Raw genomic sequence first — 72,089 nt, forward strand, 5'->3', positions numbered from 1 at the left:
ATATATGTGTTATGACTCACTCTGTTTGTTCATCACCTTGAGAAAGGTCCCGTGTGGAGGACCGAAACGTTGGTTTATATGTCACACTAAATACAATTTTTTTTGACTACCTTCTGGAGTGCTGCCTCTGATATTCGCTCACAAGGTATCGTATAGCCTATATATATATATATATATATATATACATATATACATGTAGAGGTATCAGTACCGTGTTTGCCGAGCTTCAATAATCAAAAAATAAATAGATGATACCGTTCTGTGGCTAACGAAATGCTTTTATTTGTGCGAGCTTTCGAGATACACTGATCAGTGCATCTCGAAAGCTCGTACAAATAAAAGCATTTCGTTAGCCACAGAACGGTATCATCTATTTATTTTTTGATTTTATATATATATATATATACATATATACATGTATATACATATACATATACATATACATATACATATATACATGTATATATATATATACACACACACATACATACAGTATACCTTTGCCAGCACCCTGTTGCACTGGTCTTGGGACATATTAGTCCAGTTCTTTGTAGTTTTTCAATTAATGCTGCCAGACTCTTTATCCTATTAGAATCTTGTTTCTGAGAAGATATTGAGAAGTATTTCATGAAAACTCTATTGATCAAATTTTATTATACTGTATGATATTATACTTTATTATTTGTTTTCTGATTTACCTATATAAGCATATACTGTATAAACATATCTATAAGAAAAAATTGGTGTTGTAATTTTGGTTCTAGTTTTCACAGAACTTGATTTATTTGCGTTTGGTTTGGGATTTTGACCAAATTATTCAAACAAATTCAAAATAAGGCGGAAAATACCTTTTTCGAAAAATGTTATGGCAAGCATTTAAATGACAACTTTTCCCGTAGATGGTTTTTCCATATTTTGTATGCCTGATTAGTTCTATGCTTTTAAAATGTAACATTTACAGGAAAACAGTTTATGTTTGAAATCATACAAACAGACATTTTTTATTTGGGATGATAGTGTAAAAAATATTATATACTATTCTTGTATAGGACTCTACCAGACAAAACAAAAACAAATGGTAAAATGAAACATTTCTTACATGGAATTTATTATTAGTGGAGACAATTGAGCATTTCTTAACACTGATGCATATTTTCATTCAGAGATTTTTGGTTAGATATCATGTCCTCATTCAGGAAAAAAACAAAGAACTAGTGTATGCCCCAAGGATGTTTATTTCTTGCTTATATATGATGTATGATAGCAAGCAAAATAAACTTGCGTATATTTTGCAAGATCATACTTATTTTATAATATTATTTCACACTACTAGTATGTTGTATCCTTTCCCGATATTTTAACAATACAGTTGTAAATCACATATTGTGTGTGTGTGTCTATATATATATATATATATATGTATTTTACATTAGAAAACAAAGTAACCAGATAGTTCTCACTGGTGATGAATGATGGCTATTGTTTTCAGATTTACTAAATGCAATCATTGTGTTGAAGAGATACATTGAACACTCACATACCAGTCAATGGATTATTGTGTTAGCTGTTTTTTTTTTTACTACTATAAATAAATATACGGACCTGTTTTCTGATGGCAGAGAATGATTCAGAGTTCATGAAGAATGTTAAATATTCTGGGCTAAAAGTGCACTTATATAAAAAATTAGGAAAAGCTACTTTTCAACACAGATGAGAAAGAAAAATGTGCATGTATTTTGTTTTTTCTTTAATGCTGTTTGTCGTGGGAGATGAAACAATTAAACTGGGATCCCAAGCAGATGACAGAATAAGAGAGTTAAATAAACAAGATTTATTTTGACCTAAACAGATAGGGAGCAATACAATACAGAAACATGCTTAGAACTCACCAAAAAGGGGTTTACTGAGGACTCCTACTGTAGCTCGCTAGGTGCTGGGGGCACTGGCAGAGCAAGCTTATGTAGTATGCTTCCATGATCCATCCATTGGGAGGAGTTGTTCACTGACACTAGGACTGAGTTTGAAGCAGGGGTGCCTGGTTCAATACCCAGTGCCGGCTCCTTGTGACCCTGGACACACTTTATCTCTCTGTGCCTCAGGCACCAAAAACATAGAATGTAAGCTCTATGGGGCAGGGACTGTGTCTGCAAAATGTCTCTCTAATGCGCTACATAAAACTAGCAGTGCTATACAAGAACAAACAACTATTATTATTATTATTATTATTATTATTATCTATTTTAAAATATCCCAGTAATTCAGGATCACCACCTCTTGGGTCACAGATTATATTTCCAGTTAGTCACTGAGGCTAACCATAAAAACTATGAGACTCAGCATCTGCTTACATAGAACCCAGGTCTCTATCTGAAAACATGGAACACTGGGAGCCGACCAATCAGTAAAGAGGTTGTCTTCGCTGAGCCAATCAGAGACGATGGCTAGCACGCGGTGCACCAATCTGGGGGTGGTGCAAGGCTGAAGGACAACCCAAATGTGTCTCCAGGAGAGGGAAAGATAAACTGAACAATAGGGAGTGAGCCAACGGGGCTAGGACTAGGCATAACTCCTTTATTGTAGCTTGGTGAATCGCTGGATCCCCAGTGCTAGTCTTGTCTTTTTCCTGAGTCCTGCTGCACTCACCCCAAGCAGAGGTCCGCTTCCTGGTTCCTGTGCTGAAGCGCTGGATCCCCAGTGCCAGCCTTGCCATGTTCCTGAGACCTGCATTCTCCCCTTGCAGAGACCTACTGTAATCATGGGCTGCTCCTGCTCCTCACACAGAGGCCCTTCCCGCGCTTCAGCTGCTATGCTGAAGCGGTGTGCACCTGACTTCCTATTGCCAAACTCCAGCCTGGATATCAACTACCCTACCATCTCCAACCCTGACCCTGGCATGTCTATGGATTACTCTGGCTTCTACAACCCCGACCCTGCTACAAATGACTATGGACTGCGCAATCCTGAACCGTCTTCGTGGTCTAAGGTCGGTGTATTCACATCCCCACCTCAGCCCCGCGGTTCGGTCCCGGTTTGTGGCGAGCACGCCCTTTACATTCCCATACTAAAGGCGTACAGATGAGATACTGACACCTTAAGAAGATATACGCTAATATTAAAGGCTAAAAATAATAAAATAAATGCAATCTATAAATGTAACATTTATTGAAATTAAAATACAATTAAATTATTTAAAATAAATGAGGACTGTGATATATACAGTTTATATAAATATATATATATATATTTTTATATATATATATATATATATACACACACACACACACACACACACACACACACACACACACACACACACACACACACACACACACACACACACACACACACACACACACACACACACACACACACACACGGAACCATGTTTATGTTTTGAAGCAAAAGGTGGCACTGTGTGCTTCCCAGACTCCCTTGCTGTAGCATAAGTGCTGTGTGCTGGGTGATAATGGTGAAAGGTGGGGTTGCAGACCTGTCCAAGACATGCAAATGAGCATACAGTAATATTTCCATTTGCTATACACACACACACACACATATACATATACATATACATATACATATATATATATATATAAAGGTCCTGTTTTTAGGACCGAAACGTTGGTGTTTTGTGCCTGCTTTACTAATACAATTCTTTTTGCTAATAAGTGTGCGGTCTCTTCCTTGCTGTGCCTACTTTGGATTCCCTGGATTCTCTGGTCTGCCTGGTAAGGAGCCTTTGATTATATATATATATATATATATATATATATATATATATATATACATCAAGGACAAACGAAAAAACAATAAAGCAGCGCCTTAAAAAGGTATTAAATATAAGTGAATACAGTGAATATATAAAGTTAATGTATATAGTTAATACTAAAAATATAATAATATAGAATAAATGTGTAAGTGCCTGTGCATAGATGTTAATGTGAATAAACAACCTATTAATAACAACAAACAGTGATATAACAAAAAGAGATATATAAAGTGAAAACCAGTCCTTTGGGAAAATGTCCAACAATGATATTAATGATGCTGGTAGAAGGGGTCTCCGGCTGCTCTCAAGAGGATTAACCACATCCGTAAGGAATCTGCAGAAAGGAGAGAGGAGAGAGCGGACGCCCCATAGTATAAAACCGTATATTTATTGATGGGAAAGGGGAGGGAGGGGGAAAAAAATGCACTCACAAGGGTACAAGAATTAAAAGCATTTCGTGATTATATCACCACCATCAAGCACAGATACCGGATGGTGGTGATATAATCACGAAATGCTTTTAATTCTTGTACCCTTGTGAGTGCCTTTTTTCCCCCTCCCTCCCCTTTCCCATCAATAAATATACGATTTATACTATGGGGCGTGCGCTCTCTCCTCTCTCCTTTCTATATATATATATATATATATATCTACATTATTTATTTTTGCTCTTTTCTCTGCTCATATTTGGGTTTTGTGTAGATGCTGGTAATCTTTCAGTCATTTGTTCTATTCTATTTTGTTGATCTTGACTGCATTTCCAGGGGAATTTCCTTTCCTTTGGATTTGCATTATTATACCCACGTATATTGTATGCTACATATTTTGGGTCTCTACATGTATATTGTGTATCTCTTGGATCAGAAGTGTTTATTTTGTATGTGTTTAGGTAGATTTTAATATTTTTTGTGTTTTGTGTTGCTAATAAAATCAATTTTGTATTTTCACATATTGTTTGTGTGCTTTTAACAGACCCTCTTTTTTTCTTTCTGTGTTTCTATATCATGTTGGGTTGTTAGCACCGCCAGAGGGTAATTTTCACCCCTACATCTGGCCCAGTGATTTATTTTGATTTATGGGGAGTGGTTCTGATTGCGGCACCAACTCTGTGTGTTGGATATATATATATATATATATATATATATATATATATATATATATATATATATATATATATATAGGTAGGGGTAGGTACGAGATAACAGCCCCTGACAAAGCCATATTGGAGAAACGCGTAGGGCGGGCGTTCTATGAGCAGATAGAGACAAGCTGACAAGCTGATCCCTTACCACGGAGCCGGAGCAGTGAATTTCAAACATCGGAGACGAGATCACGCGAGAGCCGAGGTCACGTGACGCGGAAGTGACCGCGCGAATTAGCTGGACATGGAGTCGGCGTTCATCCACTACCGAGTGTGAGAGACTCGTGTAATACTCTCAAATGCTCTTTTATGACTCACAGAGTGTGAGTTAGATACCTATTTAGTTGCTTTACTAAATTTATAATTAAAAGGTTTTACACTATATTGTTTTTCCTTTTTTATTCCCTACCTAATCTCTTTATGAGATCCGTCTGCAAGACGTAATTCCTGTATATAGGTGCACCGTGACTGCTGTGGATTACTGTGTTGACAGTTACCTTGAAAAACGAAGAGTTCCAGGTAGAGATACAAAAGACCCCCAAGCTGAGCTCCTGATCCCAGAGTGGCTAAAAGGCAAATACTTACCTAAATCACTGTAAGTGCATATCTCACCAATGTATTATCCGAATTGTTTGACATACTACCCTATGATGTTTCTTTTTCCCTTTTTTTCTTTCTCTCCCTTTTTTACTTGCGCCTAGGTCACTCTTTCTTGTTCATTTTTATCGGCAATTGTGGAGCCGTGGACTTAAGTGGCAGCAGATTTTATAGGGTTAGTCAGTATCTAAAGGGTTAATACCTCTCGTTTACTAATTGAATTGGCTAGTTGCAGTTTTTCACTCAAACTGTATTAACAAATTGTTGGGAGTTGCGCTGTTTGTTTCTTGTATATTATGTAGCCATGTGTAAAAATGGTGTACATCTCTTTCTCATGCTGGCAGTAAGCCTAGTAAGTATGCAGGGTTGCCAGCAACAATCAAGAAGGTTTGCCCACACACCCTGGTGAGGTGTCATATGTAACAAAGGAAGTGACAACATGCTTTGTGTCCACTGTTAGTGACACAGAGGTGGGTCTGCTTCTAGAGTCTATATAAGACACAGCACTGCCAAAAGTTAGTGGTTATGTTCCAGTTCTGAAGTAGTCTACCAGAGTGTCTGCAACAGTTCAAGGCTGTCAGAGTCAAGTGCAAGCTAACTACACACTGTGACCAGGGACCTGGCACAGATGGTGATCTCCCTTAGGGGAGAGGTGGACCAACTCTATTAAGAGAGGAGGAACCTTCTGAAAGGGGGTACCTGAACAAGATGAGCGGCTAAGCACGACCGCGATGAGGGGCAGTCTGCCTATGGAGATGCCAATAAAGATGCCCTGGTTCCAAAGATCCCTTCTGTGTGAGAGTAAAGTTATTCCACAGAAGGATGCACCTAAGAGGAGTTCCCCATCAGATACTTCCCCTGCTGCTGCAGAGATCCTGATGGGGTGGAGGCGCTGTAACCGAATGTGAGTAGGACTCTAAGCACACTACCTCAGATGCCTGTCATGGTGATATTCCCCATACCAACCAAGCGGGAGACTCAGGAGTCCTGTTGCCAGCAGGTGCACCACACATCACACAGACATGTAATGGGGCCAGTAGACCACAGGGGCCAATGTGAGATTGGGTGGGGGCTCGTAAAACCGTTACAATATCGGAGGCTCTGCTAAGAGCTGTATCAACAGGACACGCTTTTGCTGGGCACACTAGGAAACAGGGAGAGAGTATACTGCCAGTCAGTGCTGTGGATGTGGGACGGAGCCTAGGGGTAGCCAGAGTATGGTAATATACTTGTCTAGGGTGACCTAGGATCCTGAGCGGAGTACAGTGGATCTGGAGACAGGGCTATAGCTGTTCTAGTCACCTAGAGGCAGCTAGTTGTGGGATGCCATGCTCATGAGAATAGCCTGGTTAACGTGGGTCAGGAATTCTAGAGAGGACCTGCACTAGATGTAGCCAACAGTAGGTAGACGCCCTAGTACTGCATGGGAGAAGCCAGAGTACTCTAGCCAGGAGCCAGGACACTTACCGCAGAGCACATTCTGGAGGAAGGTGGACATAGCATACACTGAGAGAGTGAGCCTAGCCTGAGGTAGTGCAAACGGAATCAAACATACATTAGATACATGTAGGTGGTGCACCATGGCAATCTTTATTGCATCAAAATGACAGCTGCCCCACAGAGAGGAGCACCATGTGTGATAATAGAAATTACAAAGTAAAGATGGCGACCGCAAGAGGTGAAGTTCCACGCGGTGCAGAGAATCAAAGATGGCGGCCAGCGCCAGATGGAGAGCGCACACGTGGTGTGTACACCACAGAGGAGCGAGTTGCAGAAGGGACTTTTGCAAGCATGCTGTGGAGCGGCGCCAAGGCTGTGGCCGTGCCGTTTTTGTCCTGCCTTGGATCCCGGGGTGCTACCCTGGAGGACAGTGTTGAGGACATTGTGCTTATGTGTGGTGTGGATGGTGAACCTGATTGCCAGACGGTGATCCCTATACAAAAATCTACCTCAGTTGCTATTGTGAATGGCCATGCAAACCAAGATGGCGGTTCCCGCTTCCCTGGGAGACCACGTGGGCCGAGTGCAGAGAATTCTGCAAATGCAAAGATTGCAAGAAGTTGGCTGGGATTGGCGCCAAATAAAGAACCGCACCCTACTGGGGGTAGTGGCGCGAAAGCTGTGGCCGCGCCCTCCTGGACTGTGACAGGCTCGGAGCCAGTACTGGGTCACCCAGTGAATTTGTGGGACCCTCCCCTAATATCTACCAGGGGGAGGAGTCCTTATCTTTGTCAAATGAGAATGGAGCTAGCGGAAGGAGGAGCTAAAGGGGCGACCCCTGCCCTTCAGTTGCGAGGAGCTGGTGAACAGGCAAGACCACTGTGCAAAGTGTCCCCTGTAACCAGTACTACATAGAAGGAGAAAGACATGGACATTTCAGCCCACCCCTACTCATTGCCAGGAGGCTTCCTGGTGATAAAGGCGGGTGATGCCGGGACCATACGATGTCTGTGCATGCAGTGTCGATTGCCGGGTGGAGAAGCCAGTACCACGGCAAGGTGTCCCCAGTGTGGCATCTATTATCTGTGGGCCGTGCAGCCCTTTGTGCCGGGGTATACCGCGGAGGCAGACGGAGAAACAGCCAAGCTGATGGCTGAAGCCTAACCCCAAGTGAAGATAGAGGCAGCTGATCCCGGAGGATGGGGATCGCTCTTCATGATCGCGACTGAGCCTAAAGGAACAGGGGCCTGCAACCGCAGTGAGAACCTGGAATTTCACTGTCGGTCCCCTGCGGGAGTGCCACTACCTGAGTCGGAGTCTGCATCTTCGGAGGAAGAACAAGCCAGCCCGACATCGGTGTTGATGCGCATTCCGGCGAACCACTACAGCGGGCTGTAAAAGAACCAGGCCTTACCTGCGAAGCAGCGGAGCTGAGTCTTGAGGTGCCGAGATCACCTGTGCGGAGACAACCGGAGCGGAGAGTCCCACGGCCGTGGTGACTTCCAACACGGAAGGCGGAGACGACACCATCCCGAGCCGAAGGAGCAGTGAGACACACCGTTAACCTCCACAGGCACCGATGGCGACGGCGAAGGAAGGCCCAGCCAAGGCCCAAGCGGAGCAGCAAGAAGAACCTTCACTTCCGGCGGCGGATGTCATTGTGGAGGAAGACGTTCCGGTGGGGAGCCCAACCCAAGATGGCGACGGTGAGTCCCGCGAGATCGATGACGTCACATCCGGCGGACACTGCGGAACCGGATGGAAGATGGCCGTGCCCTCACGACTGCTGTGCTGTACTCGATCGGCTGGAGCAGCAAAGGGCAAGAGCTGGCAGGCTTTGCGGAAGCCTGGAAATCAAGAGACTGGTGATCCCGAACCACAACCTGCTACCGGCCGAGGTATAGTGAAGCTGCGGGTCGCTGTACCGCAACGACTGATATCCCTCCCCAATGCCCTGTCCCTGTCACCTCGTCATCCAGGTCCCAGTCGAGCCAAGGGTTGTCTGGGGAGTCACGGGACACATCTGATGAACGGACTTGTTCTTTATATTCTTTATAGGAATGGTGGTATCTAGGAAATATACTTCGTCCGGGGAATGGGTGAGTTTGAAGTTGATGGTCGGGTGGAACGTATTGAAGTTCTCATGGAACTATAGGAGGTCCTGCTCACCAGAGGTCCAAATCAGGAGGATGTCATTGATGTAGCAAAGGTATGTAAAGGGCTTGAAGTGACAGGTGGAAAGAAAGTAAGTTTCCAGTTTTGCGCAGAACAGATTGACATACTGTGGCGCCATCCGAGTGCCCATAGCCGTCCCTGTTGTCTGGAGGTATGTGTCATTTCCAAATGTGAAGTAGTTATAGGTCAGGATAAATTCAATGCATTTAGTCACTGTCTCTGTGAGTGGCTCATGCGGTCTCAAAGTTCCTGCAGGCTGAAATCCCATCTTTTGTGGGGGATGTTTGTGTAGAGTGATTCTACCCTATTTTGGCTTCATTCATTGGCTAAATGTATACAACAAAAAACAGACAAAGATGCCCAAAGCTACTTCCAATGTGACAAAAAAACACAGTACAATACCTATATTTTCTCTTGAAAAAGGGTAACTTAGTTCAACCTTTTGGGCCAAAGCGTCTTAAGCCTACTAGCCACTTATTTGTATATAAGTGTCAAAAGGAGTGCTAGTGGGCTTGGCTAAATGTATACAACAAAAAACAGACAAAGATGCCCAAACATATATATCATAAAGCAGAAAGAAAATTTAAGGCAGCGCCTGATGCTTGTAAGGAATCCACATCTCAGTTTACTGTTACCTTGCCTTACAGACCTGTGCAGCCCTGGAACACTGCTCCTGATATTTACTGCAGCTCCACCCTGGGTTCACTCATTAATGCAATGCTGTCACACGCCCCTTCTGCTATTGGTTCACTGACCTTTAAAGACACCTTTCCCACAATGCTCCCCTGCCGAGCATAGTCCTTCCTGGATGTCACCAAGTGTTCTGCCACAAGCCCTTGGCTTGTTATCTCGTTTCTAACTCTGTTATTGTCCTAGTTCATGTTCCTGTGCTGAAGCATTGAATCCCCAGCGTACTTCAGCTTCCTGTTTCCTGAGGCCAGCTACTACTCTCTCGTAGAGGCCAGCTTTCCTGAGGCCTGCTGCTAGTATCACGCAGACGCCTGTTCCTGTCTCCTGTGCTGAAGCGGAGGATTCTCCATCCCGCTCAGGACTCTTGCGCTGAAGCACTGGTTTACCAGTGCTGCCAGGCCGTGTGCCCACTCTGGTCTGCCTATCACTTCCTGAGACCAGTACCATGGGCCATGGTCGCCGCACGCGCAGAGGCTGCTCACGCTCCTAATCTGAAGTGGGGAACTCCTGATTGCTGAACTCCTGCTTGAACAATGTTTACCCTGATGTCTCCAATCCTGACCCTGGCTTGTCCACTGACGGTGCTGCCTTTTCCATTCCCGACCCTGCTACGTACGACTACGAACTGCGCAATCCGGATCAGCCTGCGCGGTCTAAGGTAGGCTTATACAACACCACCTCAGCCACGCGGTCCGACCCAGGTTTGTGGCGAGCACAACCGTGACAATGCTAAACCGAATAGTGATATAGTGGGTAATTAACTATAGGCAAGTTATTTAGCTCTTAATATAATGTTGTTATTATGCAGATACGTGTATATACAAGCTGGTAATATGTGAAATACTATTAGCCTGAAGTTGGCTAAAATTTACCAATTGTACTGTAGCACATGTATTAAACTCTAATAGGCTGCTAATTGTAACAATGTAAAAAAGTCCAGATTCTGGCTTTAATGCTCAATTTATAACAATAAAAAAGGATCCAATCTATAGGATCCTTTGGAGTCTTTGGCAGCTCTCTTCAGGGAAACAACCACCTCCTCAATCGATAGCTATACATAAGAATAAAGAAAATGTGCCAGCCCCATTTGTAATATCAGCTTAAAATGTTAATCTTCGGACAGGGTAAAAGTAACAAACTCACAATCATCTGTTGAACAAAGGCATTTTATGAGCCATTGGTACTCTGGAAAGGTAATCTGCAGCTCCAGACCTCAATCATCAACCAGGAACCTCGGTAGGCTGTGCTCAATTGGAATCAATCCTGTTTGTATTCTAAGTGCCCATACAATTCAACTATTGTAATGGTCATCCTCAATTTATCCTAGAACAATATACAGCAAAGATACATGCTCAAGTGACTTCTAAATGTGATATTGAAATATTTATCTAATTTACAATATGTTATCCATATTACTGTGTGTGTGCAAATCTAATCACCTATTAGTGTTTGATAAAATTAAACTGTATTTATATATATATATATATATATATATATATATATATATATATATATATATATATATATATATATATATATATATTGCTGCAGTGGAAGTGCTGGGTGATAATGGTGAAAGACAGGGTTGCAGACCTGTCTAAGACATGTAAATGAATATACAGGAATATTTACAGTTGCTATAAATTTTTATATATATATTTATAGCAACTGTAAATATTCCTGTATATTCATTTACATGTATTAGACAGGTCTGCAACCCTGTCTTTCACCATTATCACCCAGCACTTCCACTGCAGCAAGGGATCCTGGGAAATGACATGCAAATGAGCACACAGTGCCACCTTTTATCTCATGCTCACATTACATGAGAAACCCTTAGCCAATGCATGCTGCTTTAAACAAAGCTTTTAAGCAAAGGCTTGGGAGATGCAAAGCCAGCAAACCCACTCACAGACATGTTTCAACCTTGATGGGTATCATCAGTGTGAGGTTGGCTTACTGGCATTTGTTCAAATGAGATAAGAGTCGGTAATCACCACACTTATTAAGGTTATGGTGGGTAAAAAAGTGACTAAAACCCTCCACAGTAAAGCATAAAGCAACTGTAAATATTCCTGCAACCCTGTCTTTCACCATTAGCGCCCAGCACACAGCACTTCCACTGCATATTGTATTGTATTGTATTGTATGTCTTTATTTATATAGCGCCATAAATGTACATAGCGCTGCACAGTAGTAATACATATCATATAAATAACAAATAATATAAATAACAGATCATGGGAATAAGTGCTTCAGACATACTGTAAAAGTAACATTAAGGAAGGAGTCCCTGCTCCGAGGAGCTTACAGTCTAATTGGTAGGTAGGGAGAACGTACAGAGACAGTAGGAGGACAGTAAGTGCGTCTGCAGGGGGCCAAGCTCTATGTGTCATGTGTCCATGATTATCCAGTGCTACTCATATGCTTCTTTAAGCAGATGTGTCTTAAGGTGAGTCTTAAAGGTGGATAGCGAGGGGGCTAGTCGGGTATTGAGGGGAAGGGCATTCCAGAGGTGTGGGGCAGAAAGTGAGAAAGGTTTAAGGCGGGAGAGAGCTTTAGATACAAAGGGGGTAGAAAGAAGACATCCTTGAGAAGAACGCAAGAGTCGGGATGGTGCATAGCGAGAAATTAGGGCTGAGATGTAAGGAGGGGCAGAAGAATGTAAAGCTTTAAAAGTAAGCAGGAGAATTGAGTTTGAGATACGTGATTTAATCGGAAGCCAGGAGAGGGATTTCAGGAGGGGAGATGCAGAGACAGATTTAGGACAGAGTAGAGTGATTCTGGCAGCAGCGTTTAGGATAGATTGTAGGGGAGACAAGTGAGAGGTAGGAAGGCCGGACAGCAGGAGGTTGCAGTAATCGAGACGTGAGAGAATGAGGGCCTGAGTCAGAGTTTTAGCAGTTGAGTAACAGAGGAAAGGGCGTATCTTTGTGATATTGCGGAGGAAAAAGCGACAAGTTTTAGAAACGTTTTGAATATGAGAGGAGAATGAGAGAGAGGAATCAAGTGTAACCCTTGGCAGCGTGCATGGGCTACTGGGTGAATGATCGTATTTCCAATAGCAATGTGGAAGGAGGTAGTAGGGCCAGGTTTGGGAGGAAGTATAAGGAGCTCTTTTTTTGCCATGTTAAGTTTCAGTCGGCAGATGGCCATCCAGGATGATATTCCAGAGAGGCATTCAGAAACTTTGGTCTGTATAGCAGGTGTAAGGTCAGGGGTTGAAAGGTAAATTTGTGTGTCGTCAGCATAGAGGTGATATTTAAACCCAAAAGATGTAATTAGGTCACCTAGAGAGAGTGTGTAGAGAGAAAAGAGAAGGGGTCCCAGGACAGAGCCCTGGGGTACCCCCACAGAGAGATCAATAGAGGAGGAGGAGGTGTTAGCAAAAGAGACACTGAAGGTACGATGGGAGAGGTAAGAGGAGATCCAGGATAAAGCTTTGTTCCGAATACCAAGAGTATGGAGAATGTGAAGGAGAAGAGGGTGGTCCATGGTGTCGAATGCTGCAGAGAGATCGAGTAATATGAGCAGAGTGTAATGACCTCTGTCTTTGGCAGCGTGGAGGTCGTCAGTTATTTTAGTGAGGGCTCTTTCAGTAGAGTGAGCAGTGCAGAAGCCAGATTGTAGAGGGTCGAGGACAGAATAGGTGTTGAGAAAGTGTAGCAATCGAGAGAATACAAGACGTTCAAGGAGTTTGGAGGCAAAAGGCAGGATGGAGACAGGTCGATAGTTAGAAGGGCAGGTAGGGTCAAGCTTGCTGTTTTTGAGTAATGGTATAATGGTTGCATGCTTGAAGGATGATGGAAAGGTACCAGAGTAGAGGGAAGAGTTAAAGATCTGTGTGAGAATAGGGATTATAGAAGGAGCAAGAGGTTTTATTAGATGGGAGGGAATGGGATCAAGAGGGCAAGTGGTAGAGGGAGAAGAGGAGATCAGCAGTGACACATCCTCCTCCGAGATAGCGGAAAAAGAGTCAAGAAAGGCATTAGGAGAGTTGGGAAGCATTGTGGGATGGGAGGAGGCAACAGATGGGATGTTCTGCCGTATGGACTCCACCTTTTCCTTAAAAAAGTCAGCAAAGTCCTGAGGTGAGACGGAGGAAAAAGAGGAGGCAGCTGAGGGTGGTCTGAGTAGAGAGTCAAAGACAGAAAAGAGACGGTGTGGGTTAGACTTGTGTGTGTTGATTAGTGATGAAGAATAGGTTTGTTCAGCCTGAGAGAGGGCAGAGTTGAAACAGGATAGCATAAATTTGTAGTGAATGAAGTCTGCGAGCGTATGAGATTTCCTCCAGAGGCGTTCATAGGAACGAGTGGAGGAACGCAGCATGCGTGTGTGGGAGTTTAGCCAGGGTCTGGGGTTAGAAGGGCGAGGACGGCAGAGAGAAAACGGGGCATGAAGATCAAGAGAGGAAGATAAGGCAGAGTTGTAGTTCCTGACCAGGTTGTCAGGGTCTGAAGCAGAACTGAGAGAGGAGAGGGAGGAGCGTAAAGTGGAATCAAGAGCTGGTAGGTTAATAGAGCGCAGGTTTCTGCAAAAACGAGGGCGAGATGGAGATGGAGATGGAGAGAAGCGAGAGAGAGAAAATGAGATGAGGTGATGGTCAGAGAGAGGAAAAGGGGAAATGGAGAAATCAGAGAGAGAGAAGTTTTTAGTGAAAACCAGGTCTAAGTAGTGGTTGTGGGTGCTGGCTTCAGTCCACTGTTTAAGGCCAAAAGAAGAGGTTAGAGAAAGAAAGCGGGAAGCCCAAAGGAGAGAGGGGTCATCAACGTGGCAATTGAAGTCCCCAATGAGAAGAACAGGGGAGTCTGAGGAGAGAAAGAAAGAGAGCCAGGATTCAAAGTGAGAGAGAAAGGCAGAAGGGGGAGGAGTAGAGGAAGGTGGGCGATAGATGACCGCCACATGGACCGGGAGAGGAGAGAAGATCTGGACTGTGTGAACCTCAAAGGAGGGAAAAGCAAGAGAGGGGGAATAGAAACTGTTCAGTAGCGGCAGAGAGAGGAGAGCAGGAGCCCCACGCCTCCACCCCTGCCACCAGGGCGCGGAGTGTGGGAGAAGGAAAGGCCACCATAGGAGAGGGCAGCGTCCAGAGCAGAGTCAGTCTGAGTGAGCCAAGTCTCAGTTATGGCAAATAGGAGCAGGGAGTGAGAGAGAAAGAAGTCATGCACAGAGAGGAACTTGTTAGAAAGGGAGCGAGCATTCCAATGGGCACAGGAGAAAGGGAGAGAGGAGGGAGGGTGGCAGGGGATGGGTATGAGGTTGGAGGGGTTAACACCAGAAGGAGTAGAAGTTGCATGTGGAAGGCGAGGATGAGAGCAAGTAGAAATAAGGCAGGGACCAGGATTGGGAGAGATATCCCCAGAAGCAAGGAGGAGAAGCATGGACAGAAAGAGAATGTGTGTGGATGATTTGTAGGGGTGTGTTTTAGTGCAGGAGGTATAGCTGTGTGGTGACAGAGGGTGCAGGTAAGAGAGGAGTTCATGTGAACTGAGAAGTGGTGAAGTAAGGAGAGATGGTGAAATATGAATAGAGTTAGAGACATGATGAGGCTGGTGGAAGGAAGTGCATAATTTGAAAATAAGTGAGGTTACAGCAAATATAAAAAGTAAAGGCGGCATCACAGCAATACAGTAGTAATGTGTTGAGATGTGCAGTCTTGGATGATATCCTCCTTTCCAGCGTAGATCAAATGCAGGAATCAGAAGCATTAGATTGTGTCCACTATTTCCACTTCTTTTTGAACTTCCTTTTTAAACTTCCATACTACTTTAAAGATTTCTACTTAAAAGCATTTCTGCTTAAGAGCAAGGGCTGCAGGCAGCAATGGCTGTTGTGAGTTTACTTATATACATTTAGAAAGTCACCTGGTTGGTACAACAAACTTAATTAGCACATATGTGGGTAGTTAAAGCAAATGGTTTTTCAAAGGTGGGTGTTGTCTTGCACAAGTGTGAAAGATGAATTAAAGTAAGACAATAGGGGGATGATTTACAGACAGACAATTTGAGATGTTTTTACCTAAATTGAACTAAATAGACAGCAGGGTATGATGATTGCAGCACAGACAGACAATTTGAGATGTTTTTACCTAAAATGAACTAAATAGACAGCAGGGTATGATGATTGCAGGACAGACAGACAATTTGAGATATTTTTACCTGAGAAAAGACAAGACAAGAGATGAGATGAGAAGCAGATGAATGGTCTCAACTTCCTTTTTTAAATATATATAATGAATTAATAATTATTGTGTCTATTGTGATGTGTTTTTGAAGTAGATTACTAAACATCTAAGTGAGACATTAAAGTGTATTAATGTGTTCATAACAAGGGTCCTATTATAAATTAGTCACAGAGGGAACGTAATAAAATATTCACCCCAGACATCTGATACTGTTCACAACTATAAAAGGAGGAATGCAAATTATACAACTGTAGTGAAGTAAATGCATTTGTTTAAACCTTTTGGATGTAGTGTTCCCATAATATAAATCCAATAAGTTTCCCTGAGTCTCAGTTGTTTGAACCTATCACTTAATAAAGATGTTGAAATGGCTTGAATGCCTATCAGGGTTAAGGAACTCGGATCCCTATTATGTGTTTGGGAATAGTGTCTTATAGACTGTGTGCCTGGAAACCATGCAGTATATTGTGGCGATGTTCTAAAAAGCGTGGACTCAAAGTACATGCTGTTCAACCAATGTACGGGCGACCGCATGGGCAAGTGATCAAATATATTACATGTGAAAACACACAGTCTATATGTCCCACTACTGTATATATCACTCATTTGGAGTGGAAGGTGAACCTATCTATTTAATTATGATGCTTACATGTATTAATAGGCCCCCATCAAGTGGTAATTTCTCATGTGGGAGAACTCAGTGCCTTACTTTTAAGCATCAAAAAAATAGATAGGTTCACTACTATGGAGTGTTATATCCAGTTGTGGGACACATAGAATGTGTGTCTGCACATTTGTATATTTGATCACTTGTCCATGCTGTCTCCAGTACATTGGGCGGACAGCACTTTGAGTACGCTCTTTTAAGAACATCGTCACAATATAAATTGCCCCCCAAGCCCACCCTCTTTTAAAATACTAATTGGCAAAACCTGCCTCCGCTTTTCTAAGCTCGTCTTGGTTGTTGGCATCTACCACTCCCCTAAAGCCCCTCACCAGTCCCTGACTGATATCAACCAGTTTATTGGCTCCATTTCCTCTCTGAATGAGAAGAGTTACATAGTTACATACGAGATGAGGTTGAAAAAAGACATATGTCCATCATGTTCAACCTATACTAAATTTAGACAACAGATACTTTATCCTATATCTATACATACTTATTGATCCAGAGGAAGGCAAACGAAAAACCCCAGTGAAATATCATCCAATGATATCTCATAAGGGGAAAAATAAATTACCTGGATCAATATTTTTCACATGTTTACTTATTTGGTATATCCTGTATACATTGCCTTTCAAAAAAGATGTCCAACCTTTTTTTTTTTAACAAATCTATTGTGTCTGCCATCACAGTCTCCATGGGTAATGAATTCCACACTTTAGCTGCCCTTACTGTAAAGAACCCTTTCCTTTGTTGCTGGTGAAATCTCCTTTCTTCTAACCTTAAGGGTACTCAACTCACAACCTTAGCCCGACCTGAATAAGTTCCAACCCTCTGTTGTCTATCCTTCAACCAGTTTTCAATCCAGTTGCATATATTTGTACTGATTCCAGTTTGCTTTATTGTGTACACCAACCTCTTGTTTGGAACCGTATCAAAAGCCTTTTGCAAAATCTAAGTAGACCACATCCACTGCATTATGCTGTAAACATGTATAGCAATTTGAAATGGCATCTCACAACCAGTGAAGATCGATCCACATCAATGTTTGAGACTTCTTTTAAGCTGATACAGAGACTGTAGAATGATAGAGACAAAACAAATATTCATCTATAATTTGAATGCCATGATGGAATGACAACGACATTTAATTGGTATCCAATCAAATGTAGAATTAGGTGAACTTATATTTGATATACCCCTGTGTTCATATTTCATACTACATGAAATTATAATGCCAAATAGATAATAATTCAATATAATATAGACTTCTGTACAACTTGAGACACAGGTTAGCTTCATGGTTTTAAATATGTTTTTAAACATTTTTGTTTTGAATTTACAGTGTTTTGTGAATGCATATTTTAATAATAATGTAGAATATATGTGTAAGCAATAAAAATGTATATACTTTAGTTCTAGAACAACCATAATTAGATTCACTTTTTCTTTATAGTATTTGTAATTCTTGTTTTTCTTTTTTTCCAGCCAGCTTCCAATATATTTTTGCTACCTTTCTCTTAATGGGCATTCCCAATGATACTGTACCTCATATCAGCCACATGCCTTGTGCTAGATTAAACATGTACAGTACAGTGCAGTATGGATCTAATGGGCAGGAAGCTCTTAATTAAAGTTTTTGCAAGTCAGATACAAACAGAAAGGTCATAGTATCTTGCTGGGTGTGAAGTTTTAATCATTTGCTACACTGATTTTTCTGTGTGTGGCTATGAAGAGGTCTGTAACAGATGTGTAGACAGAAAAAAACATTGTCTTAAATCACACTTTATAACAGTGTGTGAGGGGATCTGAACTTTATGGCACAGGAAAAAATTTAAATGCCATGTTGAAAAAGAAGTAATGCTAAAAATGCTAGTGAGACTACATTATATGTCATTGTTAACATCTGCTGATACTAACGAGCATTGTTAAATTATTATGACAATAATTCTTATTTAAGGACTTAATAAGTTACAAGATAAAAAAATAGTATTACAATTTTGTTTAAGAAACTCCTAAAACTGAAACCATTATCTATTTTTTCCTCATTATTGATCTATAAAACTATGAAGTTATAAAAGCATGATCATTACATATGTAAAATATTAAGCTATTAATCATTTATAGTATTTGCTCGATGTTTTAAGTACCTTTTGGTATGCCAAATATTATAATGGGAGAACATTTACATATTTATTTTGACAATAAATTAAGTCTTTTTGGCAACAGACAATCACATATTGAATCTGGTGAATGATAAAGCCAAAGTCAAATGTTCCACTAATACTTTAGACTAAAACATTTGTTTAGCAAAAAAATGTTTACTTTGTTTTGCCTCTTAATGAACCAACATGAACATTTGTATTCACTTCTTTGAATGTTCATTGATTTATCTACAAATCTAATGAATTGGCTGAAAGTTTTAAAATATTTCAAATATTTTAAGTATTAATTGTCTGTATCTATAACTTGTATTCAGGTCAGTCAAACTTGTACAGAGCAGTGGTAGGCATACATGAGGTTACTACCTTTTTGCGCAATAATACTAGTTCAAAGTTGTGAAGACTTTTTAGAAATGTACACCTGTCTAACAGCAAAGTAAAATAATGGTAGTGATATGTTTTATATATGGAATTTAGAATATGAATGCTTCTTATAAGTGAATAGGAGAGTTTTGAGGTCTTGAATGTCGGTAAATTAGAGGTAACACAGCAATAAGCCTACACTTTTCCAAGACTGATACAGATTATGTGTCATTTACTGAGACATTTATTTTGTGGGTGGTGTATGCGCCCCCAAACATTTTCCTGCTGCTCGTGGATGACTCGCGAATGCGGCACGGATGGGAAAATTGAGTTTTAGCGTTGTTTGCAATACTGCGCCGAAATGATAGTGGGTGCTAGTGTGCTATTTTATCTTCAAAATCCTCTTTTTTTCCTTGTGACTCTTCCCTTATTCCCGTTCATTTCGTTCGATACGATATTATATATGTAATAGTCTAAAAAACAAATGTTCCCAGCACACAAAGAAAGGAAAAAAGAGGGGAGCGGTGAACCAAAAGGTTTAATGAACAAAACACAAGAAGGAGGGATGGGATGGGGTACCCCATCCTTCCCTCCCTCATTGTTGTGTTTTGTTTTTCACTCACTATGTGTTTTGCTCATTAAACCTTTTGGTTCACCGCTCCCCGGGTACGCATCAGGGAGCATATGGGACTCATCAAAAAAGGAAACCTTACTCATCCGGTGTCATACCATTTTACCAAATGTAAAATGGGTAGTATTGATACTTTCAATTATATGGGGATAGAACATGTGCCAAGCCCAGTCAGAGGTGGTAACAGAGTGGAACGTCTGGATAAACGAGAATTATATTGGATTTTCACCTTAAAAACAAGAATTCCCTCTGGTTTATACTCTGATTGGGACGTGGCACCATTCCTACATTCCTACATTCCTACATTGATTTATCATATAACATGCTTATGAAGGGTTAAGTGCATATATTTCCCTTTTTCCCTCTGCTTTTTCTTCATTTTTATTATGTTGAAGGAGTATACAAATTCCTGCCTTCTTTCCCACTTCATTTATATTTCTGCATATATAACTTTGCATATATTGCCTATACGTTTGCATGTGCTAGTCAAACCTTTGTCATGCTTATAATGAATTAGTTCATTGCTATATACAACTTTTCATAGGTATTTTCCACCCATTTTAAGTCTATACTAAGTGGTATTTTGGATCCTTAATACCATTTGAGAAATTAACCTATAAAATAGAATTTTCAGTTTATGTTAAAATACCATCTTTTTCTATATGCATTCCACAAATGTCACTTCCAAAGTTCTCCACATTATTACTTTTTCTTTCTTCAGATGGATAATAATGATGATTTTTATGCATATATTTTTTTACATCATTATAAACAAATTATGTTTATACATATAATGTTAGGTTACACATATTTGTGTGTTTATATACATTTCTACCATCTAGTCTATCCATCTGGTTAGGTATGTTATTTCTTGTTTTTAGTAGGAGTATTCATGTTTTATTTAATGATATTTCCTTTTTATTGTCTATCGTTTTTTGTTTGTTCCTACGTTAGGAATATATGTCAGGTACTTCCATTGGCATTTTTAACATCATTGATGTTTCTTTGTTCATGTTATTAATAAAGTTGTTATTTTTTGAATTTTTTTGTAACCCTTACGTCGCGTGCTGACGTCATCACGCAGACGTCACTCTGAAGGTTTCTGGAAGTGAATGCTGATGAATGGCAGCACGCTTCAAAGGGCTATAAAAACGGGCATGTGAGTACTTTAAAGTCACCTTGAAAAAGAGCTTATGCTCAAAACGCGTTGGTGGGGGGGGGCTATGCACCCCATAATGTTGTTGTAACCCTTGCTGGAATCCATTAAATCATCTTTTTAATGGGCACACGCTCTTTGGATGTTCCTTTATTTTTTGTTCCTGCTTTGCTGGTGCCTGCTTTTTCCTATCTGTCTTCTTGCTAGCATGCTGAAAAATCGGAAGCACACCCCCTGCTGTGGATAAAAGCCTGGACAATCTGAATTACACATCCCATCAAGAGTGAGTTATTTCATTTCTACCTCCATACCGATATATTATGCTGGGTCACTATATTGTGAGGTCCCTTACTACAGTGCTTGTGGGGACCCTAGACCACTAGTCGGTTTATCTTGGAGCTGTGAGTGTTATAAATGTCTGGGATTTAAATCATGTCCAACCACTGGGGGGTATATATCTGCAGGATTCTACAATCAAGTTTATTTTAAACCTATGGGTTGTTTTTTGGAGCACCACACACCTATTACATTTTGTAAATAAAAAAACAAGCAGCACATAAAATACATTACATTTGAATAAAAAATAAATGCCAATGCAAATTCCAACCTAAAAAAAATTCACAATAAAATAAAATACAATCCATGTTTCTTACTTTTGCAAGTAACAGCAGCAACTCTTGGTCCACGACACACTGCTCCTCAACTGCCGATGGTCCTCCGGTCATGGATTGTATATTATTTCATTGTGTATTTTTTTTAGGTTGGCATTTGCATTGGTATTTTTTTTATTCAAATGTAATGTATTTTATTTGCTTATTGTTATTTTATTTGCAGGTTTCCCATTGACCTCCATAGTGACAACCCATGCCCACATGGCATAGGTGTGCCACTGTGCCAATCATTTTGAAAATGAAATTGAATGTCTTTTTAATTTGGTGCTGTTTTTTATTTGCAGCTTTCACATTGACTGCCATAGTGGCAACCCATGCCCATAGGGCATTGGTGTTCCACTGTGCCAATCAATTTGATAATTTGCATTTTTGTTTTATTGAAATTGAATGTCTTTTTTATTTGGTTCTGTTTTTGTGGTTTGCAGCTGTCACATTGACTGCCATAGTGGCATCCCATGCCCATAGAGCATAGGTGTGCTACTGTGCCAATCAATGGGGAGAGGAGGTGTAGGTAGTAGCCCCAGGGAGGGTGGTGAGGCCTCCTGGGTAGGTAGCGGGTTGGGGTAAACCTCTTAATTACCATAGAGGTTAATAAATACAAAGGTGATTAAGGGTTTAGTGGACATTAGTTAGTTTTTTTTTATTTTACTGTTGTCCACTGAAGTAGAGGAAGAAGAGGAGGATGAGGATGGCCTCCATCCTGGCAGGGGTAAGTAGAACTTTAATTTACTATATGCTGGATGGGTAATAGTTGGTTATGTTTTATTTTTTTAATGGTCAAATTAGCTATTATCCAGATATGGATAATAGATTTTGCACATTTCTGTACTGTATGTCTTGGGGGGCTTGGGGGGGGGGGAGGGGGAAGTTGTTCAATGTATTGTATTGCCTTATATTCTCTTGAAAAAAGGGTCATTTAGTTTAACCCTTTAGCCAAAGCGTCATACGCCTGCTGCCACTTTTAAGGCATGACCGTAGCAGGTCCTAACACTCCCTGGGTTAAAATTCTTATTAACGTGTATAATTACAGGAAGAATTATCACATTGAATCTGTCGTAACCTGGCAAAATTTATGATAACAATAACTGCTTACTTTAAAAGAACAGGGTTAAATATTAGCATGTAGTATTAAGACATTTCATGAACAGTTAAAAATAATATATATAGTTTTCCCAGAAAGTATTTGAAGGCAAGACTGGAAAAATTTACTTTGCACCTAGATTCTAGCTTTTCAAATCTAGTTCTTTGAGCATTTTACAGTGATGGCTGTTGTAGTTAGATTGTAGGACAAAGCATACTATTGAGTTGTATAGGGTGTCTAGTTTGTTAAGATGAGTTTGGGTTGATGTAGGATACACGATGTCCCCATAGTCTATATTTGGTATTAGTATCTCTGGTGACATACACTTTCTGACTAGCTGGAGTAGGGAGTTCCTATAAATTATACCTAGTTTTCTAAAGGTTTTGGATGTCAGAGTATCAATTTGCAACCAAATGGTTAAGGGGATTCAAACCATATGTCCAGATATTTAAAACTAGTGACAGGGGCTAAAATGGTGTTAGAGTTGGTTCTGATCTGTAGCTTTGTCATTGGTAGCTTTAGAAGTTTAGCCTTATTCCCAAATACCATTGTTAAAGTTTTGTCAGTGTTTAAAAAGAGTGTTTTGGGAAAATCAGTTTTCAAGTCTTGAAAAATCAGATTGAAGTACATGTTCAAAGTCAGAGAGGCTAGGGCTGTGTGCATATAAATTGTGGCATCTGCATACACGCGCATCAAATCTCCTTTACAAGCTATAGGTAGATTATTAATGACGACTGAAAAGAGTATGGGTCCTAGAACAGAGCCTTGTAAGTCACTGCAGGTGATATCTAAGGGGTTAGAGCCAGAGATAGATATATATTAGGATCTACCCGATAGGTAGAAGTGAAACCAGTTTAAACCGTACTCCCCTATTCTAGATCATTGATGATTGTTTACATAGATAACATGATCAACAGTATCAAACACCTTTGTAAAATCTAGGAATATTGGACCAGTAACTTATCCCAATTCTATTCCACAGTAAATCTGATTGCTGACTTTTAGGAAGTTAGTAACCATGAAGTATTTTCGGCGAAAGCAAGATTGAAGTTGGTTTAGGAAATTTGTCTTTTATAGTAAATGCTCAATTGGCAAGTGATACATTTTTCAATGACTCCAAATTATTGGGAGAAGAGAGATTTGCCTGAAGTTGGAGACAGTGTTTTTGTCCCCACTTTTGAAGATTGGGACACATTTCTACTTATTTTGGATACGGCCTGTTGACAAAATAGAGTTGATTAAGGAGGAAAACTGTATGTCAATGGCTGGGGTACAGAGTTGTAGGAACTTTGATTGAAGTAGATCAGGTGCTTATTAGCTGCCTAATTTTAATTTGAGGAACGTTCTTCAGATTCTTGGTCAAATTAAAATTTGTAAGCACTGTTAGATGGGGGTGGTGCAATAGGGGTTCTCCAAAGTTGAGCTTTATGATTGTAGTTCGGGTTGTGCTTTTATAGGAGGGAAGTAGCACTGGGATATCTCAGGTATGCTCCTTTATGTGCACAACTGTCTGTTCCTATGTTTTTTGAAGGGAGGATATATATAGAACTGGAGACTCCACTAAAATAGGTAATTCTCTTGAGTGTTAGAAAAAAAATTAATTTGTCTTATTAAGACTGATCCACAGCTGAAAGGAACACACCAATATGTGGCATATTTCAGTTTTGGTGAAAATTTCACCCATCTCTTGTCTGGATGCATCATTGTTTAGTTACTGTAATTATATGAGAAAGTAGCAGTGAGTCAACATCTGTGTAATACTATATATACAAAAAATACAAAATGGCGCTCAAACGCTCTATCTAAGTGCAACAGTGCAGTAACAGTGATAATTAAATCAATATACCCGTGCAATCAAATAAGAATAAAGACACTCAAACCCTTAACGGACTAGTTTCAAGGTCCACACTCAGAGCAAAAAAACGAAAAATCAGGGGAGCGTCAGTATCTGAAAGAAAATAAATAAACTTCCATAGTGCATAACGTTACAATTAAACATTGAAAGGTAGAACTCCAAATGAAAAAATATGCTAGATCATGGATGATTAATTGCAAGGTCCAGTCATAGATCAGGAGCAAATAGGAGCAAAAATAAGGAGGTAAAAGACCCAGTAGAGAGACACAGAGCCAAGATATTAAAATGCCAAAAAACACTTTTATCCGACAATAGTAAAAATCAAGGCTTACAGGATACCAGATGGTTAAAGGCGTTGGTTAAGGGTGATGATATTATGCCGAGTCGCGACCTCGGGGAACCCCGCACACAGCCACCTCCTTCACCGGTCTCCGTCCTTGCTGTTCGTCCACGCCGACACGTCACTTCCGGTTTGCACTTGTGTAGCTGGCGTCACCGGAGCTTCTGCTGCAGACTGTAGCTTGTCACCCTCTAGGATCTTACGCTGAGGGTTACGCTCTACGCGTTTCGCCGTGCAAGTCGACGGCTTCGTCAGGAGTGCATTAACCCATAGAAGGCTGTCTTTATATAGCTTCCATTATTACACTGACTTTTCCTCCCATAGGTCAAAGTGCAGTTAGATCTAAATGATTTGGTAACTCATTATCATAGCCCTCTAATACTATTTAAATCTCATACAAATTTATACAATAAAATTAAAATACAATCTTTAATATAATCAATCTTATTAAAAATATCCTTAATATATTTTAAAAAACAAATATAATATATAAAAAACATTTGTAATATATATAAAAAATCCCCATAAATCTCTCAATCAAAGAAAACGACGATTGTTGAATCTCAAAAGACAAAAGAGAAACCGTTATTAGTACAGAGTAGCAATATGACACATTAGCATAACTTGATTTCTCTTAGTGTAAACATTTACTTCAGAAAGTATAATAAACTTAAAGGAAAGCATTTAACTCGAAATCCACATTTAGACCCAAAGGTACTAGTGATTTCAGAGTGAAGATCCAGAAACTTTCTCTCTTTTTTAGAGCAGTGATTCTGTTTCCCCCTCTCCAATGTGGTAACACTTGTTCTAGTACAGTGAATCTGAGACCTGATGTGTCACCATTATGTTTATGGATAAAATGGTTTGACAGATTATGTGTTGTTAAACCTCTTCTTATGTTGCCAACGTGTTCAAGCACGCGTGTTTTTACTGGTCTAGAGGTTTGCCCTACGTACTGTAACCCACATGGGCAACATATGAGGTATACCACATAATCTGATTTGCATGTTAACAGTTGTTTAATATGAAACCTCTCTCCTGTTACATTTGATGCAAAACTAAATTACTGGTAGAGGACTATTTTCATCGGTAGTTTATATGTACTATACTATTCGGAACTAAGTTATAGGAATTTTTTAGAGTACCTACAACAGTGGTTCCCAATCTGTGCGCCCCGGCGCCCTGGTGCGCCGCAGCTTGCCTAGAGGGGTGCCGCAATTATCCTCCCCACCATCACTGCTTCATGCCGGCCAGGCCGCATAGGATTGGCTGCAGGCAGAGCGGAAGCCGGGGGTGGGGCTTTGTGCAGAGCACACGGCGAGTGTGTGAATCTGCCTTCATGCTCCTCTGTCTGCGCGGTGTCCTGTCCCCTTCTGCCCCAGGTGATAGGAGAAGGTAGGGGGTTGATAGGAGAAGGGGGAGGGAGGGGAGAGTTGTACATTTGCCTGCCCAGTGACTGTGTGCAGGGAGCTGCCTGCACAGATCTCCTCCCCCCTAACCCCCCCCTCACATCTGTCGCTACCTCTGCTCTCCACTGCTCTTCAATGTGTGTGTGTGTGTGTGTGTGTGTGGTGTGTGTGTGTGTGTGTGTGTGTGTGTGTGTGTGTGTGTGTATTTGAGTGTCTGTCTGCGAGAAGAGTCTGTCTGTGAGAGAGAGAGTGTCTGTCTGAGAGAGAGAGTGTCTGTCTGAGAGAGAGAGAGAGAGAGAGAGAGAGAGTCTGTCTGAGAGAGAGAGTCTGTCTGAGAGAGAGAGTCTGTCTGTGAGAGAGAGAGTGTCTGTCTGTGAGAGAGAGTGTCTGTCTGTGAGACAGAGTCTGTGTGTGTGAGAGAGAGTCTGTGTGTGAGAGAGAGTGTCTGTGTGTGAGAGAGAGAGTGTATGTGTGTGAAAGTGAGTGTCTGTCTGTGAGAGAGAGTGAGAGTGTGTGTGTGTCTGAGAGAGAGAGTGAGGTCTGAGAGAGAGAGTGAGGTCTGAGAGAGAGAGAGTGAGGTCTAAGAGAGAGAGAGAGTGAGGTCTGAGAGAGAGAGTGAGGTCTGAGAGAGAGTGTGGTCTGAGAGAGAGTGAGGTCTGTGTGTGCATTTTTGTGTGTGTGTGTGTATTTATTTGTGTGTGTGTATTTATTTGTGTGTGTATTTATTTGTGTGTGTGTGTGTGTATTTATTTGTGTGTGTGTGTATTTATGTGTGTGTGTGTGTGTGTGTATTTATGTGTGTGTGTATTTATTTGTGTGTGTGTGTGTGTATTTATGTGTGTGTGTGTATTTATTTGTGTGTGTGTGTATTTATTTGTGTGTGTGTGTATTTATTTGTGTGTGTGTATTTATTTGTGTGTGTGTGTGTATTTATTTGTGTGTGTGTATTTATTTGTGTGTGTGTGTGTGTATTTATCTGTGTGTGTGTGTGTGTATTTATTTGTGTGTGTGTGTGTATTTATTTGTGTGTGTATTTATTTGTGTGTGTGTGTGTATTTATTTGTTTGTGTGTGTGTATATTTATTTATTTGTGTGTGTGTGTGTATTTATTTGTGTGTGTGTGTGTGCAGGGAGCTGCCTGCACAGATTTCCTGCCTTTCCTCCCCCTCCTCCACTCCCCTCTGTCTGAGAGAGAGGGTGTCTGTCTGCAAGAGAGAGAGGGTGTCTGTCTGCGAGAGAGAGAGTGTCTGTCTGCGAGAGAGAGAGAGTGTCTGTCTGCGAGAGAGAGTGTCTGTCTGCGAGAAAGTGAGTGTCTGTCTGCGAGAGAGAGAGAGAGAGTGTCTGTCTGCGAGAGAGAGAGAGTGTCTGTCTGCGAGAGAGAGAGAGAGAGAGAGTGTCTGTCTGCGAGAGAGAGAGTGTCTGTCTGCGAGAGAGAGAGAGAGTGTCTATCTGAGAGAGAGAGAGTGTCTGTCTGCGAGAGAGTGTCTGTCTGAGAGAGAGAGTCTGTCTGAGAGAGAGAGAGTGTCTGTCTGAGAGAGAGAGTGTCTGTCTGAGAGAGAGAGAGAGAGAGAGAGAGAGAGAGAGAGAGAGAGAGTCTGTCTGAGAGAGAGAGAGTATGTCTGAGAGAGAGAGAGAGAGAGAGAGAGAGAGAGAGAGTGTCTGTCTGTGAGAGAGAGTGTCTGTCTGTGAGAGAGAGTCTGTGTGTGTGAGAGAGAGTGTCTGTGTGTGTGAGAGAGTGTCTGTGTGTGAGAGAGAGTGAATGTCTGTCTGTGAGAGAGAGTGAGAGTGTGTGTGTGTCTGAGAGAGAGAGAGTGAGGTCTGAGAGAGAGTGAGGTCTGAGTGAGAGAGAGAGAGTGAGGTCTGAGAGAGAGTGAGGTCTGAGAGAGAGTGAGGTCTGAGAGAGAGAGAGAGAGAGAGAGGTCTGAGAGAGAGAGGTCTGAGAGAGAGAGAGGTCTGAGGGAGAGAGAGAGAGTGAGATCTGAGGGAGAGAGAGTGAGGTCTGAGGGAGAGAGAGAGAGTGAGGTCTGAGAGAGAGTGAGAGAGAGAGAGAGGTCTGAGAGAGAGATGTCTGAGAGAGAGGTCTGAGAGAGAGACAGAGGTCTGAGAGAGAGAGAGGTCTGAGAGAGAGAGAGGTCTGAGAGAGAGAGATCTGAGAGAGAGAGGTCTGAGAGAGAGAGGTCTGAGAGAGAGGTCTGAGAGAGAGGTCTGAGAGAGAGAGAGAGAGGTCTGAGAGAGAGAGAGAGGTCTGAGAGAGAGAGAGAGGTCTGAGAGAGAGAGAGGTCTGAGAGAGAGAGAGGTCTGAGGGAGAGAGAAGTCTGAGAGAGAGAGAGAGAGGTCTGAGAGAGACAGAGGTCTGAGAGAGAGCGAGGTCTGAGAGAGAGAGAGAGAGAGAGGTCTGAGAGAGAGAGGTCTGAGAGAGAGTGAGATCTGAGGGAGAGAGCGTGAGGTCTGAGGGAGAGAGAGAGAGTGAGGTCTGAGAGAGAGAGAGAGAGAGAGAGAGAGAGAGAGAGAGAGGGAGAGAGAGAGATAGAGAGAGAGTGAGGTCTGAGGGAGAGAGTGAGGTCTGAGAGAGAGAGTGAGGTCTGAGAGAGAGAGTGAGGTCTGAGAGAGAGAGTGAGGTATGAGAGAGAGAGAGTGAGGTCTGAGAGAGAGTGTGAGGTCTGGGAGAGTGTGTGAGGTCTGAGAGAGAGTATGAGGTCTGAGAGAGAGAGTGAGGTCTGAGAGAGAGAGCGAGGTCTGAGAGAGAGAGTGAGGTCTGAGAGAGAGAGTGAGGTCTGAGAGAGAGAGTGAGGTCTGAGAGAGAGAGAGAGAGAGAGAGAGAGTGAGAGTGTGTGAGAGAGAGTGAGAGTGTGTGAGATTGTCTGAGAAATACACCAACTGCGCACTGCAACTGTTAGGTATGTATATACACCTTTGTTTTTACTTTGGGCGCCGCAGAAAAATCCTGATCGCCTTGGGGAGCCTTGAAAAAATCCTGATTGCCTTGGGGAGCCTTGAACCGAAAAAGTTTGGGAACTACTGACCTAGAACAAGTGGCTATAACGGGATATGGATTCGTGCCTCTACGCGTGTATATGCACTTTGTGTGCCTATTTACCATGTTTTCATCATTATATACTACTGGCAGTGTACTACTCACATTTGAACTTAATATGCAATTGACTTGTACTATACCATTTGGTACAAAGTATACAGTAGGAGCATGTGATTTACTATTTTAGTATTTTTTTTACTTCCAAGTTAGCCACAAACACAGGTTTTATATATACCTTATATCCTAGTCTATAGTCACTTATACTGTATGTGACTTCAAATGTATAGGATAATTGTTACCTTACTTATGTTTAGCTTTATTTGTGCCACTACTACTGTATTTGGACAAGATAGATATATAAGGTTATCCTGTGTTGTTCTTATTTATTTGTTTGTATTTTTGTGTTTTGTTCACCAATTTGCCATACTGTAGATTCTATCCCACCAATTTTGAGCCTTTCTGTTAGATGTTGATTTAATAAACTATTTTAATATACAGGGGGCTATGCTCTAAGCTCCGATAAGTCACTTTTAGAGCGCAAAGTGCTCTTAGAACGTGATTTTGAGCTCAACCCAAAGCACTAAGCAACGAAAATAGGCACTTTGCGCTCTAAAACTGACTTTTTTCAGAAATTTTTTCTAAGTACAAATTTGCTTGTTCGCAACCCTGTTTGCGTTAAATTCTGCCCTTAAGCGGGATGCACTAAGCAACGCAACCTTAACGTACGCGAAAGTGGCATTGATCAGAACACGTCAGGTCATAGTAGACGCAAAGAAATCTGGACTTAGAAAAAATTATTGCTTTTCATTTTTGCATGCGCTACACCCATACAACAGGCCGGCGGGTCTCCCCGGCTGACCCCGCGGGGGTCCAGGGGTCCCCAGCTCAACAAGCCGGGGTCCCCGTGGGAGTCCAGGGGTCCCCGCGGCCGTCCCGGGGTCCCCGCGGGAGTCCCGGGGTACCCGCGGGCCTGCGGTACCAATGTTGCACCTCCAAAAATAATAAACAATAATTAAACTAAATACACCCTCCTAACACATACTATACAGTAATGATCAAAATTACTATTATCCACATATGGATAATAATGCATTTGCCCATTTTAAATACATATAAAATTAAATAAATACAGTAAAAACATATTACACTTACCTTTTACAGGCACCCACGATGAAGGCCGTCTTCACCCTCATTTTCATCCTGCCCATGCCCCTCCGGTTCTGCAAAACATGCACAACAATCACAATAGCCAATGTAATGTCCCCTAACCCCTTAATCACCATAGCGGTTATTAACCGCTACAGTCATTAAGGGGTTAACCCACCCTCACCCACACTCGGGAGGCCTACATACCCTCCCCCACTAACCCACCAACCCCGTGAGGCCTAACCACCCTCACCCACTACCCACAAGGGAGGCCTACGCACATACCCTTGGGGCCAATACCCCCTCCCCCCAACCCCAGTACCCACAATAAAAACAATACACAGCCCCACAATAAACATCATTCTATTTATTAAATACATAACACACCCCCTGTGCCCCCACGTAGTGTGCGGGGACGAACCAGTGGCCCCACATCCGTGAGGGCACCGCGGACCCGTACTAAGCACCCGTAGGTCCCCAGACCCCCGTGGGAATCACCCAAGGCCCCTCAGACACCTGTGGGTCTGACCCTGGGCTCCCAGACATCCACGGGCCTACCGTGGGGACCCAATTGTGGCTCACGGTGACCTGCGGAGACCACCTGGTGGGCCATGGCACCTGGCGGGATCCACCAACAGGCCTCCAGAACCTGTATGAAACAAGTTGCTGGTAACCTGTAGGTCTGTGAGGTGACCAGCCGGGCCCACCGGGGACTCACGTGGGCCTGGGGTATGAACCCTGTATGTAAAAGAATAAATCATGTAATTATGGGGGGCACAGGGGCTGGGTTATGTATTTAATAAATAAAATGATGTTTATTGTGGGGCTGTGTATTGTTTTTATTGTGGGTACTGGGGGTGGGGGGAGGGGTTTTTGGCCCCAAGTGTATGTGGGTAGGCCTCCCTTGTGGGTAGTGGGTGAGGGTGGTTAGGCCTGACGGGGTGGAGGGGTTAGTGGGGGAGGGTATGTAGGCCTCCCGAGTGGTGGGTGAGGGTGGGTTAACCCCTTAATGACTGTAGCGGTTAATAACCGCAATGGTGATTAAGGGGTTAGGGGACATTACATTGGCTATTGTGATTGTTGTGCATGTTTTGCAACACCGGAGGGGCATGGGCAAGATGAAGATGAGGATGAAGACGGCCTTCATCGTGGGTGCCTGTAAAAGGTAAGTGTCATATATATTGCCTGTATTTATTGTCATTTATACGTATTTAAAATGGGCAAATGCATTATTATCCATATGTGGATAATAGTAATTTTGCCCATTACAGTAATGTATGTGTTAGGGGGCGGGGGGGATGTGTGTTGTTTATTGGTGGCAATTGTCCCCAATAAACATGCCTTAACCCCTTCATTACCTTATCGGATATCTGCTAATGTAATGAAGCTGCATTAATGTAAATTTTAATAATAGTGTGCGGGAGCAGGGGGTCCCCTGAGCTGAACCGCATTGATTTCTGCCTCAGAGACCCCCTGCTTCCTGAGTTCCAGGCCCCGGTTTGGGGCATCGGTGTCAGTGTGGACACCATCTTTATAGAGCCCACGTCGCGTCTTGGACGCTATAAAGATGGCAGCGGCACTGGCACCCGATGCCCCACACCGGGGCCTGTAACTCGGGAAGCAGGTGTCTCTGAGGCAGAAATCAATGCGGTTCAGCTCAGGGGACCCCCTGCTCCCGCACACTATTATTAAAATTTACATTAATGCATCTTCATTACCTTAGCGGCTATCCGCTACGGTAATGAATTATTATTTATTGTTATGTGTGTTTTAATACTAGTGTAGATGTGCAGGGGGTCTCCTGAGCTGAACCACATTGGTTTCAGCCTCGGGGACCCCCTACTTCAGGATATAGGCCCCTTTATGGTGTGCCGGTATCCCCTGCAGATCTAGCTAGCGTACGTAAAGGTTAAGAACGCTAGCAGGGGGGAAAAAAGCATCACGTACGCTGTGGCTGTTCTGAGTTATTTTGAGCAGGTACGTTAAAAAATGGCCTCAAGGCCTTAGTGAATCGCGTCCCCGGCTTCACTTTTTAACGAACCTGCTATTTGGCCAAATCAGAACGCAAAGCCATTGAGCTTAGTGCATAGCCCCCACAGTCATTTACACTAGACACACCGAGTGCTTTCAAGAGGTATTTATTTATTTTGTTGTAATCTATCCCCCTTTTTCCCTATTTGCACCTGTGTCCCCATATATGTTCTCTAAATTAAGCTGAAGTGAGAGTACTATCCCCATCTTTTCCCTCCCCCATAGTTACAGACATGCATGAGTAAACTGCTTTGGCAGTGAATGGGTTAATATCTGAACTATGTCCAGTAATTGAAAAACAACATATAGTATGTTATTTAAGCAAATCTCTTTTAGTAGGAAGGTAAAATGTATTGAATTATTTTCAAAGAAAAATAATTATGAATGGGAAGAAAAATTCATTGTTTTTATAATATTGGAGTACATTACAGATATTACAAAATCATTGTTTTTCTTACTATAACATGTATTCTTAATATAATTCTAATAATAATAATAATAATAATAATATCAATTTGCCTTAAACAACACTAACAGTGTATTCAGTTCTGTACAGAGAGTTTTGTAGAACGAGTCCATACTGCATAGAGTTTACAGTCTAATTTTGGTGCCTGACTGACTTTCTCAAGGTCTTAAGGAGAACTGACACCGAGATTATAATTAGGTTCACACTTTAAAAGCAGTGAAATTACCATTGGGACACACATTAATTTCAAGAAGGGCATTTTACTTTGCTTCAAATTCAAAAACCTATGTTTTGGCATTATAATCATTGGCACATTGGGGATTATATTTAGTAGTTCTACAATTAATTTTGGTTAATCTAATTTTATAGTACATTTCATATATCTGCAGTAATAAGAAATTGCTATAGCAGAAGATTTTGGCAAGCAACACCAGAGAAGATCAATAGCACAATAAGCACATTGTGACAGAAGCTTTAATGGAAAGTACATGACTATGTTAAATGCTTCCCAGCATATACTGTATACTGGCAAATGCACAAAATATTTATACATGGAGCTCAGCTTGTCCCAGTGATAATTGTAGCAAATTACGAAAAAAATTAAGTGGAATATTTGATAAATGTCATTTTTTGCTTTAATGGGTAAATCAGTTTAGGGAGAAACAGTAACAATGAAACACTTCATATAAATGATGTACTTTTAGACTGGAAAGTTTTAAATGACAGCGTTGTCAATGAAGATTAAATAGTAATACCACACATTTTCCAATTTTGAAAGCAATTAAACAGACATCCTTTGTGTTCTGTATGGCTGGTTTCTAACAGTTAGCCTATTTAAAGATTTCAATAGAGATTGCATTGCAAGTGCTGTTGTAGATATATATATATATATATATATATATATATATATATATATATATATATATATATATATATATATATATATATATATATATATTGTGGGAGAAAGGGAGGACCCCACATCCACAAGATAAATAGATGCAACTAAATACCGACAGTAAGGATAACATCAGGCTTAACTTCAAAATAAGGAACAAGCCGGTTACACATCATGTATTTTATTACAAACTGGGAATATTTCCAATGGATTCAGAAGGAATTAGATTTCATATAACTCTAGGTCACGATTGATTCATGTACAAAGACTTATGTTTATTGATATGTGTGGGACACCAGTCATGTACTCCTTACATGAATATTTATTCGTGTTGTAAATTCAGAGATATATGTATGGATCATTTTCCTTTGCACTTGTTTGTGTAAGTATGAAAATTCATTGTTCCAACTGTTGAGACTTCCTCTGCTGCGAGAGGAACCATATATATATATATATATCCTCTGCCCATAATATTCCTTCATTTTCATCTTCTAATGTCCATTTGTATATATGCCCTAGCTTCAATTTGACTGCCTGTGCTTTACCTACCTTTATGCTTACAACAGTGGTGCTGACCACTCCACTGTTTGTTTAAATGATTCCACAGATAGGGACCATGTATCTGCTGTGGTACTAGCAATTTCTCACTGTGTACACAGACTGCAGTTTCATTTCTACATGTGTATTAACCCTATGTACATATGCATGTGTACTGCACATGCGTAGGGAGTAATACGGGGCCGGTTTGTCTCCTGATTACACGGGGTCTCCTGGTGAACAGGCGCGCATGCGCAGTGGAGTGTACTTAGGGAAATGACTGCCTGCCTGGTTATGATCCGGCACGGGGCGACTTGACCTTTAACAGGATGGCACTTGATGACGTCACGGACATGCGTACTAGCATCCGTGAGGCGCGAATTGCCCTTAGCTTAATTGCCCAGAGATAGAGCTCCCAAACCGCCTGCAACTGATTATATTGATCTGATTCAGCAGCGAGTAAGATAGCCACGCAGTGGATGACTCCTCAATGACATCACACACATGCGCAGGACGCACCAGGAAGGTATAGTTGCCAGCACTGCCCTCCTCTGAGGGAGAGGGCTTCCTCACGATATAGCCTTACCATTGGTCTACTAACTGTGACACCCATAGACTCACATAGTAACTTCAGCATACACACACCTGTTTGCTCTTTGTATAGTAGATTATTGATTGATTTCACCAGGTGATTACACTCACTAGCCCAATTAGATTTCCTTTTTAAACATGCATGTCACCCTGCCTACATCACCACTCCCAGTAGAAGGCTCTTGGCCGAAACGCGTAGGAGCAGGTCTAGTAGGCAGGATCCCCTGGTTTGTCCCCCCCTTGGGACACGTCATTATGTTCTGAGCTTTGCTCCTTGTCTCCTCCTTCCATTTTGCTGTGTACCTGACAATAGGTGATGTATCACAACTTGTTGCTGTAGGCTAAGGTGTGCGTCTTTGGCTTTATATTGTGTGTCTCTCTCTAATCTCTCTGGCAACTGTGTCACTTTAGACATACCCTAGACTTATGGGGATATAAGTGTGTTGTTATTTTTGATTTGACCACGTAGCCATAGCCACCGTTGTTTGGCCTGTTGTCAGCTTAACTGTGTTAACCTTGTCAGGTACCTTTGAGTACTATCTTTGTCAATTTTGGCATTGGTTTTGTTCCCATTGGGATATAGCTGTTGGAGGATTTGTCAAGTTTTGCTACGCACAGGGGATCCATGCCCTATTTTGTAAAAAAAAAATTATTGGTCACAGTCACAGATAAATTTACATACAGTAGTGTCGTGGGCCCACAACATTTCTGCTCAATATTTCCAGAGAAGGACCAATAACAGTTTTCCTTTTTCAGTAGGAAAAAGAGTACGGGGAAGAGGATGGGGGGGGGAGGAGGAGACAAACATGGGGTGGGGGGAGAGGGGAAGGGGGGTATGTGGGCTTGCCCAGAGGTGTCCCGGTGTAGCTCTCCAATTGTTTGGGGGTGGCTGCTAGACCTAGGTGCTTTGACTTTTTGGGGGTTTATCTCTCGATCCAGGGGTCCCATGTGTTCAAAAACTGGGTCATTTTCTTTTGGAGCATGGCCGTAAGCTTCTCCATAGTCATGACCTCATTAACCCTTCTCACTACTGTGGCTCTCGAGGGGGCCTTAATCTGTTTCCAGGCTGCTGCTATAGAGCATCTGGCTCTGATCATTGCTCAGTCAGCATGGCTCTGATCATTGGTGAGGGGAGGTCGTCTATGGGTTTGCTCAGAACCATGGTCAGGGGGTCCAGGGGGAGAGGGATTCCAGTGATCTCGTAGATAAGTGCCTGGATCTTGGTCCAGAACTTCTGGATCTCCGGACATGACCACCAAATGTGGGTCATGTCTCCCTTTTGACCACATCCCCTCCAGCACAGGTCCGGTGTGCCGGGGTAGACCTGGCTCAGCCTAGCCGGGGTCAGGTACCACTGGAATATAATTTTATAGATGTTTTCTTTTATCGTCGTTCAAATTGAGGTTTTAGGGGCTTGCTCCCAAATGTCCTCCCTGTCTTCCAGGTCTATTGGGAGACCTAGTTCGTCCGACCATTTTTGCATATATCGGTGCTTCTAGGGGTCTGATGTTGGTTCCGTGCTTTTGTATATCTGTGATATCAGGCCTCTCTGGTATATGTCTTTGAGACATAGGGTTTCAAATCGGGTCAGCGGGGGGAATTTGGAGGTTTGAGACAGTGAGTGTAGGAAGTGCCTAAGTTGTAAATATTTAAAAAGATAAAGGTCTTGGGTCTGGAATTTGTTCTTTAATGCCTGAAAAGTTAGGATCTCTCCCTTCTGCAGTAGATCGGCAACCATCCTAATATTGAGACCCTGGAATTGGTCAAATTGTCTTGTGGAACACCCTGGCGGGAAGTTGGGTTTCCCAAAGAGTGGGGTGAGCTGGGAGGGAGAAGCTAGCAGACCATACTTCCCTTTGCTCTTGAGCCATGCGTCCCACGTGCATCTCATTGCTCAGAGGCCAAACCTCTGTGGCCCACTCCCTCTCCCTCCTGTGGTCCAAAGTGCCACTTGGATGGAGTGAGGCTGTGCGTAATGTGACTCTATTGCGAGCCAACAGGCCGAGGCTGGGTCGCAATTCCAAACTACAGCCTGCTTCAATTGTGCTGCGAAGTAATATCTGACTAAGTCGGAGACCTCCATGCCTCCTCTTGCTCTTGAGGAGAGCATCACTGACCTTGGAACCCTAGGTCTCTTATCGTTCCAAATGAATTGGAGCATTAATGACTGGATGTTCTTTAGAGCTGGGCGTGGCACTACGAAAGGGAGGGTTTGGAAGAAGTATAGTAACCGTGGGAGGACATTCATTTTTATGGACACTATTCTTCCAAACCAGGAAATTTGGTGTTTATTCCACGTTTCCAAGTCTTTTTTAATCTGGTCAAATAAGGGGGGGTAATTGTGTTGATAAAGGGAGTTATACGAGTTTGAAATCTTGACCCCCAGATATTTTATATAGGTGGAGCTCCACTTGTATTTGTAGTGGGCTTGGATAAGTTTCCACGTCTGGGGAGGGAGGGAGATATTTAGGGCTTCCGATTTGTCTATGTTGACCTTATAGTCAGAGACCTGCCCAAATTGAGTCAGATGCCTTTGAAGGCTAGGTAGGGAGGAAAGGGGTCATCGAGGGTCAGAATCACATCGTCCGCAAATAGGGAAATTTTGTACTCTCGGACCGCAATTTGGATCCCCTTGATACTTTTTTCGGCTCTAATTTTGGCCGCTAGAGGTTCAATGGTTAGGGCAAATAACAAGGGGGAAAGCGGGCAGCCCTGTCTGTTCCCGTTCCTGATTTTTATTGGATCCGAGAATCCGCCTGATAGTTTGACATACGCTGTTGGGTTTTGATAGAGGGCTCTCACTCCCTCTAGAAAAGGGCCAATGAAGCCGAACCTCAGCATTGTTTGGTCTAAAAAAGACCATTTGATTCTGTCGAACGCTTTTTCAGCGTCGAGGCTCAGAATCATTGCTTTGGAGCCGGTGAGATGCACGTGGTCTATTATATCCACAATTTTGCGGGTGTTGTCGGAGGCCTGTCTTCCTGACACAAAACCTACTTGATCTATGTGTATGAGTCTAGGGAGAATTGGATTTAGCCTGTTTGCCAAGATCTTACTGTAGATTTTGAGATCAGTATTTAACAGGGAGATGGGCCTGTAGTTACCGCAGAGGAGCAGGTCTCTACCCTCCTTGTGGATTATAGCCAGATTTGCCGCTGTAATCGTAGCAGGGATTGGTTCCCCTTTGAGGAAGGAGTTGTACATATCTAATAGGTATGGGGAGAGGATTGGCATAAACATTTTATAATAAGAGTTCGAGAAACCGTCTGGGCCCGGGGTTTTGGCTAATTTGAGTGATTTAATGGCTTCAGATAGTTCCTCTTGGGAGACATTTTTATTTAACTTCTCTACCTCTTCCTGGGATAGGGTGGGCAGGTTACATTGCTACAGATATTGTGAGATAGTATTAAGGCTAACCGGGTCCTGGGTTGGGGGGTGAAGGTTGTAAAGGTCAGAGTAAAAGTCTGCAAATTCCTGTGCTATCTCTTTTTTTATGTATGTGGTCTGTCCGTTTCGTGTCTGTATGCGGGCTATCTGAGATTTGACTCTCGTGCCCCTGAGTTTTGAGGCTAGAAGCCTGTCAGCTTTATTGCCTTTATCGAAGAATTTTTGCTTCGACCACCTTAGCGCCTTCTCTACTTCCTCGAGTTGGGTCTGTTTGAGGGCAGATCTAGCTAGATTTAGTTGTTTAAGCGTTTTTTTAGATGCCGTAGTTTTATGCTGCTGTTCTAGCTTGGTGATCTTGTCTAAGATCTCCTTTTGGAGCTTAAGTTTAATTTTCATTTTGTGTGAAGCGATTGAAATCAGGTCTCCTCTGATGGAAGCTTTGTGGGCCTCCCAGAGCATGGCTGGGGCGGAGACTGAACCTGCATTTATTTGAAAGAACATTGATAGCTTTTGGCGGAGTACCATTTCTGTGTCAGGGCAGTTTAACATGGAGTCATTTAATTTCCATTTGTATTGGGTGTTTTTCACAAAGGGTATGGATAGGGTAAGTTCAATTGGTGCATGGTCGGACCAGGTGATTAGGCCTATGTTCGACTGGGAGGACGCCTGGAAGATGTTGCTAGTACCTAGAAAATAATCGATCCTCGAGTAGGACTGATGAGGGGTGGAGAAGAAGGTATAGTCCCTCTGACCCTGGTGCTGAGCCCTCCATATATCCACTAGTGAGTATTCCTCAATGATATCACTAAATTTCTTAGCTTTCTTTTGGAATTGGATGGTGTATGGAGTGGGAGGGGATGGGAGGAGGGTGGGGGTGGGGTTCGATTTGTCTAGTGCGTGAGAGGCCACCATGTTAAAGTCACCTCCGATAATCAGAGATGAGAAAGATTGCTGTTCTAGGGATTGGAGGAGTGTTCTTAGGAAAGGGAGTTGGTTGTCGTTGGGGGCGTAGACATTTACAAGTGTGATTGGGGTGCCAGACAGGGTGCCCTGTAAAATCAGGAACCGACCATCGGGGTCTGGGAGGGACTTGGATAGAACAAAAGGGACGCCATTCCGTATAAGGATAGCTACTCCTCTTTTTTTGCTTGGCGAGGATGCAAAATATGCATGGGGGAATACATTTTTGAATGTGTTGGGTGGGGTTGGGGAATTGAAGTGAGTCTCTTGGATGAGGACAATGTCTCCCTTTGATTTCTTTAGCTCCTGGAGGACTAGCTTCCTCTTTGTTACTGTATTGAGTCCTTTGACGTTAAGTGAGATTAATTTAATGGAAGACATTGTCCCATGGGTGGTATTCCGAGAGCTCCAGGCTCTGGTGCTCTTGGATTTCCCATGACAAGAGCTCGTTCTTCAGGCTTAGGACGAAGGTCCCTAGTCGGTGTGGATGGGAAGGGATAGGACATCTCTGGGCATCGGATTGAAGGGGGGGAGGGTGGACACATAGGGGAAAAAAAGAACATACGGGCCTTTGTCAGGCCCAAAAAGAGGAACCTTTCTCACAACAGTGAGAAAGGTGGTGGGGTCAAACACCCCTGGAGATCCTTTCAGGACACCAAGCACAACACAATTTTGAACGCAGTATGAACTCTACTGAATAGGTTCCTTGCTCAACCAATCAATCCATGGATTATGAATTTGTAACCAGGGTAAGCCCAAGATTACTGCAACAGAGGGAGTGTGAATGGCAGTCAAAGAAATATCTTCCACATGGTTATTTACAGACCTTAGCTGAATAATCTGGGTCTCCAATGAAATGAATGCAGGCTGAAGTGGTCTACCATCAATGGCCACCAAGGCGATAGGGTTCTTCTTGCACACCAAAGGAATCTTGTGGTGTTCTGCAAAATTCTGATCAATAAAGTTGCCCCCGGCACCCGAATCAAGAAAGGCCAAAGTGGAGACAGAGAATCCCTTACTGGACAAGGAGATAGGAACAAGGATCTTTGTGGGATTTGAAGTAGCTATAGGGGAAAGAGAGATCGTTCCCAATGAGACTTCCCTGGGCCTCATGGGAACCTTGCGTTTCCCGTCTTGTTGGGGCAAGAGAAAGCGAAATGTCCAGGACCCCCACAATACAGACAAAGTCCAGCATCTATGCGGCGTTGCTTCTCAGTGCACGAGAGCGAAGTGACTCCCAATTGCAGAAGAATCTGGGACACGACTTTCAAACTGACCGACCTGGTTGGGGTTAATCCTGGGGGTAAGCGTGCAATGTAGTTGTCTCTCAGTCCTTCTCTCCTGGAGGCGATGGTCCACCTTGATGCAGACCGCAATGAGATCCTCCAGGTCGGTAGGGCGATCATGAGTCGCATCTTTCACAGTCTCAGACAATAGTGCAAACCAATATTTAAAGAGTGGTGCTTAAATCTAATTCAAAGTGACTTCATAAGTGCACGTGAGTGATTACATAAAATTTATAAAGTGATAATAAGTGAAATAAATGCAGCTTCAACCCTTCGTGTAGATTGTTTTTCTTCAATCCAAATGATGTCAGGAAACCGGATACTGGTGAGCGCTGATGTATATAAAAGAGAACAAACAGAAGCAAATAGTGCAAATATGTCTGTTCAAATGGTGGATAATTTAGATCAATATGTCCCAATGAGATTTGTACTCACACATTTCTCAGTGGGCACGTGTATATAAAGGTTTCTTTTGTAGGCTCGTAATTGGCATCCAAATCACACATAGATGTATATTGTGGGACCTTAGCAGGATGAGACAAAGACACTGGACATAGCTCAGACTGTTCAGGATTTATACGTTAAAATGAATGTAAAAAAGCACTCACATTTTACAAATGTAATTAAGCTAATTGGGATAATATCCCAGCCAGCTGTATGTCTGCTTCAGCAACTCGAAAGGTATCAGACATCCGTCTTGGAGCGGCAGTGAATGGGTCCCCCTGAGTAGTTGGAAGAAGTGCCGTCGGTCGGCTGATGACTCTCCGTGCGTCCTCTCCTCACATCACTCGGGGCCCTTGTGTATCGCGTCTCTCGTTGCTCGTCTGCTCGTCTGTATACGCTCTGTAGCAGCTACTGAAGCAATGAAGTCGGCGGGCTGGAATCCTCCAGTGTATCCCTCAGTCTACTCCAGTCACCAGAGGAGGGTGTCTGGTACTGAAGCTTCCTCCAGGCAGGAGACGGGGACACTACGGCCATTCCAGTGTATGCCTACACTACGGATCATCCAACACAGATGTGCCTCTAATCAACTTACTTTTGTAAGTGTTTTTAACCGTTTTTTTATAACATTAAAACTGACATACTGCACTATGGGTTTTGCGCCCTTTTTTCTTTTTATCTTCTGTAGTTTACCTTGGACCCGTGGGTTGGATCCAACTGGAAGGATCTGCATTACCTTTATATGATTTGGACTGGACTCTGTACATACACATTTGATACATTAATGTGTGTATATTTTACATTTATTATTAACAGTGTATTTTATGTGGGTATAAGTAGGAGCTCAAATGCTAGGTCCTTTAAATGCATCCATAAAGAGGTAATCACACAGGGGAAATATAAATATAGTATAACATAGTTCTCAATCTTTCATATCCTGGCTCAATAATTCCCTTGTATGAGAAAAAAGTATCATAACTTTCCTTCATTCTTGGGATGGCCCATAATGATTTAAGAGTACTCACAGTATTCCCCTGTGTGTCCTCAGGCGTGCAGCCGCTTCCAAAGTCCGTAGAGTATCCAAGTGATGTGTGTGGCGCACAGCAAACAAGGAACAGGTCATGTGGCAAATAAAAAATGAATTTATTAGAATTGCGTTAAAAAAAACAGTGGAGGGAACACCACTTCTACACGTTTCGTGCTGTGAAGCACTTTATCAAGGAGTGTATTTTATTATGTTTAGCGCTAGCTGATTTATCTATGTAATTGAGGTTATTTTATCCGTATTTTATTTTGATATATTTATCCTTTCAGCACTTACTACCTTTTAATAGAAGTCAACGTAATGAGGTACTTGACGGATCTTGGAGTAAGGAGTAGCGGATCGTTGGGGTATGTAGCCGGAGTCAGGATTGGAGAGCATAGAGTATTCGTAAAGCCAAAGCCAGTGTCAGTGCAGGAGAGAGCAGCGTCGTCGTGGTCCAATGCCAGGGTCAGTGCAGGAGAGAGTAGAGTAGTCATATCCAAAGCCAAGGTCAGTGCAGGAGTGTAAGGATCCGCGCTGCGGGCATACCCGCTGCCAGCACCTCCTTACCTCTCTTACATGCCACCCAGGTTCCCCAGTGGCACACCTCGCTCCTTGCGGCTCCCTCTCCCGCTGCCCCCACACTTCCGGGTCACGCGCGTCACCCCTACGGGCGGGCACGGACCCAAGCTGCCAATTACTGGCGCCGGGCGCCTGACTCCGCCCCCGATGACGCGGCACACACTCCACGTGCTTCCCTGCATCTTCCCCATCAGGTCTGCTCCCCAGGCCCTTCTCTCCCATAAGGCTCTTCCACGGGCCGCTCCTCCACTCCTCCCCTTACTGTGATAGGTCCCAGCTACCCAGACACCTTTCCCCTATCAGGTCCTCCCCCGGGCGGCTCCTCCATTCTTCCCCTTGCTCTGATAGGCCCCAGCTTCCCAAACACTTCCCTCCTATCAGGTCTTTCCTCAGACCACTCCTCCATTCCTTCCCTTCCTCTGATAGGTCCCAACTCCCTATTTAGTCTCCCCTCACCATTACCTCCTTGCTCTGCATAGCTACTGTACCTTGGTGCTGTCTGCTGTTGCTTGGCCCCTTTTGTCTTTCAGTCCCTGTTCCTGTCCCTGGATATTCTGCTGACCTCCCTGGATATTGACCTTTTGCTTTGGACTTTGTTTATGCTGCTCTCTGGTACCCTTGGACTTGGCGTTGGACTCTTTACCTTGCAGACTTCTATATCCCTTGGACACGGCTTATGGACAATCTACTTCGCTGCTCTCTCCACTCCACGACCCAGGCTTACGGACACTCAACTACGCTGCTCTCTCCATTCCATGACCATTGGCTTATGGACTATACCTACCACCGCTGGAGTTGGCAAGTACGGTTCTCTTTCTATTGTTGTTACCCGGACCATCTACACTACTTCCACACTCCGGCCGTGCCCCCGTTTACTGTTAGGTGTGTGGTATTATCCCTTTCCACCTCAGTCCCGGGGTCTCGTCTGGCTTGTGGGCAGGCCGAGCATTGTATTATGCAGAGCCCAACAGACCCAGACCCCCCCTGAGGTGGAAGATACCCTAACCACCATCTCCAAACACTATACCTTTTTGGACAACCAGGTTACAGCACTTAACCAACAGGTTGCTACCCTAACCTCTCAGATTCCCCAGCTTAATGTTTCCAGCTCCGTTATCCCTCCCACTGGCTCCCGTGAAGGAACGGGCCCTTCGGAGTTACATATCCCTACGCCTAATAAATATGCGGGGGACTCACTTCGATGCCGTTGTTTTTTAAATTAGTGCGAGATACAATTCGTACTGTACCCACGGATCATACCAAAGTAGCTTATGTTTTCTCCCTTCTTATTGGGGACGCCCTGGCCTGGGCTTCACCTATCAGGGAGCTGAAGCCTGAACTCACCTACAACTTCCCTAACTTTAAAAGAGAATTCCGTTTAGTCTTTGACACCCTGGGACGTAGTGATATGGCTGCTTCCTCCTTGTTCCACATTACGCAGGGTCGGAGATCAGTGGCACGTTACGCTCTGGAGTTCCGGACTATTGCGGCTGAGACTGATTGGAACGATGGGGCACTCTCCGCGGCGTTCTGGCAGGGACTTTCGGATTCCTTAAAGGACGAGCTGGCGGCCCGTGAAAGGCCATCATCACTGGAGGCCCTAATCGCTTTGTGCATCAGAATGGATCAAAGACTTCTGGAGAGGCGGGCTGAACGTCAACATCTTCGTCCTTCTGTTTCTTTATCTTCTAATTCCAGGTCTCCTGCTCCTGTTCTACCAGCATTGGAAGCTCCGGAACCCATGCAGCTTGGCAGTCATCTACTTCCTTCCATGGAGAGAGTACGTCAGAGAAACGAAGGCCTGTGCTTATATTGTGGATCTCCTGGGCACATCCTGCTGCGTTGTCTCTTGAGGCCGGGAAACGCCAGCGCCCATTGAGGTACGAGGTAATCTCTCTGGGTACCATCTCTTCTTTTCCCTCTCCCGCACAGGTCCTTCCCAAACACCTCCTAATGCCTGTTCTTTTCAAGTATGCCAGCACCCAAACTCACGCTCGGGCCTTCCTCGATTCTGGTTCCGGAAGGAATTTCATTAACCAGGCTTTTGCTGTTCAGCACAATATTCCACTCCGGAAGAAGGCCTTTCCAGTCGGATTGGAGGCTATTGATGGACGACCCCTGCAGCCAGCCTTTATTTCTTTGGAGACACTCCTATTGAGCTTTCCATGAAGGATGGCCACTTAGAGCTCATTTCTTTTGATGTCATCCATTTCCCTTCGGTTCAAATCATCCTGGGTTTACCATGGCTGCAACTACACAATAAAGTGAATGCTGCACACCTTAGAAAAAGAAAGTAAATGATACAATTACCGGTGCTCCTGTGATTGAACGAAAGCCTGTTTCCAGTCCTGAATCAGTGATAGAAGGCACACAGGGCACAATGGATTTGAAATCCAAACTCATTTATTGAGCCAAATACTCAACGTTTCGACCGTCAAAGTCTTTATCAAGTGACATAGTGGCATGTTGTGTGTTTGGCTCAATAAATGAGTTTGGATTTCAAATCCGTTGTGCCCTGTGTTCCTTCTATCACTGCAACTACACAATCCCATCATTGATTGGACTGCCGAGTTTCCCGTACAATGGAGAATCCCAGGTGGAATCCTCTTCTCCGCCCGCTGCGGTACTGGCCGTGTTGGAGACCCGTTCCCCGCAGGGCGCCACCTTACCAGATGTTTATTCAGACTTCCTGAATGTCTTCAGTAAGGCCAAATCTGAAAAGCTTCTCCCTCATCGCTCTTTCGACTTCCTGATTGACTTAATTCCGGGTGCCCCTTTTCCTAAAGCCAGGTCATATCTATTGTCCCTACCTGAGACAGAGGCCATGTCCGAGTATATCACAGAAAACCTTCAAAGAGGCTTCATCCGGAAGTCCACCTCTCCTGTCGGAGCAGGATTCTTCTTTGTAAAGACGAAAGATGGGACGCTTTGCCCGTGCATCGATTTCCGTGGTCTAAACAAGATTACTATCAAAAATCGCTACCCTTTGCCTCTTATCCCGGAGCTCTTTGATAGGCTACAAGGAACGACGATTTTGTCCAAACTTTATCTACGGGGGGCGTATAACCTGATTCGCATCCGCAGTGGAGACGAGTGGAAAACCGCATTTAACACGCGCAGCTGTCACTATGAGTACCTGGTGATGCCATTTGGGTTCTGCAATGTCCCTGCAGTCTTCCAAGACTTTATGAACAAGGTTTTTCGTGATCTCTTGAATTCTTTTGTAATTATCTACTTGGATGATATCTTTATCTTTTCCTAAACCCTCGAGGAACACATTCTCCATACCAAGATAGTGCTTTCTCGTTTACGGGCTAACAAGCTCTATGCCAAGATGGAGAAGTGTGTCTTCCATAAATCCTCAACTACCTTCTTGGGATATATCGTCTCGGATCAAGGATTCTCCATGGATCCAGAGAAACTCAATTCTGTACTCGAATGGCCATAACCTAACTCTTTAAAGGCGATCCAGCGTTTCCTCGGCTTCGCAAATTATTATAGGAAATTTATTGCTGGGTTTTCTACCTTGGTGGCACCTATTACGGACCTTACTAAGAAAGGGGCTGATCCTTCCTCTTGGCCATTGGAGGCTAGACGGGCCTTTGATTCTCTTAAAAAGGCTTTTGTCTCGTCCCCCATTCTGCGACATCCCATCCCCACTCTCCCCTTTACCTTGGTAGTTGACGCCTCCGACGTGGGAGCCGGTGTGGTTCTCTCTCAAAGAACCACCCCCGAATAAAAACTACACCCCTGGGGGGTTTTTTCTAAAAAAAATTCTTCAGCAGAAAGAAATTATGGCGTGGGGAACACGGAGTTGTTGGCCATCAAAATGGCATTACAAGAGTGGAGACATCTTCTGGAAGGAACCAAGGAACCCATTCTGATCCTGACAGACCACAAAAATCTTTCTTACATTGAAGGTGCTCGCCGTCTTGGGCCTCGTCAAGCTCGTTGGGCGTTGTTCTTCTCAAGGTTCAACTTTACCATCTCATATATTCCTGGGACTAAGAATATCAAAGCAGATGCGTTGTCCATCAGTTTATCACGGAGGAGAAGTCACAGGAGGTTCCGGAATGTATTCTGTCCCCCAAATTGTTTATCTCTGCCGCCTCTTTTGACATACTGGATAACATTTTGGAGTCTCAAACACAGGTCCCCAAAGGGCTAGAAGAACCTGACGGTCGCCTTTACGCAGCTCCACGTTTTCCTCCCAAAATTCTTGAATGGGGTCATTCCTCCAGATCTGCTGGCCATCCCGTATTTAAGAGGACTATGGATCTCATTCGGCAAACTTTCTGGTGGCCCAATATGATAAAGGACATTAGAGCTTTCACCTCCTCTTGCCCAGTCTGCGCACAAAACAAATCTGTCCGTCAAAAGCCTTCTGGCCTTCTACAACCTCTCCCGGTCCTGGACCGTCCTTGGAGTCACATTGCCATGGACTTCATCGTGGATCTTCCCCCGTCTAATGGTATGACTACTATTCTTGTAATTGTGGACCGATTCTCCAAGCAAGCTCATTCTGTTCCCCTCAAGGGTCTACCCAATTCCAGTACTTTGGCGGATATCTTTGTAAAGGAGATTTTCCGTATTCATGGCATCCCGTGGTCCATTGTCTCGGATCGGGGTACTCAATTTGTTTCTAAATTCTGGCATGCATTTTCCCAGAGGTTGGGCATTACCCTTCTGTTTTCCTCAGACTACCACCCCCAAACGAATGGGCAAACTGAACGCATGAACCAGTCCCTTGAACAGTATTTGCGTTGTTTTTCTTCTGATTCTCAGGATAATTGGGCTAAGTTGCTCCCTTGGGCAGAAATCGCGATTAACTCTCTAAAAAAGAGGATTCAAACAGTTTTACAAAACTCTGTGCTAAGACAAAAGAGACAAGCAGATAGGCTTTGTCGGGAGGCCCATAAGTTCGTACCTGGAGATAAGGTCTTGCTTTCTTCTAAAAAATATCAAACTGAAGGCCCCAACCCCTAAATTGTCTCCCAGGTTCCTGGGTCCTTTCTCTATTCTGAGACAAATTAATCCTGTGGCCTGCTGCCCTCTATGAAGATTTCTCCCGTGTGCCATGTCTCACTGTTGAAACCCTTTATCCAAGGCAAATGATTTGCTCATTCTTCGCTTCGGCCTCCTCCCCCCATTGTACCGGGACAACAGGAGTTCGAGATCCAGTCCATCATTGACTCTTGCATCTCCAGGGGCAAACTCCAATTTCTGGTTCACTGGAAGGGATACGGATATCAGGACCGTTCTTGGGTCTCGCATACAGATCTTCACGCTCCATCTCTGCTCAAACGATTCCACCAAAAATTTCCCCTCAAACCTTGGATGGTTCGTCCGGAGTCTGACCCTCGAGGGGGGGTACTGTAGGGATCCGCGATGTGGGCATACCCGCTGCCAGCACCCCCTTACCTCTCTTACATGCCGCCCAGGCTTCCCGGCGGCACACCTCACTCCTTGCGGCTCCCTCTCCCGCTGTACCTACACTTCCAGGTCGCGCGCATCACCCCTACGGGCGCGTGCGGACCCAAGCTGCCATTTACTGGCGCCGGGTGCCTGACTCCACCCCCGATGACGCGGCGCACACTCCACGCGCTTCCCTGCCTCTTCCCCATCAGGTCCGCCCCCCAGGCCCTTCTCTCCCATCAGGCTCTTCCCCGGGCCGCTCCTCTGCTCCTCCCCTTACTGTGACAGGTCCCAGCTACCCAGACACCTTTCCCCTATCAGGTCCTCCTCCGGGCCACTCCTCCATTCCTCCCCTTGCTCCGATAGGCCCCAGCTTCCCAAACACTTCCCTCCTATCAGGTCTTTCCTCAGACCACTCCTCCGTTCCTCCCCTTCCTCTGATAGTTCCCAACCCCCTATTTAGTCTCCCCTCACCATTACCTCCTTGCTCTGCATAGCTACTGTACCTTGGTGCTGTCTGCTGTTGCTTGGCCCCTTTTGTCTTTCAGTCCCTGTTCCTGTCCCTGGATATTCTGCTGACCTCCCTGGATATTGACCTTTGGCTTTGGACTTCGTTTATGCTGCTCTCTGATACCCTTGGACTTGGCGTTGGACTCTTTACCTTGCAGACTTCTATATCCCTTGGACACGGCTTACGGACAATCTACTTCGCTGCTCTCTCCACTCCACGACCCAGGCTTACGGACACTCAACTACGCTGCTCTCTCCATTCCATGACCATTGGCTTACGGACTATACCTACCTCCGCTGGAGTTGGCAAGTACGGTTCTCTTTCTATTGTTGTTACCCGGACCATCTACACTACTTCCACACTCCGGCCGTGCCCCCGTTTACTTTTAGGTGTGTGGTATTATCCCTTTCCACCTCAGTCCTGGGGTCTCGTCTGGCTTGTGGGCAGGCCAAGCGTTACAAGGAGAGTATCACAAGGTAAGTTCCAGACAGGGTCAGGCAGCAATGTTCAGGCAGACAGGTACAGAGTAGTGAGTTTAGCGTCACACAAACTGGAGTTATGCTCGGCCAAGACTGAGTTCTCAGAGCATATTTATAGGACCTCCCACCAATGGGAGGCGATCAGGAAGTAGGGCTGTGGTTCCGTATAGGCTGCTGGATCATGCAGGGACGTCCTATTGCACAGCCAATAGCAACCGCATTAGAGTGTGCGCGCGCGCCGTGTGCAACCCGCACAACACGTAGGTGACCCGGTCGCGCATCGTCATCATGTGCCATGACACCCACACAAGTACGGGGGTGAGACCAGAGGTGGGACCAGCAGGAACATAGGTGGAAAGAGGAGCACGACCGCACCGTGTATTACCGATATCATGACAGGGGAGGGACCAAAGGGCGGAGACCACAGACCGACAGGGAGACCGCGCACGCTCCGCGTGTCAAGACCGGAGAAATGAGAACGCGCCCTGCACCCAGAGAAAGAAGAGGCCAACGGGGCCCGCGCAGGACCCGCGCGCCGTGCGTAAGTACCACCGCCAGGTTGCCACTCTTGAGTACCATGGGGATCAGATGACTGAGTAAGGATTAAAGGGGCAGCAGCACCAGAATGGCAAATCCTCACAGTAGGGTACATATGGATAAGTATCTGAGGTAAAAATAGGTGTTTGACCTTAGTGGAGACAGTGATGGGCTTTATGATACATCAATAAGTTGGAAAGTAACCTTTGTCTCACTATATATGGGGGTCTGTAACACTGTGCCTTGATATTAACCTCTATGTACCAGAAAGGGCTCAATATGGTGTAAGAACACAAAACAAAATGCCGGCAGTCCTCGGTATTGCAAATGACTAGTATAAACTGTTGATGTCCCTGTAGCATATAATGTTAGTATTAGTAATCCGCCTGCATATTTCTGAGGTCATTACATTATTGCAGACCCATAAACCACACACATTCCCTTTTTCAATCGTGATACTGGTCACAGAGGACTCAGAAACAGAAGAAAAGACACCAGTATAGGAGCCGTGATGTGGGGGTAGTCCAAGGATATGTTACCGCTCCACTGTCATCACCATCGTGACACCTCTACTATCCGATTGAGCATTGCTTCATCAAGGGAGGAGTCTAGTTCACCAGCAATCTTGTTTGGTAAAAAAAAAGTGCAATAAAGTTAATAAATTAATTTTGGAGAGTTTCACACATCTCTACATCACACTCAAATCAATTAACGTTTGCAACCTCTTCTTGTTGTGATGTTGCTATTTTATTTCCATAGTCAACATGAATAATTTTTTGCAGATGTTCCTTTCAGCTATTAGCAATTAGCAAATCTAGAATGTTCCTGATGTAGCACATTCATTTTAATTGAACCCTACTTTACAGTAAGTGACTGCAGGATATAATAATAGAGTATTTCAAATATTGTTATTTACTAAAAAATACTACCAATAACAGATATTAGATGATTATATATATTTAGTGTGCTGTATGCTGGGCGATAATGGGGAAAGACAGGGTTGCACACCTGTCTAATACATGCAAAAGAACATACAGTAATATTTACAGTTGCTGTATGCTTTACTGTGGAGGGTTTTTGTCACTTTTTTTACCCACCATAACCTTTATAATTGTGGTGATTACCTAGTCTATAGTCTCAAAACCAGCTTAGCCATTACAACCAACCTCACACTGATGATACCCATCAAGGTTGAAACATGTCTTTGAGTGGGTTTAATGGCTTTGCATCTCATCCCAGCCTCTGTCTAAAAGCTGTGTTTAAAACAGCATGCATTGGCTTGAGGATCTGCTTGTGTAATACGAGCTTGAGACAAAAGGTGGCACTGAGTGCTCATTTGCATGTCATTTCCCAGAATCCCTTGCTGCAATGGAAGCGCTGTATGAGAGACAGAGAGAGAGAGAGAGAGAGAGAGAGAGAGAGAGAGAGAGAAAGAGAGAGAGAACGTCCCATAGTGTAAAACAGTACATTTAATCAATAAAATTTTCCAACTTTTTGTGGACTTAAATAGCTTTATTAAAAAGATTACTCTGAAATGTTACTTTAATATTCAGGAGAAAAGTAGAGTACAAGCTAATTCCACATTTGTGACAAGTACAAAGGAAGATATCTGTACGGAGGCCCTTGTGGACCTGCTGATGGAGTCGGAGACATTGACTGGATCATGTAGCAATTCTATTGAAAATTTCAATTTTACTTTACATCCTACACAATCAACAGATACTGGTCGGGAGGAGGAATTATTGGTGATGCATTCCCCCTTCAGACCAAAATCGCTTTTCTTCCCTTATCAGTATAAGTGAGGATTTATTGATGCATTCTATAACATGGTATTAAGAGATTTCGAGTCACTGTGCCCTAAACCATACAGGTTTAACTCTAATTTGTCTAAAGGTGAACTGGATGCACTTAATGATCTAAAGAACAATAAGGATATAATCATCAGACTAGCCGACAAGGGTGGGGGCATAGTCATACAGGATAGATTGGCCTATTTAAGTGAGGCCTTTCGACTACTGGGTGACTCTGCCTCCTATTCTTCCGTGTCGTCTAATCCCACTACACCATTTTTTTTTTGAGTTAAAATCACATTTATCGGGCGCATGCGCGACGGCAAGGAGTATGGCAGCCTAGTCTGAGAGCTCCCTGCCTCGCTTCCCGATATATCACGCAAAATCTACCAAATTTCACACCAAACAGCACACAAACTCATATAAAGATTAAACAATTAAACAGGATGTCGCGGGAGACCCCCAAAACGATGAAAAAACGAGGGCTACCAGAATATTTTGGCAGACCGGGGCCGCGCGGTGCGGGCTCAGAAATGGCGCCGATTTCAAACGCCGGCTCAGAAACTGAACCTGACGGGGAGGAGGAGGAATTAACCCTGCAGGAACAACTGCCGGCAAGACAATGCGACATACTGTAACTAGACTTTGCACAGACCTTAAAGCTTTCTTTCAAGCTGAAATAAAAGAGCTGAAAAGGGAAGTGTCCGGACTGGGTGAAAGGACAGGAGTTCTGGAAACAAAGGTGGACCAATCCATAAGAGCCATCCGGAGACAGGACAAAAAATCTATTGACTTACAAGAACAAATTAATGAATTAAAGGAGCGTCAAGAAGACGCTGAAAATCGCGACAGGCGAAATAACCTCAGGATAAGAGGGGTCCCGGAGAGTGTCTTGGACTGTGAGGAATATAATATGCACTGGATGGAGACACTGTTCCCTGAAAACCCTAAAGACACCCTGGCAATGGACAGATGCCACAGGGCAATGAGGGCTAAACCATTACAAAACGAGCAACCGAGGGACATAGTAATACGTTTACACTATTACAGAACAAAAGAAACTATACTTAATAAAACCAGGCCCCTACCTGTTGTGGAACATGAAGGAGTGCGGCTCTCGGTGTTCCAGGACCTGTCCCCAATGACACTGGCCCGCCGGAGAAACCTGCTGCCCATCACCAGAACCCTGAGGGAGAAAGGAGTCCGATACCGGTGGACCTTCCCCTTCGGCTTACAAGTAGCTCGGGGAGGCAGAACCTTCACCATCAAGGTCCCGGAAGATGGACCCTCTTTCTTGAGCAAGCTGGGACTGGGAGAAGGCCCCGTAGCTGCTGACCCGGCGAGTCCAACCCCGGACCCCATCTGGTCACATTCCCCAAAGTCCCCCCGAGCGCAGAAAGATAAAACCTAAAAGTGTGAGTTAAAACTAAAGTTCAGAGTTATGCAGCTGTTTGGTTGCGCTGCGAAGTTAACTACACCAGGTCCCAATGCACACAGATGAAAGAGACGTCGTTGATCTATGCCCTAATAGACTGTTGAAAGTGGCTAGTTAATAAGCTATGAACTCCCTTACCCCCTGAGAATCCGGATCGTGGATATGAAGAAAAAGCTGATTTCCCCATGGCGTTCAAGATGGAGCTCGTTGCAGAAGATGGCGGTGCAACACGAGGCAGATGGAGTCCACGGTGACACGCAGGAGCCGGATGACAGGTTCGGGCGGGAGCCGGGAGAGCGCACATGCACCTCTGCATCGGGAGAAAGCTGGATCCAAAATGGCGGCGGCCCGGAAAGACGTCAGCAGGAAGGGGGCGAAACCGGCAAAACAGACGCCATCTTGGAGGAGGCAAGGAGTAACAGAAGGACCCGAGAGGTGGCCAAGACGCGCCGGAGCGGGGAAAACAAAAAGGCCCTCACCGGCATGATATAGACAGTCGCAGCTATCGGCGGGCAAATTTAAACAGGTTTAGGATGCGGAGGAAAGCAAAAGACGGCAACTGACAAGAGGAGAAGGTTTGGGAGGTAGCAGGGTGGAGGAAGAGGGTAGAGAAAGGGACAAGGGCCTAAGAGGAATTGGAAGGAGGGGATGAGGGAGGTCCCAGATAGTTTAAAGGAAAGGGGGGAGATGAGGAGGGCAGCATAGAGGCGACGGAGACGAAGGAGGATGCAGGTAGGATCAGAAAGGGATGACAGGAGGTTAATAGATAATAGAGGGAAAGAGGAAGGTAGGAATAGGGTGGGATAAGGCAGGAGACAGAGGGAGGGAGTAAGTAGACAGGACGAAGAATAGATGGAACACAGGGAAGGGATTAGGATAACGAAGGAAGTAGAAGGTTCAAGTATGTAGATAGAGGGGGGAGTCATCCGTGGGGGGCACCTTAAGAAGAAGGAGAGATGAATGTGATAGAACAGGAAGGGGGAGGTAGATAAGAGAGAGGTAGAGGGAAAGAGGGACGTGGAAGTACAAGCAGGTCGTACTAGGAAAGGTAGAGAGGGTGGAACCAGGAGTGATGAGAACAAAGTAAGTGACAGGGTGGATAAGGGAGCGTGAGCTAAAGAAGAAAAGGTGACAAGGAGAGAGACGTGAGTAGAAGGTGGAGAGAGACAGTTGTAGGGCCCGAAGCTAGGCGGAACAAGAAAATAAAGAAATATCAAAAGGGGACGTTATGGGGAGGGACAAATAGAGACACATCAGGGGGTCTCTTCATGAGGGCATAGACGAAGCTTCTATAGAAGGGGCTACGAGTCGAACAGGACCTGGTTGGTTTAGCCAAAGTCCGGTAGATAGGAAGATTTAGTTGTTTAAGGGAAGCGAGGGGGGAGCAGAGGGGGGAAGCCTGCTCCGAAGTCTACATGGGCCTGGCGCTAGGGTGGGGGAGAAAAGCCCCGAGGTGCACTGGCATGACCTTTTGGGTTAGATGGTCAGGGAGGGGTGTTAAACATCACGCCCCAAGACTGGTCATCCGGCACAAGAGCCAAAAACCCAGAGGCAGACGTATCGGCTAAAGGAGAGATGCAAGAGTACGCCGAGAAATGTTAATTGTTACTGTGTGTTGTGTATTTGTCTACCCCCCGTCAATTGGTGTTTGTTCCCTTTCCCGTATCCTTTCAGAGGGGCCCGGAGAGATTCGAGCGGGTGGAAAAAGCAAGAGACCCACGACAAGACAAACCCGAAAAGACAGGTTGACGCTACGTCAGATGGCCCGGCACAGATCTACTAATGAGTAAGGACATAGTGTTAGTATCCCATAATGTTAAGGGCCTCAATAGTCCTGCTAAAAGGAGAGTCGCATTTAGAGACTACAGGCGCAAAGGTGCGGAGGTGCTCTTCTTACAGGAGAGCCCACTTTTCCCAAACCAACTTTCCCAAGTACTTTGATAAGGACTTTCGGACTCACTTCCTAGCTTCAGCTCGAGTAAAGAAAAGAGGGGTCGCTATCCTACTCCATAACCGTATACCATTCAGGCATGACAAATCATATAGCCACAGAGAGGAGAGATATCTGATAATCACAGGCTCCATTAGGGAGTATCCAATAACATTGGCTACAATATATGCCCCGAATGACAATGCAACATCTTTTTTTAGTAGTTTCTTTGATAAGCTAAGTAAAGTTGCAAAGGGGAACATTATAGTAGCGGGTGACCTGAATAGAGTCCTCAACCCAAGCCTAGACCGTTGCACGACCACTAACAAATCACACAGACAGGACGTATTAACTTTGACAAAAGGCCTAACAAGTTGTCAGCTTATAGACATATGGAGAGAGCAACACCAAGGAGTACGTGAGTACACTTTCTACTCCCACCCCCATAATACATACAGCCGGATAGATTACTTCCTTGTGTCCAACAGATTGGTCCCTGGGGTCTCTCGCTCAGAGATCCATGATATTTCATGGTCTGACCATGCACCTATAGAGCTGCGGTGCACATTAGTTCCGCTGGACAGACCTAGAGCGAATTGGAAGCTAAACGAGATCCTCTTAAAGATCCCGGATCTCGGGCGGGAGGTAGGTGAAAAAATTACAGAATATTTTGAGGAGAACGAGGGGAGCGTGGCGTCACAAGCCACACTGTGGGAAGCTCATAAGGCAACCCTCAGGGGAATATTGATGAATCTGGCTGCCAAACGGAAACGGGAAAGAGAGAAAAAAACTAAAGACTTAGAAACACAAATAGCTGAGCTCTCTGCCCTGCACAAAACTAATAAGAGGGAACAAACGCTTAAACAACTTTTAGATGCCAAAATTAAACTTAATCTTCTCCTCACCTCCCAGGGTGAGAAGGAAATGGCTTGGTCGAAGCGTAAATTTTATGAAAAAGCAAACAAACCTGATACACTACTTGCCAATAAGCTAAAAAAGAAGCTTCAAAATTACTCTATTCACGCAATTCGGAACCAACAGGGGGACCTTACCTCCATACCTGGGAAAATCGTGGAGGCTTTTAAAACCTACTACGAAGAACTATATAATGGAGACAAGGTCACTCATAATACTAAAACGGGAGAGCTATTGAACACCTTCCTAAAAGAGGCAAATTTACCAACATTGAGAAGGGACGAGAGAGAGGCACTGCAGGCGGACTTTACTCTTGAGGAAATATTGGAAGTCATCAAAGCATTAAAACCGGCCAAGGCGCCGGGGCCCGATGGCTTCTCTAATCTATATTATAAGAAATACGCTAAAATTCTAGCCTCACATATGCTAAAACTATTTAATGATATTTTGGAAGGGGCCTCCTTTCCAGCACAAATGCTTCAGGCTTCCATCTCTGTGATCCACAAACCTGGAAAGGACCCGGCAGACTGCAAGAGCTACCGGCCCATTTCACTGATTAATTCCGATATCAAAATCTATTCTAAACTCATAGCAAACAGGGTGGGTAGTGTCCTTCCCAGGTTAATCCATGCGGATCAGGTAGGGTTTATTGGAGGCAGGCAAGCGGCAGACAACACCAGAAGAATTATTGATCTGATCGATCTGGCCCAAAAGAAAAAAACACATTCCATGGTGCTAAGTCTGGACGCAGAGAAAGCCTTCGATAGAATAGACTGGCCCTATCTAACGGAAACTCTGAGAGCATTTGGCTTTAAGGGACGTCTACTGAGGGCCATCATGGCGCTGTATGAGGGCCCAACAGCGAGAGTGAAGCACCAGGGTTTTCCCTCTGAGCAATTTCATATAAAAAGTGGAACGAGACAGGGATGCCCGCTGTCGCCGTTGCTGTTTGCCCTTTGTATAGAGCCACTGGCGGCGCACATACGCAACAGCCCAGATATCTCAGGCATCTCAGATGGAGAGCACGAGTATAAGGCCGCTCTGTATGCGGACGATGTTATCCTAACACTGTCCAAACCGCTCACGTCCCTCCCTAATGTATTTGGAATCCTGAGCAAATTTAACCGCATTTCCGGCTTTAAGATCAATCAGTCCAAATCAGAAGCCCTCAATATAAACCTTCCCAAAGAAGTGGAAAAACTGATTGATCTCAACTTCAATTTTAAGTGGCAACCCTCCGCTATCAAATATTTAGGGGTATATCTTACACGGGACTACAAAACTCTATATAAGGCAAACTTTCCCAGGTTAATAAAGGCACTGAGAGAGGATCTCAGGGTGTGGACAAAAGGGGGCATCTCATGGATTGGAAGGATACACTGCGTGAAGATGAATCTCCTCCCAAGGATGTTATAACTTTTCCAGAGCCTACCTATACCGGTGGTTCACTCTGACATCCTCTCCCTGCAGTCAACTATTATGAATTTTATATGGAATAAGAAAAACCCACGAATTGCTAAGGGTATATTAAAGAGACCCACAGTAAGAGGAGGATTAGCGGTACCTTGTTTGTTTGCTTACCACAAAGTGGCCCAATTGGCTCAAATTCTCCAATGGCACACGGACCCAAGACTTCGGAGATGGGTAGAGTTGGAGAGAAAGTGCTGTGCACCGATTGACATCCAGAAGCTGATCTGGCTGCCCAAACGTAGGGCACGCCAAATAGGCACACCGCTTCAGGCCATTGACAATTCGCTACGAGTGTGGGAGGCCACTAAATTTAAATGTAAATTAACTACAAAAGCTTCTCTTATGACGCCAATCATTGGCAACCCAGATTTCGCTCCAGGGCTGAACAGTAAAAATTTGACCTACTGGATACAAGCGGGCATCACCCGCCTGAAGGATCTGGAGGGTAGGATACATATTCAAACATTTGAGCAAATTAAATCCGCAAAGGATATCCCAAACGCAGAATTTTTTAGGTATCTCCAGATCAGAGATTTTTACAACCAAACCCCAATTAGACCAGCACACACCAATTTTGAGCAGCTGTGTTCCAGAGACGTGGACACAAGGGGACTCACATCTAGAATGTACAGGGAAGTGGTCTGTCTGGAGACAACAAGCGAGACCCGGTTAAGCTACATTCGACAGTGGGAGACTGACCTAGGGGAGACGCTAGAGGATGAGGAATGGGAGCAGATCACACAAGCAGTAGCTAAAAGCTCCATATGTACCACACTGAAGGAGAACGTGTATAAGGTCCTGATGCGGTGGTACTACACCCCAGCTAGATTGGCTAAATTTGTTAAGGGCTACTCTCCGCTCTGCCCAAAACAGTGCGGGAAGGTGGCCGACCTGCGACACATGCTGTGGTCCTGCACGAAAGTGGTCCCGATTTGGGAACAGATTAGAGATTGGTTACAGCAGATGCTCGATTGGGAGATCCCCCTGGACCCGTTGTTGTTCCTGCTGGGCAGACGGATCCAGGGTATGTCAAATGCGACGCACAAATTAATCGCGCATTTTGCAACAGCCACTAGATGCAAGATTGCAGCATTATGGAAGCAACCAGAAGTCCCAGTTATCCCCAAGATTCGAAATAGGATTTGGCACGTTTGCCGGATGGAACAATTAACAAGTTTGGTTAATGACACCGGCACAAACTTTCTAAAAGTCTGGTCGCCTTGGCTGACTCAGTCAGATATCCCCGGGGTGGATGCCACCGCAATCTTGCGTTAATAGGTTCAGGCGCGTTCTCCTTTGGGGGTTAGAGATTAAACGACAAATAGCGACGAACAGTTAGTTGACAGCCCCCGGAGTAGTAGCCCCCCAAAACAAATCAATGGAGAAAACATTATACGCCAGAGATAGAAGCAAGGAGTGCCAAACAGCAAGACAGGAGGCCCGTAAGAGACAACACGTCAGCATGAACACCCTGAGTCGACCCCCTCCCCCCCCCTCCCTCCCTCCTCCCCCTCCCCTGCCCGTCATCTGGTTCGTCTTGTCTGTCATGTATGTGATGTCCTTGTCCTGTACTATGGCAGTTATCGTTGCCTGATAAATGTTTGAAAAATAGTATTGGGGGGAAGTAACACAATGGGATGTGATACAATGTATGATTATGTGACCCCAATAAAGAAAAAATTAAAGTTGAAAAAAAAAAATCACATTTATCACAAGCCTTGGATAATGGTGTACTTACCAAATTGGAATTTAAATTTTTATATTCTGAACACCCACGTATCCCCATTTTCTATCATTTACCCAAGGTCCATAAGTCTCTTGCTGACCCCCCTGGAAGACCCATTGTTTCGGGGGTGGAGTCGATGGCGTCTGGCCTGTCCCAATTTGTTGATTACTATCTTCAACCCTTTGTAGCTAAGCTCAGGTCACATATTAGGGACACGCTACATGTCATCGACTCCATCTGTGAGATCAAATGGAAGCCCAATTACCTCTGGGCTACATGTGACGTGTCTTCGCTTTACACGTGCATTGATCAATCCAGGGGGATCAGGGCGATTGACTTTTGGCTCAATACGGATGCCTCTATTCCCACAATTCACAAGAGATTTTTATTGGATTGTATCACTTTTATTTTGACGCACAATTATTTTTCTTTTGAGGATTTATTTTATTTGCAAATTTGTGGAACGGCCATGGGTAAAAGGTTTGCCCCCAGTTATGCCAATCTCTTTATGGGTTATTGGGAAGAAACATCCATTTGGCAAAATGCCGAACTGGGGACGGGCCTTGTATTCTATGGCCGTTTCATCGATGATATTGTTATGATTTGGGAGGGTGATGTCACAGTTTTGTCTGATGTCCTAAATTCTTTTGATCAAAATGAATTAGGCTTGAAATTCACATTTGAAATTAGTTCTATTTCTGTAGTGTTCCTGGATCTTATTTTGACCTCGGATACAGGTCACTTCAAGCCTGTTTCAAGCCTGTTTCTGTTAATAATTATGTCCATTCATCCAGTAATCACCATGCACAGTGGCTTAGGAACATACCTTTGGGACAGTTCTATCGTTTAAAAAGGAACTGCACCAAAGAGAGCGATTTTTTGAATCAATCGATTAACCTAAGCAACAAATTTGCAATGAAGGGTTAGGACCCCGTCCTTGTCAACGACTCTTTCAGGAGGGCACAAGCCTCTGACAGATCCATACTACTCATGAAATCTAAAGACTCCATTAAGCCACATATAGGTTATGGTAAACCTGGGAATAGATCGGGTAATATCGATGGAAATCCTAGATTTATCACCACTTTTAATCAGTCATTTGGAACCATCAGGGGTATATTAAATACCCACTGGAGCATCTTGAAGTGTGATCCCCATTTGGGTAATATTCTTCCTGAGAGACCACCGATAATATATAGGAAGGCTAGAAATATCAAAACAATCTTAGCTCCGAGTAAATTATCTACGATTGATGGGGCTGCTAATGCCACGCCTGTGGGCCACTCTGGTAACCACAGATGTGGCAGAGGCTACTGCATCACATGCAAACATTTAACTGTTACAGCGGAGTTTGTCTCCTTTCGAAAAGGTGGGAAACATGAGGTGAGGGGCAGTATTAATTGCCTTAGCACTTATGTGGTCTACCTTATACAATGTGGTTTTGGACAGCAATATGTGGGTCGCACCACACGATCCCTCAGTACCCGCTTCCTCGAGCATAGGAGGAATGTGCTGCATGGTCTAAGTACCCATAATCTTTCTAGACATTTCAAATGTTTTCACAATAAGAGTCCAGATTCCTTATTGATTATGGGTATTGAACACATTCCTGCCTCTGCTAGAGGGGGGGATCGGTACAAAATGTTGTGTCAAAGGGAGACATATTGGATCCACCAGTTGGGAACTTTAACCCCTGGTGGACTCAATGATTGTTTAGACACTAGTACTTTGGTGACTCTGCCATCCCTCTCCTCTGTTACAGCTTTCCCCCCCCCTCCCCCCTCTCTTTCTTCCCCCCCTCCCTCCTTCCCTTTCCCCATTCCCTCCCTTCCCCACAATCCTTCCCCCCCCTCCTTTTCCCCTCCCCCCTTTCCCCCTTCCCTCCCCCCCCTCCCTCCCACCCCCTACCCTCCCCCCTCCCTCCCACCCCCTACCCTCCCCCCCTCCCTCCCACCCCCTACCCTCCCCCCCTCCCTCCCACCCCCTACCCTCCCCCCTTCCCCTCCCCCCACTTCCCCTTACCCCTTCCTATACATTCAATCCATTTCACCATCTCATTCACTCATATCTTATATCATTTCTTTATTTCTTCCTTTTCCTCCTTAGTACAGTGAGGTTAGAATTTATTAGAATCTATTTGGTCCTTAGATCTAGAAATTGATTAAAATGTTTTACTTGGTCTACACCCGTTTTATATACACAACAATTCCTTTATGTATAATTCATTTATATTAATGGAGTTTATCTGTGGTTGTTTTTGTTTTTATTTTTTATTTTTATTTTTATTGTAATAATGAGAGACTTGGGATATGTATATTATTATATACATATAGATGTTATTTAATACTGTATTTTATTGGTTAATGTATAATTAACTATTATTAAATGAGGGTCTTTCTTTGTTTGTTCTCTATACATGTATGTGACGTTCAACAGGAGTCCATCTGCTGATATTAGCACATATACATGTATACATGAAGTGTTAAAGCTGTGAGTTCCAATTAATATTTTTATATTTTTTTTATATGTTTTTATATGTTTTATACTTTACACATTTCTTTCTGTGAGAATATATATAGTGTATTTTTATTAATATCTACCTTCATTGATATGTGGTTCTATTTAGTGGTATTATATATTTTATTTATTTATATCTGTAGTTTGCTTTGTTTACGCATACCATTATCCACCAGTATTTTTGTTGTTAGGTTTGGTACGGTTGTTTTCATTGGCTCTTCACTAGTGCCGTGGTTTCATGTTTGGGCACTGACGATTGGCCTCTGGTTGCTCCGGCGCCACTCCTCTTTGAATGGATGAGCCCATAAAGACCGAGCCCTCCCCCAGTTGCTATTCCCTTTGAGAAAGTAACCGTCGTGACGAAACGCGTCAGGGCACGCTACCACGACACTACGTCATCACGCAGTGCGCGCTTTACGGCCGGAGAGCGCATGGAGCTGATCTGAGGCTGAAAGAAACTCCCAATCGCACTGACGCTAAGAGACATTGCTTCCAATCATCCGACAACTGCTGGAGGTGAACCGGAGGGACTATCTAACATCTGATGTGTTCCAGGACGGTGTGGCCTTGTTGGTGGTGATTATATCACAAACTGCCTTTTTATCTTGTACATTTGTGAGTGTTCTTAATCCCCTTGTCCTCTTTTTTTATTGATTAAATGTACTGTTTTACACTATGGGACGTGCGCTCTCTGTTCTTCTCTTTCTATAGTCTTCCTGTTGGAATTGGTTATTCCTTTTGAGAGCAGCCGTGGATCCCTGAGCAGCAATTCCATTTACATTTGAATTTCTACTGGACTTGTACTAAGGGTTGGACTTTCCTCCATTTTTTGTTCCCTTTTCTTCCCTGTTTGATATATGTTATTATTATACATTGGCACGTGTTTCTATATATTTTTTACACATTTTTACACTTTTTCACATTTATGTTTTTTTTTTTTTTATATTGTTAGATTGTTAATTTTCTTTGATTTTCACTAATATTATACACAATATTTGCACGGTATAATTCACTTTATTTTACCTTGTTTCACGAGTGGCGCTACTGAAATTTTTCTCTTATATATATACATATATATCAAAACAAAACGAAAAAGTGAAGTAGCGCCTCTAATACAGCCTAAACAAAACTGTGACTTAGTTAACCTAACTATGAATACATCCAGTGGGGTGGCAAGTGTAAGCTAAATATACTAAAAACCAGTATTATCCAAGGATGATATTATTCTATATTTAAATATGATATGTATAGAATGTTAAATAACAGTAGCCTAATACTTTAATATTAAAAATATATAAACATATCAAAAAGATGTATAAAAATATAGATACAAATTATATAAAAAGTGAATGAATTATAAAAAACCTGAAAAAAGCCTCAGAAAACACAAAGTCCTGTTCCAAAAAATAGCATGCAGGTATAAGGCAGCCCGTTTCAAAGGGGTCACTACTCCCTGATGGTACCTATGAAAAAAGAAAAGAAAAGAAACAGGCGTACACCTAGTGCATTAACATATAACAAATAGTTTCTAGAACATTAAAATCAGTCAAATGCCCCTCACAAAGGTACAAGGTTTAAAAGCAGGTATGAGATAGGCTCTCATAAGCCAGTACTGCTGTCCGATATCAGCAATGGCGTCCTCTCCTGTCTGTTCTCCGTGTAGTCCAAGTAACAGGAAGTGACGTCCCTCTGAATGGGCGCCCCGCACAGGAAGTCCATCCGGAAACCAGCACCTCCAATTCCTTACTGCTGGTCAGTGAACCACCGGGGGAAAAGGATCCAGCGTCTTTCTCAGCCTCACACAGCCTGCAACGTCTCTCAACCAGCAGGATAGTGTTCGTCGGAAAGTGACAGCCTCAATCTAGCCACGCCCTACGCGTTTCGTCATCTATGATGACTTCATCAGGGGTACCCATTGGATGCCCATCCACAGTATTTATAACGAGGGGATTTGCATAATTCAATCAATCAATTAAAAAGTTTTTTTCAAAATTAACCAGTCTATGACCTTAAACATAGTTCAATAACAATCATAATAGAATGGTTATGAGGACCGCACTGAATCATTCCAAGGATGAAATCAAATTGTTGCATAAATAACTGGTACAATTCACAAAATAATATTTAGTAGTATTAACCATTAAGGTAATATACTGAAGATACTAGGTGATTTGTTATTACCACTAAATGACCAATTGTTATTTAGAATTGCAATGTGGGTTAAGAGTAGTACTGATAGTGTTTTTGAAATACAGTTAGGCTTTGGAGTAAGAACCAAATGAGAGATTGAAAATTGTACAAAATAAGTAAAAATAAATGTAAAAATAAAAATAAAAATAATATATAAAAAAGAGAGATTTTGACCAAATAAAAAGTAAATTGATAAACAAATTTAACCCATAAATTTTACTTTCTTTAAAAAACATAGAATAATTTCACACTAATAGCAAATAACATGACAATCATTGATGGAAAAATATTGATACATATACCTGATGTCACCCATTATTTGATTTTCAGGTATGTAGATTCCAGTTGGAGCCATTGGAGCAGCAAAGGATATTATTAAGCATGAACAGAAGAAACCTCAGCATGAATCATAATGATGTGTGTATATGTCATAAATTGTATTGGATTGATATATAACTGTGTGGATTCATATATCTGTGTGAAACTAAATATGTGAAACTAAATGTGAAGAACTATGATTATGTAATCCTATGTATGTATGAATAAGTATGTGTATATATGTGCAGTGTATATAATATGAATATACAGTGTATATGTGTTGTGTATGTAATAACATATATAGAATAAGTGCTTCTTAGTGTACAAATAAATATAGAAGTGAAAAATTATTAATTATTAATTGTACTGAGTGTATGTAATTAAACTAAATATGGTGAAGGCCATTCGTGAACCAAAAACAGACACATCCGCAATAAAGGTGGTAACACCATATTGGTCAACCTCCAATTTACCTATTTTTTATAAGTAAATGTATATTCCCATAGTTGGAATAATAATATATGTGTGATAATAAAAAAAAAAATAAACAGTATAAGAAAATGTGATTAGAGACCTGACACATGACCAAAGTTCGGAAGGAATGCAATAAAGCATTCAACCCAGACCTCCGAAGGATCACCCTCATATGGGTGGTCACACTATGGTACTTATGTCAATATGGTCATTATGTCCCTTAGGATAGGTGGTGTCTAAAATGTACATCCAGTATGTCTCCCTCATACATAATCTTTTGAAACGATCTCCTCCCATATATGAGGGGGGAATGCATTCAATGCCCATAACCCGTAGGGATTTTGGATCTTTTAGATGTTTAGTACAATAATGGTGGGAGAGGCTGTGTGTCTGGCATCCATGAATAACATTTCTTTGGTGCTCCAAAAATCTTGTACTCAGAGCTCTTGATGTGCGGCCTACGTATTGTAAGCCGCACTCGCATGTTATCAGATATATAACATTCTCACTGAGACAGTTAATATAATCTGTTACTTCATGCGAAATGCCATTTGATTGTGATGTAAATTTATTTGTTTTGATCAGATGTTTACACGTGAGACACCTGCCTCTCCCACATCCAAAATTCCCCCTTTCTCTGGTGGAACCGGAAATGTCCAATCTATTTGTATTTAATGCTTTTGATGTTTTTAATTTACTTGGAGCTATCAAGGTTTTGATACTCCTTGCTTTTCTGAAGATCACAGGAGCATGTTTTGGCAAATCCAAAAATACCTCCAAGGGTTCTAATTTAACAAACAATGTTTCACCTAATAAAACTAGTAAATCCACCTCTTTTTTAGAACAGAGAGAAAAGGATTAGAGATATCCACTCTGGGAGAAACAAAATCAACAACAACCCCGAAGAAAACGAGATTCAGGGGAGTCAGAGGAGGAGCGAAGAAGCAAGGACAGAAGAAAATGAAGATGAACTTGGAGCTATCAATGTTTTGATACTCCTTGCTTTTCTGAAGATCACAGGAGCATGTTTTGGCAACAGGTGACCAATTTCAGGATCGCTGCACAAAATGTTCCAGTGACAATTCAGAATTTTTTTGATTTGTTTTGCAGATTGATCATATTGCGTAATGAATTTTGGTGTGGATCCTCTACTTTTATCCTCGCTTCTAGTGTTACATGATGTTTTTGATTTTGCCTTTGATTTTTCAACAATGTATCACGATTTAAAAGACCAGCATCTAAAAATGCTTTATTAACAACAGTCATATCATCGCCTTTTTCCCGAAATTTTCCTGACAGATCTTTACCTTGAATAAGGAAATCAGTGTCCATCGAACAGTTGCGTCTTATCCTGTGAAATTGACTTTTAGGTACATTGTCCAACCATTTTTTATAGTGGTTACTACCATATTGTAAATAGCTATTCGTTGCTACAGATTTAAAGTGTGTTCATGTTTGAATTTTATGTTCAGTACCCACAAATAACTCCAGATCTAAAAATACTGTAGTTTCTGGATGTATATTATATGTAAATTTCAGACCCATCTGGTTATCATTGAAAGACGTCAGAATCTCCTCCAGGATTTCCCTCTCACCATCCCAAATAATAAGAATATCATCTATGAAACGGCCATAGAAAACCAGACCCGCCCTAGCCCAGCATCCCCCCACACATGGATTCTCTCCCACAGTCCCATGTAGAGGTTAGCATAACTGGGAGCAAATCTGGTCCCCATAGCCGTTCCACAGATTTGTAAATAAAATGTGTTTTCAAATAAAAAGTAATTGTGATTTAAAATAAATTTAATGCATGCTAAAAGAAACAACCTTTGTGAAGAGTGCAAATTTAAATCTAATTCTAAATAGTGATTAATAGCCTGGATACCTTTTATGTGATCTACAGTAGCGGCAGCTTTTATTTGAAGGAATGCCGGCGGCATGCCGGGATCTACTCCGGCTGCCGCCAGTCAAAACCGCGCGCCACCGCGTTTCCCCCACGCACCCCCCCTCCACTTCGCGTGCAATTTACCCCCCCTTCCCGACCCCGAACCCGGCTCCTGCTCTGCCCCTCTGCTTCCCCGCACCCCCGCTTACCTTACTTTAATCTCCAGGGGTGTCGGGGAAGCCCGGGGAAGCCGGGGAAGCCGGGGAGGTCGGGCGCGCACGTGACTGTGACATCACAGTGCGCCGCAACGTGCCGCGTCTCCACGCTTCGCACACGCATCCGGCCGGCGGCATTACTTCAAATAAAAGCTGCCTCTACTGTATACATGTGTAAAGTGAAGATACATCGCAAGTAACCCAGTGAAAGGTATCCTTCCATATAATACCGGAGGTGAATCGATGACATGCAACGTGTCCCATAAGTGTGAACGTAAATTGGTAACATAAGGTTGTAAATAATAATCAACATATTGGGACACGGATGTCATTGAACCAATCCCCGATATTATAGGCCTCCCTGGTGGATTCAAGGTGTCTTTGTGCAGTTTTGGAATATGATAAAAAATGGGTGTTCTTGGGTGTTTACGGTATAAAAACTTGTGCTCTAATTTAGAAATGATCCCTTCTGTGAAAGCATCCTGGAGGAGACTCCGAAACTCCAACTGATAACCCTCAGAAGGGTCTTCAGCTAAAGTCTCATAAGATGTGGTATCAAGCAGAAGGCGATAGGCTTCACATAAATAGTCTGCCCGGTCCTGTAGGACAATTGCCCCCCCTTTATCCGCTTGACGAACAATTAAATCGTTGTTATTTTTTATATTTAACAATGCTTGATTTTCTTCTTTAGTCAAATTTTTTTGTTTCAATTCCACATTATTAAGACACAACTGTTCCAGGTCCCTAAGAACTACTGTGTAAAACGTTTCGATAAAGTTTCCCTTTGATTGATAGGGAAAGTATATCGATTTAGGGACAAAAGGAGATGGTTTATATTTCAATATATTGTCAAGATCTGTTATAGTTGGACCTGAATTAGGATCTATCATTATATTGACCTCTTCTTCATGAGTTGTAAGGTCTAGCAAATAATTTACATCTAGTTTGTGGCTATCAAGTGTTGTTCTTTTTAGGAGTGGGTCCATAAGTATATCAGTTATATTTGAATTTTGTGTACTACTTGAAATATTTCTGACATTATCCGATTCCACCAGAAAAGAGGTAAGGGCATTTATGCACTCTATTTCTTGTGTATTAAAGTTTAATTCTAAATTTTGTTCCCCTTTAAGAGAGTAGTGTCGCATTAGTGTTAACTTGCGGATGTATCTGTTCAGGTCCACAAATAGGTCAAACCTATTTAGTAAACTGTTAGGTGAATAAGATAATCCTTTCGCTAGTAGTGATAAATTATGTGGAGTGAGTGTATGTGAAGAAAGATTGTAAATACCGTATGTGTGTGGTGTATCTACCATCATCTTCATTTTCTTCTGTCCTTGCTTCTTCGCTCCTCCTCTGACTCCCCTGAATCTCGTTTTCTTCGGGGTTGTTGTTGATTTTGTTTCTCCCAGAGTGGATATCTCTAATCCTTTTCTCTCTGTTCTAAAAAAGAGGTGGGTTTACTAGTTTTATTAGGTGAAACATTGTTTGTTAAATTAGAACCCTTGGAGGTATTTTTGGATTTGCCAAAACATGCTCCTGTGATCTTCAGAAAAGCATGGAGTATCAAAACATTGATAGCTCCAAGTAAATTAAAAACATCAACAGCATTAAATACAAATAGATTGGACATTTCCGGTTCCACCAGAGAAAGGGGGAATTTTGGATGTGGGAGAGGCAGGTGTCTCACGTGTAAACATCTGATCAAAATAAATAAATTTACATCACAATCAAATGGCATTTCGCATGAAGTAACAGATTATATTAACTGTCTCAGTGAGAATGTTATATATCTGATATCATGCGAGTGCGGCTTACAATACGTAGGCCGCACATCAAGGGCTCTGAGTACAAGATTTTTGGAGCACCGAAGAAATGTTATTCATGGATGCCAGACACACAGCCTCTCCCGCCATTATTGTACTAAACATCTAAAAGATCCAAAATCCCTACGGGTTATGGGCATTGAATGCATTCCCCCCTCATATATGGGAGGAGATCGTTTCAAAAGATTATGTATGAGGGAGACATACTGGATGTACATTTTAGACACCACCTATCCTAAGGGACATAATGACCATATTGACATAAGTACCATAGTGTGACCACCCATATGAGGGTGATCCTTCGGAGGTCTGGGTTGAATGCTTTATTGCATTCCCTCCGAACTTTGGTCATGTGTCAGGTCTCTAATCACATTTTCTTATACTGATTATTTTTTTTTTATTATCACACATATATTATTATTCCAACTATGGGAATATACATTTACTTATAAATAATAGGTACATTGGAGGTTGACCAATATGATGTTACCACCTTTATTGCGGATGTGTCTGTTTTTGGTTCACGAATGGCCTTCACCATATTTAGTTTAATTACATACACTCAGTACAATTAATAATTAATCATTTTTCACTTGCAAAAAAAAGGAAAAAAGCAGCGCCTCTATTAAGCCAAATCAGTAAAGTGCATAAACTAAATAAAATATAATAAAATTAATGGTAAATAAACAATATAAACTATATGGTTAAAAAATATTAAGTAGCACAAATCAATAAAACTGTAAACCATAAACATATAAGATGAATGTATAAATACACAACATATATATATCTAAAACAAAAGAAAAGAGAGTATAAAAACCAGTCCTCAAAAATAAGTCCAATATTGATGTGGGTTCCGGTATGGAGGGTCTCCGGCAGCTCTCAGTGTGGACAAACCACGTCCACAGTGAATCTAGGGGAAAAAAAGGGGAAGAGAGAGCGCACGCCCATAGCGTAAAATTGTGTTTTAATGAGGGGAGGGGGAAAGGGGGGTAAAAAATGCACTCACAAGGGTACAATAAATTCAAGCATTGCGTGATATAATCACCACATCCGGTAAATGTCTGCAGCGTCTTGGGGCAGTCCCAGTCTTGCAGTATCAGGATCGTAGTCCCAACAGATGTCCAGGGCAGATGGTATTCATTACTGTTGTATTAGAGTCCTGGAAGATGGCTCCGTGTAGTAGGGGCTTTGCAGCAGTTGCGCATGGATCAGTCCGTTCCAGCGCTCGGTGATGACGTCAGTGTCAATGCGTCTGACGTAATGACGCTCCCTGACGCGTTTCGTCACTCTCGGGTAACTTTCTCAAAGGGAACACAACATATATACAGTACACTGTATATTCATATTATATACACTGCACATATATACACATACTTATTCATACAAACATAGGATTACATAATCATAGTTCTTCACATTTAGTTTCACATATTTAGTTTCACACAGATATATGAATCCACACAGTTATATATCAATCCAATACAATTTATGACATATACACACATCATTATGATTCATGCTGAGGTTTCTTCTGTTCATGCTTTAAAATATCCTTTGCTGCTCCAATGGCTCCAACTGGAATCTACATACCTGAAAATCAAATAATGGGTGACATCAGGTATATGTATCAATATTTTTCCATCAATGATTGTCATGTTATTTGCTATTAGTGTGATGTTATTCTATGTTTTTTAAAGAAAGTAAAATTTATAGGTTAAATTTGTTTATCAATTTACTTTTTATTTGGTCAAAATCTCTCTTTTTTATATATTATTTTTATTTTTATATTTACATTTATTTTTACTTATTTTGTACAATTTTCAATCTCTCATTTGGTTCTTACTCCAAAGCCTAACTGTATTTCAAAAACACTATCAGTACTACTCTTAACCCACATTGCAATTCTAAATAACAATTGGTCATTTAGTGGTATTAACAAATCACCTAGTATCTTCAGTATATTACCTTAATGGTTAATATTACTAAATATTATTTTGTGAATTTTACCAGTTATTTATGCAACAATTTGATTTCATCCTTGGAATGATTCAGTGCGGTCCTCATAACCATTCTATTATGATTGTTATTGAACTATGTTTAAGGTCATAGACTGGTTAATTTTGAAAAAAATCTTTTTAATTGATTGATTGAATTATGCAAATCACCTCGTTATAAATACTGTGGATGGGCATCCAATGGGTACCCCTGATGAAGTCATCATAGATGACGAAACGCGTAGGTCGTGGCTAGATTGAGGCTGTCACTTTCCCACAAACACTATCACTGCTGGTTGAGAGACGTTGCAGGCTGTGTGAGGCTGAGAAAGACGCTGGATCCTTTTCCCCCGATGGTTCACTGACCAGCAGTAAGGAATTGGAGGTGCTGGTTTCCGGAGGGACTTCCTTTGCGGGGCGCCCAACCAGAGGGATGTCACTACCGGTTACTTGGACTACACGGAGAACAGACAGGAGAGGACGCCTTTGCTGATATCGGACGGCAGTACTGGCTTATGAGAGCCTATCTCATACCTGCTTTTAAACCTTGTACCTTTGTGAGTGGGCATTTGACTGATTTTAATGTTCTATAAACTATTTGTTATACGTTAATGCACTAGGTGTGCGCCTGTTTCTTTTCTTTTCTTTTTTCATATATATATATATATATATTAAAGTTATGGTGGGTAAAAAAAGTGACTAATACCCTCCACTGTAAAGCATAAAGCAACTGTAAATATTCCTGTATATTCATTTGCATGTCTTAGACAGGTCTGCAACCTTGTCTTTCACCATTATCACCCAGCAAACAGCACTTCCACTGCAGCAAGGGATTCTGGGAAATGACATGCAAATGAGCACACAGTGCCACTTTTTATCTCATGCTCACATTACATGAGCAACCCTTAGCCAATGCATGCTGCTTTAAACACAGCTTTTATGCAAGGACTTGGGAGATGCAAAGTCAGTTAACCCACTCACAGACTGGCATATACTGTATATGACTGGCCATATGAATAGTTTTTTTCAAGAAAACTTTTATTATCTGAATTCTTTAAAAGAAAAATATATATATATATATATATAAAAAGAATATGATCAATATGCTCTAGGCATTATTAGTCTTTTTACTGTAAGAATGTTTTATGTATCTTGGATTTGATTAAAGCTCTGTACATCCTACTACAGGTTCTACATTAGGGAGGTGTGTTGCTAGCATGAAGGCTTCCAGACATAAAGCTTAACAGATTCTTCAGTAGCAAAGGATTGATTAATTTTACTTCATATCCCAGATATCATTACATGTTCATTGTAACTAGTTACAGTATGTGCCCTGCAGGCATGGTGCTTGAAAACAATATTGTTAAGTAAAGAAAGCTACATTAGTTATTTTTAAAGCTAGCACCAATATTTATGCTGGGATGCCATAACTGACACTTCCCACATATTTTCAGTTGATAATTCATGGCCACAGTAACATGCACTCACCCTCCCCTCCCTTTCTTATTCCATGTTGTGTATATTATGTTTTTTTTGCATCATTGTGTGAGTAAAATTTTATTTATATATAGAAAAGCATGAAAATATATACAAGAAAGTTTAAATTAAAGTTACTCAATGTAATCAGTAATCAGTGTTTAAAAAAAACTTATTTACAAACACAAATAAAGCTATGCACAAAAGTACACTTGTACAGAGACATCTTGGTGGCAATTTCAAAGATGTATCAAACTGCATTGGATCTAAATGAC

This window comes from Ascaphus truei, chromosome 2 (genome assembly GCF_040206685.1).
Source record: "Ascaphus truei isolate aAscTru1 chromosome 2, aAscTru1.hap1, whole genome shotgun sequence".
Classification (NCBI taxonomy): domain Eukaryota; kingdom Metazoa; phylum Chordata; class Amphibia; order Anura; family Ascaphidae; genus Ascaphus; species Ascaphus truei.